This window comes from Oncorhynchus clarkii, chromosome 33, assembly GCF_045791955.1.
Source record: "Oncorhynchus clarkii lewisi isolate Uvic-CL-2024 chromosome 33, UVic_Ocla_1.0, whole genome shotgun sequence".
Taxonomy (NCBI): Eukaryota; Metazoa; Chordata; class Actinopteri; order Salmoniformes; family Salmonidae; genus Oncorhynchus; species Oncorhynchus clarkii.
In genome coordinates, this window is record NC_092179.1 from 24357075 (window position 1) to 24429163 (window position 72089).

The window sequence follows — 72089 nt, forward strand, 5'->3', positions numbered from 1 at the left end:
CACTATATATTTTACCTCTTGGGGATGTCATTCGAAAACATAATGTTAACTTTCACTGCTATGCGGATGACACACAGCTGTACATTTCAATGAAACATGGTGAAGCCCCAAAATTGCCCTCGCTAGAAGCATGTGTTTCAGACATAAGGAAGTGGATGGCTGCAAACTTTCTACTTTTAAACTCGGACAAAACAGAGATGCTTGTTCTAGGTCCCAAGAAACAAAGAGATCTTCTGTTGAATCTGACAATTAATCTTAATGGTCTCAAATAAAACTGTGAAGGACCTCGGCGTTACTCTGGACCCTGATCTCTCTTTTGAAGAACATATCAAGACCATTTCAAGGACCGCTTTTTTCCATCTACGTAACATTGCAAAAATCAGAAACTTTCTGTCCAAAAATTATGCAGAAAAATTAATCCATGCTTTTGTCACTTCTAGGTTAGACTACTGCAATGCTCTACTTTCCGGCTACCCGGATAAAGCACTAAATAAACTTCAGTTAGTGCTAAATACAGCTGCTAGAATCCTGACTAGAACCAAAAAATGTGATCATATTACTCCAGTGCTAGCCTCCCTACACTGGCTTCCTGTTAAGGCAAGGGCTGATTTCGAGGTTTTACTGCTAACCTACAAAGCATTACGTGGGCTTGCTCCTACCTATCTCTCTGATTTGGTCCTGCCGTACATACCTACACGTACGCTACGGTCACAAGACGCAGGCCTCCTAATTGTCCCTAGAATTTCTAAGCAAACAGCTGGAGGCAGGGCTTTCTCCTATAGAGCTCCATTTTTATGGAACGGTCTGCCTACCCATGTCAGAGACGCAAACTCGGTCTCAACCTTTAAGTCTTTACTGAAGACTCATCTCTTCAGTGGGTCATATGATTGAGTGTAGTCTGGCCCAGGAGGGGGAAGGTGAACGGAAAGGCTCTGGAGCAACGAACCGCCCTTGCTGTCTCTGCCTGGCCGGTTCCCCTCTTTCCACTGGGATTCTCTGCCTCTAACCCTATTACAGGGGCTGAGTCATTGGCTTACTGGGGCTCTCTCATACCGTCCCTGGAGGGGGTGCGTCACCTGAGTGGGTTGATTCACTGATGTGGTCATCCTGTCTGGGTTGGCGCCCCCCCCTTGGGTTGTGGCAGAGATCTTTGTGGGCTATACTCAGCCTTGTCTCAGGATGGTAAGTTGGTGGTTGAAGATATATCCCTCTAGTGGTGTGGGGGCTGTGCTTTGGAAAAGTGGGTGGGGTTATATCCTTCCTGTTTGGCCCTGTCCGGGGGTGTCCTCGGATGGGGCCACAGTGTCTCCTGACCCCTCCTGTCTCAGCCTCCAGTATTTATGCTGCAGTAGTTTATGTGTCGGGGGGCTAGGGTCAGTTTGTTATATCTGGAGTACTTCTCCTGTCCTATTCGGTGTCCTGTGTGAATTGAAGTGTGCTCTCTCTAATTCTCTCTTTCTCTCTTTCTCTCTCTCGGAGGACCTGAGCCCTAGGACCATGCCTCAGGACTACCTGACATGATGACTCCTTGCTGTCCCCAGTCCACCTGGCCGTGCTGCTGCTCCAGTTTCAACTGTTCTGCCTTATTATTATTCGACCATGCTGGTCATTTATGAACATTTGAACATCTTGGCCATGTTCTGTTATAATCTCCACCCGGCACAGCCAGAAGAGGACTGGCCACACCATCATAGCCTGGTTCCTCTCCTAAGTCTCTTCCTAGGTTTTGGCCTTTCTAGGGAGTTTTTCCTAGCCACCGTGCTTCTACACCTGCATTGCTTGCTGTTTCTGTACAGCACTTTGAGATATCAGCTGATGTACGAAGGGCTATATAAATAAATTTGATTTGATGATTTGATTTGATGATCTCAGGAGCGCGTATAGTCTGGTGCGTATTCGGAAGGGAGACGAGTGGAAAACCGCATTTAGTACCACATCGGGCCACTATGAGTACCGCGTCATGCCGTATGGGTTAAAGAATGCTCCAGCTGTTTTCCAATCCTTTATAGACGAGATTCTCAGGGACCTGCAAGGGCAGGGAGTGGTTGTTTATATCGATGACATTCTGATCTACTCAGCCACTCACGCCGTCCAGCGGAGCGTAACTATGATGTGGGGGACCGGGAGTTGTTAGCGGTGGTCAGGGCTCTGAAGGTGTGGAGACACTGGCTTGAAACAATTTTTCGGCGTCGCCGGCCTTCTTGCTGCCACTGATTCTTTTCTCCCCCTCCTTATGTGTTTATTGATTGCTGAATTTATGTTAAAATATTATTTGTCACATGCTTTGTAAACAACTGTCACGGCCTCTTGCCATGGATCATCACTGGAGGCTTTGTGCCATGGATCATCACTGGAGCCTTCTTGCAATGGATAATCACTGGAGGCTTTGTGCCATGGATCATCACTGGAGGCTTCTTGCCATGGATCATCACTGGAGGCTTCATGCCATGGATCATCACTGAAGGCTTCCCATGGATCATCACTGGAGGCTTCTTGCCATGCCATGGATCATCACTGGGCTGGAGATACACAGGAGGCCTGGCTCTGGGAGCAGGCACAGGACTCACCAGGCTGGGAAGACATACAGGAGGCCTGGCTCTGGGAGCAGGCACAGGACTCACCAGGTTGGGAAGACATACAGGAGGCCTGGCTCTGGGAGCGGGCACAGGGTACACTGGGCCTTGGAGGCGCACTGGAGGTCTCGAGCGTAGAGCCTGCACAACCCGTCCTGGCTGGATGGCCCGGCACGTGCGGGGCGCAGGCACAGGACGCACTGGGCTGTGCAGACGCACCGGAGACACATTGCGCAGAGCAGGCGCAGGATATCCCGGGCCGTATAGACATACTGGCGGCCAGATGCACTGAGCCGGCACCCTCCGACCTGGCTGGATGCCCACTTTAGCCCGGCTGATTCGAGGAGCTGGAAGGTAGCGCACCGGGCTATGCAGACGCACCGGAGACACATTGTGCAGAGCAGGCGCAGGATATCCTGGGCCGTATAGACATACTGGCGGCCAGATGCACTGATCCGGCACCCTCCGACCTGGCTGGATGCCCACTCTAGCCCGGCCGATTCGAGGAGCTGGAAGGTAGCGCACCGGGCTGTGAATGCACACTGGAGACACCGTGCGCTCCACCGCATAACACGGTGCCTGACCAGTATTACGCTCGCCACGGTAAGCACGGGGAGTTGGCTCAGGTCTCCAACCTGACTCAGCCAAACTCCCTGTGTGCCCCCCAAAAATATGTTTTGGGGGGCTGCCTCTCGTGCCTGCTCCGTTGCCGTGACTCCTGGTAGCGAAGTCGTTCCTCCCTCGCTACTTCAGCCTGTTTCCATGGCAGGGTCTTGTCCCATACTATAACCTCCTCCCATGTCCAAGATGTCCTCCATTCTCTCTTCTCCCGGGCCCAGGATCCCTGCTCCTCCTGGCCACGCTGCTTGGTCCCTTGGTGGTGGGTAGTTCCGTCGTAAGAAGTGGACCAAAGTGCAGCGTGGTGAGTGTACATTTCTGTTTATTTAGGTAAATGTCGCCAACAAAACAACAAAACAAAGAAACTAACGTGAAGCTTAACACAGGCTATAATGTCTCTAACAAAGTCAACTACCCACACTGAAAGGAGGGAAAAGGGCTAACTAAGTATGATTCCCAATCAGAGACAACGATAGACAGCTGTCCCTGATTGAGAACCCTACCCGGCCAAAACATAGAAATAAAGAAACATAGAAAACAAAACATGGAATGCCCACCCCACATCACACCCTGACCTAACCAAATAGAGAAATAAAACGGCTCTCTAAGGTCAGGGCGATTATAGAAAAATAATAAGTACACAGATATTCAGATATTCTAAACTAAGTATCTTGCTAACTTTCAAATTGTCACGCCCTGACCTTAAAGAGACGTTTTATTTCTCAATTTGGTGAGGTCAGGGTGTGAGGTGGGGTGGGCATTCTATGTTTTGTATTTACAACTTTGGTTTTGGCCGAGTGTGGTTCCCAATCAGAGGCAGCTGTCTATTGTTGACTCTGATTGGGGATCATACTTAGGTAGCCCTTTTTCCCTCCTTCTGTGTGGGATCTTGTCTTTGTTCATGTGCATGTTGTTTGCACGACGAAGCTGTTCAGTCGTTGTATTGTTTATTGCTTTTGGTGTACATTGAAAATTAAAAGGAAATGTACGCTTACCACGCTGCACCTTGGTCTCCTTCTGATGACATTCATTACACAAATGTAGTAACAGGTCCATGTAGAATAAACAACCCTTAACATAACAATGTGCTAACATAACAATGTGCACCTTTCATCTTTCATTGTCATTCCCTGCTGATACAGATACTGTGCTTTTTGCAATTTTGTCTGGTAGTAAATGGGGCTACCTTGGCAAACATGTCAGAGTGGTCATACCTTCCTGTGTGGTGTCTCATATACAACAGGAGTTCCCTGATCCTGGTGCAGAATACACAGGGTTTCTCGCTCCCCATTTTGACTGACACCATTAAATTCAATAATAAAAACAGACAATACAAGTAAAAGTTGTGTCTAGTAAAATGTTAATACCGAGTACCAGGTCTCTCTCCATTCAGATGAATCAGTATTAATTCCGTCTGTCAGTCTGGACTTCATCATCTTGCAAGTCTCCATGTGCTGGCTCCATACATGTTTCTGTGAACACATACACACAAAGTCACTGTTCTATTACCAATGACAGTTAGGATAGGTAATATCTGACACACAAACAGGTACTATGTTGAAGTTTGAACAGGTCAGTATAAACCTACCCAAATATGGTCTCCCCACCAAACGACTGAGGATGCCGTCTGGCAAAAGCATCTCCAGTCCATCTGTAGAAATAGGCAGAGTTGAGGCAGAGCTTATCAGTGACACACTGACTGAAAATGGTGTTGTTATTACTGGACATGTGGGTGTGTTGAGTGTCAGGTCTCTCTGCATCTCATGCATCTGTGTAGAAATACACACAGTCACTGTTCTATTTCCAATGGCAGTTAGGATAGGTGATATCTGGCACACAAACATATACTACATTGAACAAAAATATAAATGCAACATGTAAAGTGTTGGTTTCATGAGCTGAAATAAAAAAATCCCAGACATTTTCAATACGCACAAAAGCCTTTTTCGCTCAAATTTTGTGCACAAATTTGGTTACGTCCCTGTTAACAGCTTGCGTCTGTCGATGATGTGAATGCAATGCAATGTTGGTTCAAAACCTTTTCTGACACATTAGTTTAGTGTAAGATATAATTGACTGTTTGAATATGATGGATGAAATACCTTTGTGCCTGAAGTGATGATATGAATATTATGTGGAAAGTATTTTCAAGCTTATGTGTAGCATGAAGAGTGTGTGCTCCTACTATTATAACAACTTGGGTGCCATTGTAGCAATCCAGATTCATACCATGTTCATACATTTAATGGTGTTAAGAATGAACAAGAATTCAGGAAAGAGGACCAGACTTGAACGCAACTACTTTAACTAGGCTTGAACGCAGCTCCCTTGCAACTCAACAAGCACCAGCTTCTACTCGTTGACAATCAGCCTCCACGCCTGTTTGCAACACTGCAACATCAACATATGTAAAAATGGCAGGTTTCTATGTTTTGTAGAAAAAAAGATAAAGATAAGTGTTTCCAGTGACAGAATCAACCGATTAGTAGACAGTAGGTAGGCAATATCTACTCACAATTGGTCAAAATCACATGATGCACATTAATGATGTATTTGGAAACACTTATCTTCCTCTACAAAACATAGAAACGCACCATTTTCACACGTTGATGTTGGTGTGATGCTAGAAATGATGAATATGAAGTTGAAAAATTGTGAAGTTTCCCTTTAAACCTGACCAAACTAACATTCTGCCTCTGTTCTACAGTGCATGTCTGTTGCACCACATTGCCTTACTAGCCTTATCAAGTGTTGCATTTCTCACCTTCTCCGCCTTCTATATAGGATCTCTTACGTTCTTCCAAAGATCTCCTGGGGGGATTGGCGGCACCACAGCAGCCTATATACCACAGCCTGATGATGATGTCTACCTGAGACTCCAAGCCAAACTCTACAGTCCATCCCCTGGATCCTTCACCTGCACCACAGCAGCCTATCTACCACAGCCTGATGATGATGTCTACCTGAGACTCCAAGCCAAACTCTACAGAGTCCATCCCCCGGATCCTTCACCTGCAGCCTATCTACCACGGCCTGATGATGATGTCTACCTGAGACTCCAAGCCAAACTCTACAGAGTCCATCCCCTGGATCCTTCACCTGCAGCCTATCTACCACGGCCTGATGATGATGTCTACCTGAGACTCCAAGCCAAACTCTACAGAGTCCATCCCCTGGATCCTTCACCTGCAGCCCTTGGCTTCATCCCGTCCATTCTCACATCCATTAAATTTCCTTAATACATATTCTAAACCCATTTCGATGCCTGGTCCTTAAACTCGGGAATTTGAAAACTTTTTTTATTGACTTTGACAAGGAACACATTTACAAGTTATTTTATTTTTATTTTGCTAATAATTTCACAAAACCGTCCACAAGTAAACTCATGTTGCCTGCCCTCTCCATCCCATGTTGGTTGTCTGTAGGCTACAGAGAAGCATACAGTAAAACAAGTATAATATTACAAACAAAGATTTACAATAACTTCATAATACATCAGCAATATATAGAATATATAGGGTCAAATATGTTATATAGCAAATGTAGGATACACAAATCAGATCAAACGATTCAGTCATACTGACATTTGAACTATACAATGATGTGGTCTCAGACGCACAGTTTTGTTCACACAAATGATAGGCTACTTCTATAAGCATTATTTGGGGCTCAACGCTGCCTGATGTTTGCTGCCATGGAAACCATTAAATGTGCTTTTGTGCTAATATTTATAGAATTGCATATTCAATTTTAGCAGTCCTTCCAAGTGAGGGTAAATTGATTCTTGTCATACTTCAGTATGTAGAAATGCGCTAGAATGAAGGCTATATGACCCCACGTTGAGACGCATGAGGGAGCTCTGTGCGCTTTGGATAGGTTTATGGTACCCTTTTACGCGGGTAAAATGTTCATGTTTCTCTGCACCTAGGGACACAAGAAAGCACAAGTTCACGTCGATAGAACCAAATAGAATGTTGTGTGTCATTGAGATATGGTCGATCTATGTTTAGAATTCTTCCTTAGGCCGAAATGGTGAGCCCTGCGAACATTTACGCACACAAGAATGTTTAACTATTTCCGTGCCCGCAGCGTGACTGTTTTATTAACCTTGGGTTGTACACACAAAATATGCAATAAAGTACTCCAAATCAATCGGGGCATGAACTCTGTGCCGTAATAAATAAATATGTTATTTGTCTTCTCTGTCTGTTGGCAAGGAGACCCTGGTGTCCGGAGCTGTTTATCAGCTATATACAATGCGTCCTCTACAGAAACTATAACCGTGCGCTAACTCGTGGGTTAATATATAATTTGGACCATATGGCATTTTAAAATCCACCCTTTATTTCAGTGGCACTTCGATCTGTGTGGACCCAGCTAATGATGCCCAATTAGTCATTAAACAGGACCAAAAGACGAGCCTTGTGTGGTTTCACATTTGCTAATATTTGCTTGTCAAATATTTTCTTTGAAACGTTTACAGCACATTTTATCTGCTGGCTGGTCAAGAGACATCTGCGACGGTTTTTCTCGTCCTTTTTTTCTAAATGAAAGTCCCAATTGGTCCCCCCACATTCGCCCTATCCGACTATTTGTTCATGCTTGAAAGAAAATGTAATAAAAGAGTCTGGATGATGGATTTATGATTTATCAGAAGCACTTTACCATATGGCAGTCGACATCGGGACAGATTTTCAAATGTTAGCTTTAAAAAAAAGGAGACTCGATCGGATTAATCTTAAACACTGACTTGGGAAAGGATGCTCAAGTCACGTGACCCGAGCCGTGTCGCTTGGAGATGGAATAGAGTAAATGGAATTAACTTACCTTTGGTGTCACGTGTGAAATTCGATTTTGAAAGGCCAAAATGAGTATCTTCAGTAGCCCAACAGAAAACATGGAGATTGTTCTTGACACAGCATATGGTCCATCTTCAGGATACAGTACTGTATTATACGCATCATTGTCTAGAGAGAGCAGTGGATGCGAGCTTCCTATTCCATTATATTATGTACCTTACCAAATAGTTACCAGAAATTGAATAGCCTAACGGACTAGCCTTGAAACCCGTTTAGATGGAAGCCTTTAGTCCACTGTAAAAACACTGCATGTGAGATAAAAAAAAATGTCCCCTGTTGGCCCTACAGTTTATTACATGGCATTGCATTCTTCTGCTTCAAGTTCACAATTGCAAAAGCTGTTTTAATAGGTCTAGTTAACCCATAATAAACTTTTTTTTTTACAAAAATCTTGGGGCAAAAATTTTGACCACAACGTTGAAAACAAATTTTACATTGGCACTTTATAAGGGTCATCCATATTTATATCCTATAATGTGTGGGGTTAAATATTGTGGTTCGCAGCTTGACTTCCAGACAATCGAGTCTGAATAGACTGGGTTACTTGAGAGTCAGGTACAGTAGGCCTACATGCAATATTGACATTTCTCCTATCAGACCACTACGTCATCTAGAAAAGGCTGATAGGGTATATATTTGTGAAGTCGCGCGTGATTCCTGTCAGTGGCGACCTGTGCAACAGACAGGTGTGAATTGGCATCCCCTCAGACTCCGAATATTCACATTTTACAGGTGAGGTGTTTTATGCACTTTACAATCAGGTCAGTGCATTTTGGGGATGAAGTTCCTCATATAACAGTTTATTCTCGTTTATCAAAGGAACATCAGCGCTGTATATTATACAGGAATTATCTTGTTGTTTCATTTGATACGGCTCGGAAGAACCAATTGACATGTGTGGAACGAATGTGGACCTGTCAAACGAAGGTAGATCTATTTTCAAACGAAGGACTAACTATAATGTGTTATTAGATTACTTATATCATTGAATTGAGTGGAGACATTTTTTCCAACAATATGCAAAGAAATGTTGATGCATAAAGCGGTAAAATAGGTTTAAATCTTATAAAAGCTATTTTATTCTGTTCTATTCTAAGGGAGCGGGTGTGTCAATCAGCTTGGTGGGGTGTTTTTGAACGGGAGGCCGCTTCCAGCATATAAAAGGAGGAAGATGATCGAACTGGCATCGGAAGGTGTGCGCCCATGCGAGATCTCCAGAATTCTGCAGGTGCGTATCAGCAGGCTTATAGGAGCTCGTGTTTGCGCCCTATTCGATATTATTCGATACATGAAAAGCGTAATTTATTTTATTATTAATTTAATTTAATACATTAAATAGTTGTTAAATGGTGCGCTTTCAATGATCTAGTAGTACTTCTGTTATTGTGCTCTGATGGTGGATATAAATCGTGCGTCAATTCATGAAAACCCAAATGTGCACTCCGCGCTGGCAGGTGTCAAATGGCTGCGTCAGCAAGATTTTGAGCAGGTACCACAAAACCGGCCTCCTGGACCCGAAGGCGACCGGAGGTAGTAGACCTCGACTCCTCACCCCCGAAGTCATCTCGAAAATAATCGAATGCAAAACGAAAAACCCAACAACATTCGCCTGGGAAATCAGAAAAAAGCTTGCGGCCGAAATAATCTGTAAATCGGCCAAAGTTCCCAGTGTAAGTGAGATCACAAGCTACACCAAAATGATACAAAGTGTGAACAACTGTGAGGGAAATAACTATATATTTTTCGATTAATTTAAGCATTATTTTCTCCTTGTTAAAAGGTATCCTCTGTGAACCGAATTCTCAGGAAAATTCAACTTGACTCTGCGATGCTGAGTGTGGAGATTTCTGCGCACCACCCCAGATACCCAGGTAGGCTACACATCGTACATCTGGATCTGGGAGAAATACACACATGTATGCCACATTCACTGTGCGCAATTTGAAAAACATAGCCATATAGTCTACTTGTATGCATTCCAGGTCTTCTAGTGGGGACCCCAACGCAGTCAGTAGTGAAGGAGAGGGAGGAGATGGAGACAGTTGAGGTGAACGAGCTCCAGCCTCCCCGGCCCCAGCATCGCAACCGCACCACCTTCACCCTGGGGCAGTGCAGAGTGTTAGAGCAAGGTAGGCCTGTATAGTACTGTACTTTAGGCAGAACAATGTCCTACTTTTACTTCGACAACTGTTTATGTACATTTAGGCTGTGTGTTTATGTGGAGTGGATACATTCATGATTAGGCTTAAACGACTTAGTTTGATTGGACTTATTCCTATTTCAACAAGGCTTGTTTTAGAACAGTTGGACAAGTTGTTATCCTTTCAAGCTTTGAGTGCTCTCTCATTCTATTTCTTCCTCCCAAACGGAGCAGAATTCACACAGAGCCACTATGCAGACATGTTCACCAGGGAAAAACTGGCATCTGAGATCCAACTTCCAGAGGACACCATCAAGGTTACATGACACAAACTATGCATACAACCTATGTCATTTCCTGTAAATGTACCTGTAATACTGAGCTACATCTGTTATAATTGCCATTCCCCTTTGAAGGTGTGGTTCTCAAACAGAAGAGCAAAATGGAGGAGGGAAGCCAAGTATAAGAGCGGTGTCCACGGAGCACATAGTGAGTGTGTGCATTTTTGTTTATTATGGATCCCCATTTGCTGCAGCCAAGGCAACAGCTACTCTTCTTGGGGTCCAGCAACATTAAGGCAGTTAAAAACTATTTAAAATATTACATTACATTATATTTAATAGCACTTTTCACAACACATTAAGTGTGTTCCCTCAGATACTACTCTACAATCACATCTCTACAGTACACAATCCATGTATATGGGTGTGTAGAGTGTGTGTCTTATCATGTGTGTGTGTGTGTGTGTGTGTCTCTTCACAGTCCCCGCTGTTCCTTAAGCTGTATTTTTATCTGTTAAAAAAACAAACAGATTCTTCTGCTTGCATCTGTTACCTGATGTGGAATCAGGTTCCACGTTTGCCAATTGGTTGTGCAGCCAGACGTATTTGCCATTCCTTTTGCCTCATCAATCTAAACCATAAAATGTTTCAATTCATCAATCCACAGGGACTTAACCGTTTTTACAGTCACTTTCTTAATGGCTCCATGCTTAGTAGTAACTGGAAACATCTATTTCATAAATGTGTCAAGTGCAGCGTCTGGTTGCTCCTCAATACACTGGCATTACACTGGGGTAGCAGGTAGACTAGTGGTTAGAGCGTTGGACTAGTAACCGAAAGGTTGTAAGTTTGAATCCCTGAGCTGACAAGGTAAACATCTGTTGTTCTGCCCCTGAACAAGGCAGTTAACCCACTGTTCCTAAGCCATCATTGAAAATAATGGCTGACTTGCCTAGTTAAATAAAGGTAAAATAATGACACACCACAGACGAACAAATATTCTTCACATCAACAACAGAGGAATCACTACAACACCTCTTGTATGACCTCTCATAAAGTATATTAGACCCAGCCTTCAGAACGTTGGTTTTCCTAGATATGGCTACTATATTGTGATGACAACATACAATGGATTTGGATAGAGCTTTAAAGCACATTTCTGCTGCATTAGTAAACATGTGATCAATACATGTTGCTGATTTCATTCCTGTGCTGTTTGTAACTACCAGGATAACTGATAACCGGAACCAGGTTGCAGGCACTGGTTGCAGTTTGAAGCTTTTTCTTGAGTGGGCAACGTGATGAAAGCCAGTCAATATTTAAATCACCCAGAAAATGTACCTCTGTTGGTATCACATACATTATCAAACATTTCACACGTTATCCAGATACTGACTGTTAGCAGTTGGTGGTCTATAGCAGTTTGAGAGAGAGAATAACAGTTCACTTTTCTTTCAAAAGCTTCATTTCTGATGAACCAAAAGAACAAAGATTTCCCTTCAGTGAATTCGATGACAACAACCAACTCAATGACTCAACAGGTACATAAACAAGCTACGCCCCCTGAAACATACAGCATTTCAGAAGTTTTAACACCATATTGTTATGCAAATTGAGTATATACCGCTACAATTAAAAACAATCCATGTGTAGTTAAGTGTTAATAACCTTGTAGCAAGTTACCAGCTGACTAACTAAATGTTATGTTTATCTTGTTTGTGGTGTCATTTCAACTGTGTTTAGACTCACTGGGGTCAGAGGGAGAGTTTGGGAGTACAGTTTGACACTTCATGCTCAGAAATCTCCCAGAGATATGGTCCAGCTACTACAATAGAGAGAGGTGATTAAGCGTTTATTATGTTTGTCTATAAGAAGGGGGCAAAGCCCTTCTTCTGGAGAGCCACTTACCATGCAGGTTTATGCTCCAGTCCTGCCCTAACTCAGCCAACTCCACAAGTCAACTACTCCGTTTCTCAAAGAGAACTTAGCAGGTGTGTTATAGGAGGGCCGAAGCAAACTCCTGCACATTCACCAGAGCTCCAGGATAATTGGCCAACCCTGCTTTAACCATTTCAGAGATGTACCTATAAAACACAATGTGAAGAGTGAATGAATGTACTACCTCACCTACAGGTATAGGAGGAACAGAAGTGTTGGGCTATAGAGGCATCTCCATTCCGCTTCCATCCTCAGCATCTCAATACTCAGGCAGCACCACGTTCCCATTGGTCCATCCCCAGGACGAGAGGACTCCATCGGCTCACCATGCAGAGAGATTCATTTTCCCATTGGCTCATCATTACACAGACGTGAGGACAGTCTTCCCATTGGCTCATCAGACTGAGAGGATGGGACATTCACTGAACTATCATTGGGATGATGGGTCAGATTTCCAATTGTCTCATCACCAAACAGATGAAAGGATTCTATTGGCTCATCACAGGGAGAGGACTGGTGGTCCATCGCTTATATGACAGAATGTCTCTCCCCTTTTCTCGCATCAGTGAATGTCAGAGCCAAACATTCTCACACACACACACACACACACACACACACACACACACACACACACACACACACACACACACACACACACACACACACACACACACACACACACACACACACACACACACACCTCTATGGCTCTGCTGATTACTACTGGGCAGGGTATGCAATAGAGTGGGTACAGAGACATTCCAATCGTGACCTAATGTGTTTAAAATGAAATTTCTACAGGCTATTGCAACATATCTCAGTGAAATGTATGACTTTTTCTGTTTTGAAAAAGTATTTTCAGTAATAAAAAGCGAGTTTGTAATAGTTGTTATTAGTCCTTTGTTGATATACCCACTGAATTGTATCATATCATCAACTCTGAAGAGTTGAGAGACTACCATCTTTAGGCAGGAGAGGGAGACAGAGTCCTATGGATACATTATTTATCTCGCTGCCAGACAAGTTAATCAGCTTGTTTGAGGGGATCAGTTTGAGTGGACACAGAATCCCTAATCTTGATCACATAATGCAAAGTTATTTTGGATGCAAGGTGCTTGGTAGATCAGTGATTCTGCAATGCAATCCATCTCAAACACACACAATCTCTCTGAGAGAAAGAAGAATGCTGACAGTGCAGTATCTCTTTTCTGTCAGTGCTCAGTATCGCCACAAGAAAGAGTCATACCCTGAGACCCAGACTAAGGTATCCCTGGGGGCCCAGACAAAGGTATCCCTGGGGGCCCAGACAAAGGTATCCCTGGGGGCCCAGACAAAGGTATCCCTGGGGACCCAGACAAAGGTATCCCTGGGGGCCCAGACAAAGGTATCCCTGGGGGCCCAGACTAAGGTATCCCTGGGGGCCAAGACTAAGGTTTCCCTGGGGGCCAGACTAAGGTATCCCTGGGTACCAAGTCTATTGTGTACACTGGGGCCCAGACTACGGTATCCCTGGGGGCCAAGACTATGGTATACCCTGGGGCCCAGATTACGGTATGAATGTCTGTTGCTCCGACTAAGTTGTTACAACAGTGATTCTGCTAATCAAGGTCCTACTGTAAATGTAATTGGTAGAGTCAGGAGAGTAAAATTATCATTGGAGCGAGAGTCTGAAGGAGGGTAGTTCTACAGGAGGAAGATTGGGCATCTCTGCTGTACTGCATCCCCTCCACTGGAAACGTGAACCAAAAGAGTTGCCCAAAAACACTCGAAGCCAAGAGACCGTTGTAGTTCTGTGAGGTTTTCCAGTGGCTCTTTTTGAATGAATCTTTCCTCGATTACCCACACCGTCTCTGAAAATGTATTGAGGTTGAGCAGGCGAGGAGATGTCTGAGAAATGGCAGAAAGATGAGCAGAGATAGAACCATTAGCTCAGAGAGCGATCCAAGTTCAGTTTTTAAGATGGCCTTCTCTTGTAGGCTTTGGAAGGGAGCAGACATACTTCAGCACGGTGACTGAGCAGAATCAACACATAAACACAACACAGGGTCTGAGCATAAACTCCATAGCACTACTTACATATTTCTGAGGTCACTGCAACAAGCTTTTAAATGCCATAAATCATCACGGTTGATTGTTTGATTAAGGTTATTGCAAGAGGATCCCATTGTGTTTACAATGTTGCTCTTGCTTTTGGGAATAGTCCAGCACAAGGTTCACAAATTCCTTTTTGAAATGCTTTCCCTTTAAGATTATTCCATAGTTTTTTTTCCAGTAGTGGAAAAAGTACCCAATTGTCAAAGTAACAATACCTTAATAGAAAATGACTCAAGTAAAAGTGAAAGACACCCAGTAAAATGCTACTTGAGTAAAAGTCTAACAGTATTTGGTTTTAAATATACTTAACTATCAAAAGTAAACGTAATTGCTCAAATATACTTAAGTATAAGAAGTAAAAGTATAAATGATTTATATTAAGCAACCCATTTTCTTGTACTTATTTATTTACGGATAGCCAGTGGCACACTCCAACATCAGTTACGAACGAAGCATGTGAGTTTAGTCCTCCAGATCAGAGGCAGCAGGGATGAGCTCTAGAAAAGGACATGAACTAGACCATTTTACTGTCCTGCTAAGCATTCAAAATGTAACAAGTACTTTTGGGTGTCATTCATACCGTAATCTGAAAATGTATGGCGTAAAACGTACATCATTTTCTTTAGAATGTAGTGAAGTAAAAGTTGTCAAAAAAATAAAGTAAAGATACCCCCAAAAACGACTTAAGTAATAATTTAATGTACTTTACACCACTGTGAATTTACCCAACAGACAAATCTTTTAAATGGATTTATTTCCCAGAAGCACCAGACGTGACCTATTGACTGTTGGGCTGTTAGTCCGGAAAAAGTGGGGGAAAAAGCTATTTCACGTCCCGTTATGATGAGGCACAAAGCCTTGGGGTTGGTTCGTGACAAGCCACCGCGGATGAGGCTGAGGTCAGCGCTGACATGTCGGCCATTTTCTCCTCAGCACCGAGGGGTCATGTATCAAATGAGAACCCCATATGACGGAAGAAGCATGCCACGGTGTCTAGTGTTGCCCAATTGCTGTCTAAGCGTGAACTGAACATCTCTAGCGCTGCCCAAACATTATGTAAGCATTAACCAAACGTTGCCGCTCATCCTCTGGTCAGGAACTGGGTCATGGTGGACGGTGGCCATCCAAAACCCATAGACTGAGGTCTTATTGATATGATGTACATGGAAAGTGGGAAAATAATACCCAGAGTAAGAACTTGACCCAGAATATCTTGAATTGTGTTGAGAGGGTATGCGTTGCAGAAAACTGTATTGCTGCAAGAATCTTTGTCTGAAGGTTTACTTTAGGAGACACACAGACACACAGACACACAGACAAAAAGAGTGAAACAAGCTGTAATTTACACTGTAAATGTAATATTAAAACGTGAATATAACAAAAGCATATAGTATATAATATTAAGACCCAACCCGACCATTTAAAAATAGCAGCTGTTATAGAGTTTACAGTATACAAGTTTATGAACAGAGTGACCATATATAGTAAAAAAAACTATGTAAATCAGACATTGGAAGTGGAAAATAGTTTTTTTTACACACACTACTTTACATCCTATTTACATAACAGTAAAATACACTCACAGATCTCTGCGCCAATTCTATTGTACACTATTGATTCCTGTCCACCTAAAAAAGGCACTGAACAGGTCAAATACTGTGACATAGGTTAAACTAACACACTGAATATTTTAGGATATATAAATTGGGTGAAATTCTAAGTCTTCTTAGGGGCCCAGTTTGAAGAGATCATTAGTCATACAGACACTTCTGCTTTCTGTGATTATAAAAATGATGCCATGACTGGTTTTCAGCACTGAAATTATTACATTCCCCTATGTCATTACACTTACTGCATGTCAGTATTGTTAGAAGACAAATGACTGACAAAGTGGTATGTTTTGGAACACAACCCATACTTTTCATGTAATCCGTATGGCTGAACAATAGAGTAGTCTGTTATGGATCGATTATTAGGGAAGACATAGCCTCCTCCCCAAAAACAGATTCAAAAAGTGTACAATACAGATCTCGACGGCAGAGTTCTGCTTTCTTGGTCGGATTCTTCTGCTACGGTGCGTGAATGAGGACCCAAAAGCGAATTAACAAAACAGAGTTACTTTAATGATGAAACACACGTAGGCTCAGATGGGCAGCCAGATTCCGACAGGACAAGACAAGGTTAGATGAACAGGCAGATTCCGACAGGACAGGACAAGGTTGCAGCAAACACGACGATAGTCTGGTTCAGGCATGAGTAACACAAACGAGAATCCGACAAAGACAGGAACAAAAACAGAGAGAGATATAGAGGACTAATCAGAGGGAAAAAGGGAACAGGTGGGAAAAGGGGTGACGAGGTAGTTAGGAGGAGACAAGGAACAGCTGGGGGAAAGAGGGGGAGAAAAGGTAACCTAATTGAAGGGAAAGGACAGAAACAAGACACAACATGACAATACATGACAATTGGAAGTGGAAAATAGTTTTTTTTACACACACTACTTTACATCCTATTTACATAACAGTAAAATACACTCACCAATAATAATGACTTTTTGTACAAATAATAATGATTGACAGAACATGTATCAAATAAAAAGCCGCCATAATCTTGTCGTGTCGCTTTGTCGACGTCAATCGCTGGCGCCCTCTCACGAGGGCCAGATGTATACAAATAAATAAATAGACTGCACACTACGTTCTAATCTGTTTAAATAGAAAACACAGTGTAGAGAGGAAGCAACTCCACTGACGTCTGGTGTGAGTGAGCCAAGGAAAGGCCCAGATCTACAAGACCTATTAAATAACACAGAGTGCCAGAAATACACTCAATAAGAAACTTCTAAATGTGTACTCTGACCACATAACGTACACGCAGCCCACCAGGGGCTAGTGTAGAGTTCCCTCAAAAACCGGAGACATGTTAGCCATGTAGGCTAACTGCTAACGTTTGGCTAAGTAACTGTTAGCATTAGCATTAGTTAGGTAATAGTTACTGAACAGGCTTTCCAAAAACAACCACTTGGTGAATGGAGAGAGTTAGGACCTGTCTAGAAACAACCTTTGCTCATAGCCGCAAGCTAATAGCCCTACTCCCCAGGGACTGGTGTAGAGCAGTGTATACCAACTCCAGTCCTCAAGTATCCCCAACAGCACACATTTTTGTTGTATCCCTGGACAATCCTGATTCAACTCGAGGTGGGCTTGACGATTAGCTGAAAAATTGAATCAGGTGTGCTTGTCTGGGTCCACAACAGAAATGTGTGCTGTTGGGGGCACTGGAGGACTGGAGTTGGTATACACTGCTCTACACCAGTACCTGGGGAGTAGGGCTATTAGCTTGCAAAAGGTTGTTTCTAGACAGGTCCTAACTCTCACCATTCACCAAGTGGTAACTTCTGAATGACTGAACTTCTAGCCATTACATCATGTGCCCTCAACGTGACCCAGTAGCCACGGACCGTACCAAGTCCTGTCTGGATCTCTCCTCGCATGGCTCTGGTTTTGGTTCTGATCAAATTCAAGTATTTTCCAGGAGACAATACTGAGTCATCCATACCATTCCTATTGTCTTGTGGGCGGAGTGAGAGAACAAATCAATTCACCCCTCTTTATGGCTTAAGAGTATTCATATATTTCACCCCCAAAAATAAGCTTTCCATGTCCTAGAAACTATTGTTTAGAAATGTTATTAAAGCTTATGCCTCAATCACAAAGACAGCGTCAATACATTTTGGTACAGAGGCAGTTGCAGTGTGTTCTTTGTGGTGCATACCTTGGATTTATCAAGGTATGCATCAAGGTATGCATAGACAGCTTGACAGAAATGGTAGCAGAAGGTGAATGTTGAACTTTTCTTGCACACAATCCAAATGATGCTAGGTACTACTTTGCATATTGACGCTATCAGTGTGATCAAGGCGTAACAACCTGGTCCTGCATTAATCAATTTGCATATTATAAGAATCCTTCATATCCTTTTCAGCCTCTCTGAACATGTCATTGTATTCCCAGCCTCTGAACATCCCAAAATATATTTTCCATTCATGGTGGTTTTCCCCTCCCAAAACTGAGGCGACGTCCAGCCACGAAGCCCCAACATGGCTACTTCCCATAAAGTCAGTTTCCTCATTCTTACATCTCCCAACCGTCTTGTTAGTTAGGCATCCTCTGTTGATCATTCTCCAGCCTCCAGAGATCATTCTACAGGGGCGGCAGGGTAGCCTCCCGGCTTGTGGTACAGTTCTGCCCCTGAACAGGCAGTTATTCCAGGCCGTCATTGAAAATAAGAATTTGTTCTTAACTGACTTGCCTGGCTTACAGTGCTGTGGGTCCTGAATGCTCCACCCCTCCCTGAGGCTATGCTCCACCCCTCCTCTTGCAGGCTAGTGGTACAGTCCTGAATGCTCCACCCCTCCTCTTGCAGGCTAGTGGTACAGTCCTGAATGCTCCACCCCTCCTCTTGCAGGCTAGTGGTACAGTCCTGAATGGAGTGGTTTGGTCTGTGCTTCTTCCAGTAGTTTTTCCTCCAACCTGGAGTAGTGTATGAAGACTTTGTGGATCCACCCCGAGTAGTAGGCCACATTGACGAAGATGGCGGGCCGCCGGGCCAGGGCACAGCCCCGGCCGTGGATGCTCACGCCCACGATGACTTTGCTCTCTCGCTCCTGACACACCAATGGGCCACCGTAGTCTCTCTGTGAGGGACAAACCAATAGCAGGTTAGCGTGGTGCTCATGCAGCCAATCAAAAGGCATTATGGTAGATATACTAATAGCTTGAAGTAATAACTGAGTCACACAATGTCGAGTCAATGCATGTTTCAGATAATTTAGAGTAATATTTATGACGCTCACCTCACACACTCCCTGGTCTTTCCTGCCCCCGGCACACACTTTGCTGTCGGTGACAGGCAGGGTTTTGTTGTGGAGCTCAGAACACCAGTCGTTACTGACCATGGGCAGACTCACAGCTTTCAGTGCCCCCTCATATCCTGTCCCTGAACAGGAAGTAGCCGGAAATAAAGCAGGAAACAGTCAGTCTACTGTCCAAACACCATTTCACCATGTTCCAAACCTATAACCCTAGACAACATGTTTGTCTATATGGTGTCATTGTGGGGGACTTTACTCACACATTCGACACATGATTTCCTAAGGCCTCTTTTCCAAATATCATGGATCTCTTGATCCAATACCCCCCAATCTCTTCACCACACCATAGCATGAAACAGAGGTCATACAGAACACACTTAGTGGCCAGTTTACTAGGTACACCCATCTAGTACCCGGTCAGAACCCTTTTGCCTCCAGAACTGCCTCAATTCTTTGGGGAATTGGAAACATTGCTCAATTGGTATCAAGGGACCTAAAGTGTGCCAGGAAAACGGTCTCCACACCATTACACCACCACCACCAGCCTGTACCGTTGACGCCAGGCAGGATGGGGCCATGGACTCATGCTGCTTACGCCAAATCCTGACTCTGCCATCAGCATGACGCAACAGGAACCAGGATTCATCTGACCAGATGATGTTTTTCCACTCCTTATTCACCAGTGTTGGTGATCACTGGGGACGTTTCTTCTTGTTTTTTGTTTGTTGCACCATTCTCAGTAAACCCTAGACACTGTTGTGGGTTAAAAGCCCAGGAGGCCAGCCGTTTCTGAGATACTGGACTTGGCAGGCCTGGCACCAACAATCATACCATGCTCAAAGTTGCTTTGGTCACTCGTTTTGCCCATTCTAACGTTCAGTCAAATAGTAACTTTATATAGCAAGCCACGGCCACGTGACTCACTGTCTGTAGGAGCAAAGCATTTTTGTGAATGGGGTGGTGTACCTAATAAACTGGCCAGTGAGTGTATATAGATAATAAGACACCACACAGGGATAAGACACCACACAGGGATAAGACACAACACAGGAACAGTCATGTAGGGCAGTACCTTTGGTCTCTCCCCAGCCGTACATGAGACAGTTGGTTCCATCTGTGACCCCACAGCCTGCTACTGGGAGCTGGATGGTGAAGGCATGCTCAGAGAGAGGGGCAGGCCTAGGCGTGGACACATAAACACATGAATGAATAAATAAATGGTTGCTGTGCCTACAATGTATGATTGAGAAGGAATTCATGGATGGATTGATTGATTATATTTTTAAAATGTATTTTACCAGGTAAGTAAAATGGCTGACTGACTGTCTCACTGAATGAATGAATGCTATTCTTACTTGGCCAGTTTGAGCAGGGCCAGGTTGGATCCCTCCGGGCCACAGACCACGTGTGCGATGCGGAGCCTGGGGTGGTCCAAGGACGAGTTGAGGTGAAGGAGGCCCACCTGTACACTGTACTCACTCAGGTCTGGAACACTGAGGACCACAGAGACTACTGTCAGACACATTCCAAATAGGGTTGACCACACATTGACTAGTCAGTATAAACTGAACATAGTATAAGAGGTATAAGCTGAAGAAAAGATTGGCCACAGCTTGTCTAAACACTATAATACAATATAGTAAAATACAGTACTGCAGTATTCTACTCTATTCTCTGTATGAACACGTATCATTGGCCACATACTAACCACAGCTACCAGCATCACTAAACTGACAATAGACTATAGACTATAGAACGCCTCAGCATGCACTCTACAAACTCACTCAATCTGGCTCCTCAACTAACTGTGTTCAATGACCCACATACAACACATTGCATAGTCAGCAACAAGCTACTGAACTAATGCTGATGCCAATGGCCACAGTCTTGATGGAAGGAAGGTTCTGTAATGTCGGCATGAGGAGTACAGCTAAACCACTCACTAGGAGTACAGCTAAACCACTCACTAGGAGTACAACTAAACCACTCACTAGGAGTACAGCTAGACCACTCACTAGGAGTACAGCTAAACCACTCACTAGGAGTACAGCTAAACCACTCACTAGGAGTACAGCTAGACCACTCACTAGGAGTACAGCTAAACCACTCACTAGGAGTACAGCTAAACCACTCACTAGGAGTACAGCTAAACCACTCACTAGGAGTACATCTAAACCACTCACTAGGAGTACAGCTAAACCACTCACTAGGAGTACAGCTAAACCACCCACTAGGAGTACAGCTAAACCACTCACTAGGAGTACAACTAAACCACTCACTAGGAGTACAGCTAGACCACTCACTAGGAGTACAGCTAAACCACTCACTAGGAGTACAGCTAAACCACTCACTAGGAGTACAGCTAAACCACTCACTAGGAGTACAGCTAAACCACTCACTAGGAGTACAACTAAACCACTCACTAGGAGTACAGCTAAACCACTCACTAGGAGTACAGCTAAACCACTCACTAGGAGTACAGCTAAACCACTCACTAGGAGTACAGCTAAACCACTCACTAGGAGTACAACTAAACCACTCACTAGGAGTACAGCTAAACCACTCACTAGGAGTACAGCTAGACCACTCACTAGGAGTACAGCTAAACCACTCACTAGGAGTACAGCTAAACCACTCACTAGGTGTACAACTAAACCACTCACTAGGAGTACAGCTAAACCACTCACTAGGAGTACAGCTAAACCACTCACTAGGAGTACAGCTAGACCACTCACTAGGAGTACAGCTAGACCACTCACTAGGAGTACAGCTAAACCACTCACTAGGAGTACAACTAAACCACTCACTAGGAGTACAGCTAGACCACTCACTAGAATACCAAGCATGAACAATAAGAATGTGTTAGGAGCTTAACACAGTCTAGATGGGGAGGAAACAGTTCAGGTCTTATCTGATTGACAGACTTGGGGGAAAAGAGAGGAAGGGAAGAGGGAGAGAGGGAGAGAGAGGAGGTGGTAGATGGAAGAGGGAGGGATGGAGATAGACAGACAGAGGGATGGAGAGAGTAGTAGGGAGAGGGAAAGATTGAGACAGAGTTGGAGGAAGAGGAAGAATAAAGAACTGATAGAGAAGCAGAGAGAACGAATAATACAGACTCCCCAGGTCTTTGTTTTAACTCTGTTTCCATTAAATCTATCTCCTCTCTCTCTTCTTCTCCCTATGCCTCCTACTGTCTCTCACCTCTGCTTTGAATGAGGGAAAAAAGAAAGTGAGAAAAAGATGGATGGAGAGATTACCAGGAGGAGAAGCACTGTTGATCCGTCAGCACCCATTCCTCTCGGATCAGCGAGCCCCCGCACCAGTGAGTGTTCCTGGGTAGGGAACAGGACATCATGATGAGCTTAGTCCCATGCTCTATAGACGCTGTTTGTACTGTATCCAACTCTTAATAAAAAAATACAGAAAATAAATATGTTTTACAGTCACACAGGTGCAGTGAAATGGGTTGTTTTACAGCACATATGTCAGAGTCAAGGCCCGCGGGCCACATCCGGCCCGCAAGAAGGTTTTTTACGGCCCCTGGGATGATCTTGATTTATTATTAGAACCGGCCCGCAGCAAGCCGGCAGCCCGCAGATCTTTTACACGCACCAATACTACATTTCCCACAATGCAAAGGTGACGCACCGAGCAGTAGGCTGCTTCATTTCAATATTTATTGGCACAGCAGTCGTCAGCATCACAGTAAAATTAACTTTCAGATACCCATCAAAAATGGCAAAACGGAAGGTGGATACTGAGAACCGGGGGTTTCAAACAAGGTGGGAGTCGGAGTATATGTTCACGAAGGTAGCTGGAAAACCTGTGTGTCTTCTGTGTGGAGAAAGTGTGGCGGTACTGAAAGAGTATAATCTGAGACGACATTATGAAACGAAACACGCGGACACACACGCGGACGCAACTGTCAAGGCCAGTTTTATTTTGGCAGAAGAGATCGCTAAATCAGCCCGGCCATTTACGGAGGGGGATTTCATCAAAAACTGCATGATTAAAGTTTGTGACGAAGTTTGCCCAGAAAAAAGGCAACTCTTTTTAAATGTGAGTCTGAGCAGAAACACCATTGCCGAGAGAGTAGACCAGTTGTCCATCAATCTAAAAGAGCAGCTTGTGAAAAAGGGAAAAGATTTTATTGCATATTCCTTGGCTGTGGATGAGAGCACCGACATTTCTGACATTGCCCAGTTGTCAATTTTCATCCGCGGAGTGGACTCCAACCTAAGCGTGACAGAGGAGTTTTTGGCTTTACGTCCTATGCATGGCACAACTACGGGGCATGATTTGTATGAAGAGGTGTCAAGAAGTGTAAATGAGATGGAGCTGCCTTGGGAAAAACTCGTGGGTTTGACAACCGACGGAGCACCTGCGATGTGTGGACACAGGAGCGGACTGGTGGCGAAGATACGGGAAAAGATGCAAGAGGAAAACGCGACAGGTGAGCTGACAGCTTATCATTGTATCATACACCAGGAAGCGTTGTGCGGTAAAGCCTTGAAAATGGAGCATGTAATGAGCATCATCACGCGCACAGTTAACTTTATCAGAGCCAAAGGTTTGAATCACCGCCAGTTCAAGGCATTTCTGACGGAGTTAGAAACGGAGCATGGTGATTTGCCTTATCACACAGAGGTGCGATGGCTAAGCCAGGGAAAGGTGCTTCAAAGATGTTTCGAGCTTCGTGAGGAGATTTGTCTGTTCTTGGACAGCAAAGGGAAAGACACAACACAACTCCGAGACGAAATGTTTCTGTGTGAAATGGCTTTTCTGTGTGACATTACGAGTCATCTGAATGCAATAAACTTGCAGCTGCAGGGTCGGGATCGTGTCATCTCTGATATGTACAGTACAGTGAAGGCATTTAAAACCAAACTGACTCTGTGGGAGACGCAGATGCGGAAAGAAAATTTGAGCCACTTTCCCAGCTGCCAGACCATGAAAGAGAAGCTCTCTACCAGTGCGTTCCCGAGCACACAGTTGGCTGATAAAATAGGTATGCTTGCCGCTGACTTTCGACGCCGATTTGCTGACTTTGAAGCACAAAAAAGCAGGTTGGAACTGCTCGGTAACCCATTTGCTGTTGACGTGGAAAGCTCACCACCAAACCTCCAAATGGAGTTGATTGACCTCCAATGCAATGATGCACTGAGGGCAAAATATGCGGCAGTGGGTGCTGCGGAGTTCGCCCGTTTCCTCCCCGGCACAATGCCCCAGCTGCGCATCCAGGCTGCTCAAACGTTGTCTATGTTTGGCAGCACATACCTGTGTGAACAACTGTTTTCTTTGATGAACCTGAACAAAACATCACACAGAAGTCGACTTACTGCTGAACACCTCCACTCAATTCTGAGGATTTCTTCAGCTCAGAGCCTTACCCCGAACATTGATGAACTTGTGGAAAAGATGGGACACCACCAAGTATCACCCTCAACCTCAAACAAGTGAACATTACTGTGCAATCACATATTTAGAGTTTTTACTCAGTTCAAGTTTAAAAGTTAAAATGTAATATTTGTTTTCACTGCATGTTACTTCTCCTTAAACAAAGTGTTGTTTTTGATTAATAGATTTTTGCACTTTATTTTTTTGTATTTCAATCCAATTATATTTTAAAAATATTTCAGTTGAGTGGATGATAGAAAATTGCTATTATTGTTTTTTCTTTGAAGTAAATTTAGCCCACTTTTGCTAAAATAGAAAATATAGTCTACTGATGGTGCCTTGAATACCGGTTTCTTTCATTTAATGTTCATGTTATGGGGATATTTATATAAAGGAAATTTGTCTTTTGTGTCTGTTGAAAATTAAAGATTACTGACAGAGCCATAAGAAAATATTGCTTTATTTATCTGATCATATTGTAATATATTTGTTAGGTTTTCAGTAGGTTCAATTAGGTTCACTAGACTATATGCGTCATTTAAAAATTTTTCAATGAACATTCGAACAGTCCGGCCCTCGTCTTGTAGCTGATTTTTTTATTTGGCCCTCCGTCCATTTGACTTTGACACCCCTGTTTTACAGGGTCAGTCAAAGGAGTAAAGCACCCAAGAGAAATTAGGGTTAGGTGCCTTGCTTAACGACACAGACAGATTTTCCACCTTGACCTTTCGGTTACCGGCCCAATGCTCTAACTGCTAGGCTGTCTGCCGCCCTCTTCCATCCATGTCAAGTCATACAGTCAAACCTTGCAGTCCTCCTCAACATCTGGACATTCTTTCATAATGTGTATGGATCTGTCTCAAACAGCACCCCATTCCCTATTTAGTGCACTACCTTTGATTAGGGCCAATAGGACTCTGGTCAAAAGTAGTGCAAATAGGCTGAGATTTGGGACGAAACTTGTGAGGAGTAGATGGATCGTTATCCTGCATGGCACCAATAGAAAAGTTGGCATAAACACAGAGCAGAGATCACCAAAAGGTTGATTGTGATCGACAGGTCCAGGGCCGGACAGGAACAATAATTAGTCTCTGGTATTTTATCTACACCAGCCCACATCACAGCGCATGTCACCGACTCAGCCCCTCCCCGTCGGGCCACCAGCTATGCAGAAACACACATACCCCCTACACCCTGACCCAACACACCCTACCCCCTACACCCTGACCCAACACACCCTACCCCCAACACCCTGACCCAACACACCCTACCCCCTACACCCTGACCCAACACACCCTACCCCCTACACCCTGACCCAACACACCCTACCCCCAACACCCTGACCCAACACACCCTACCCCCTACACCCTGACCCAACACACCCTACCCCCTACACCCTGACCCAACACACCCTACCCCCTACACCCTGACCCAACACACCCTACCCCCTACACCCTGACCAAACACACCCTACCCCCTACACCCTGACCCAACACACCCTACCCCCAACACCCTGACCCAACACACCCTACACCCTACACCCTGACCCAACACACCCACCCCCAACACCCTGACCCAACACACCCTACCCCCTACACCCTGACCCAACACACCCTACCCCCTACACCCTGACCCAACACACCCTACCCCCAACACCCTGACCCAACACACCCTACCCCCTACACCCTGACCCAACACACCCTACCCCCTACACCCTGACCAAACACACCCTGACCCAACACACCCTGACCCAACACACCCTACCCCCTACACCCTGACCAAACACACCCTACCCCCTACACACCCTACCCCCTACACCCTGACCAAACACACCCTACCCCCTACACCCTGACCAAACACACTCTACACCCTGACCCAACCCCCTACACCCTGACCCAACCCCCTACACCCTGACCCTACCCCCTACACCCTGACCCTACCCCCTACACCCTGACCCAACACACCCTACCCCTTACACCCTGACCAAACACACCCTACCCCCTACACCCTGACCCAACACACCCTACCCCCTACACCCTGACCCAACCCCCTACACCCTGACCCAACCCCCTACACCCTGACCCAACCCCCTACACCCTGACCCTACCCCCTACACCCTGACCCAACACACCATACCCCCTACACCCTGACCCAACACACCATACCCCCTACACCCTGACCCAACACACCCTACACCCTGACCCAACACACCCTACACCCTGACCCAACACACCCTACACCCTGACCCAACACACCCTACACCCTGACCCAACACACCCTACACCCTGACTCATTTTTACTGTGGATATTGATACTTTTGTACCTGTTTCCTCCAGCATCTTCACAAGGTCCTTTGCTGTTGTTCTAGGATTGATCTGTACTTTTCGCACCAAAGTACGTTCATCTCTAGGAGACAGAACGCGTCTCCTTCCTACACACCCTACCCCCTACACCCTGACCAAACACACCCTACCCCCTACACCCTGACCCAACACACCCTACCCCCAACACCCTGACCCAACACACCCTACACCCTACACCCTGACCCAACACACCCTACCCCCAACACCCTGACCCAACACACCCTACCCCCTACACCCTGACCCAACACACCCTACCCCCTACACCCTGACCCAACACACCCTACCCCCAACACCCTGACCCAACACACCCTACCCCCTACACCCTGACCCAACACACCCTACCCCCTACACCCTGACCAAACACACCCTGACCCAACACACCCTGACCCAACACACCCTACCCCCTACACCCTGACCAAACACACCCTACCCCCTACACACCCTACCCCCTACACCCTGACCAAACACACCCTACCCCCTACACCCTGACCAAACACACTCTACACCCTGACCCAACCCCCTACACCCTGACCCAACCCCCTACACCCTGACCCTACCCCCTACACCCTGACCCTACCCCCTACACCCTGACCCAACACACCCTACCCCTTACACCCTGACCAAACACACCCTACCCCCTACACCCTGACCCAACACACCCTACCCCCTACACCCTGACCCAACCCCCTACACCCTGACCCAACCCCCTACACCCTGACCCAACCCCCTACACCCTGACCCTACCCCCTACACCCTGACCCAACACACCATACCCCCTACACCCTGACCCAACACACCATACCCCCTACACCCTGACCCAACACACCCTACACCCTGACCCAACACACCCTACACCCTGACCCAACACACCCTACACCCTGACCCAACACACCCTACACCCTGACCCAACACACCCTACACCCTGACTCATTTTTACTGTGGATATTGATACTTTTGTACCTGTTTCCTCCAGCATCTTCACAAGGTCCTTTGCTGTTGTTCTAGGATTGATCTGTACTTTTCGCACCAAAGTACGTTCATCTCTAGGAGACAGAACGCGTCTCCTTCCTGCGGTATGACGGCTGAGTGGTCCCATGGTGTTTATACTTGCGTACCATTGTTTGTACAGATGAACGTGGTACATTGCCCCCAAGGATGAACCAGACTTGTGGAGGTCTACAATTTTTTTCCTGAGGTCTTGGCTGATTTCTTTTGATTTTTGATGATGTCAAGCAAAGAGGCACTGAGTTTGAAGGCAGGCCTTGAGATACATCCACAGGTACACCTCCAATTGACTCAAATGATGTCAATTAGCCTATCAGAAGCTTCTAATGCCATGACATAATTTTCTGGAATTTTCCAACCTGTTTAAAGGCACAATCAACTTAGTGTATGTAAACTTCTGACCCACTGGAATTGTGATACAGTGAATTATGAGTGAAATAATCTGTTTGCAAACAATTGTTGGAAAAATTACTTGTGTCATGCACAAAGTAGATGTCCTAACCGACTTGACAAAACTATAGTTTGTGAACAAGAAATTTGTAGAGTGGTTGAAAAACAAGTTTTAATGACTCCAACCTAAGTGTACGTAAACCTCCGACTTCAACTGTATGTAAAAAATAGCACTGGAGATAAAACAAACCACTATAACTGTTCCTCTGTCTGGAGATAAAACAAACCACTATAACTGTTCCTCTGTCTGGAGATACAACTCACCACTATAACTGTTCCTCTGTCTGGAGATACAACTCACCACTATAACTGTTCCTCTGTCTGGAGATACAACTCACCACTATAACTGTTCCTCTGTCTGGAGATACAACTCACCACTATAACTGTTCCTCTGTCTGGAGATACAACTCACCACTATAACTGTTCCTCTGTCTGGAGATAAAACAAACCACTATAACTGTTCCTCTGTCTGGAGATACAACTCACCACTATAACTGTTCCTCTGTCTGGAGATACAACTCACCACTATAACTGTTCCTCTGTCTGGAGATACAACTCACCACTATAACTGTTCCTCTGTCTGGAGATAAAACAAACCACTATAACTGTTCCTCTGTCTGGAGATACAACTCACCACTATAACTGTCCCTCTGTCTGGAGATACAACTCACCACTATAACTATTCCTCTGGAGATACAACTCACCACTATAACTATTCCTCTGGAGATACAACTCACCACTATAACTATTCCTCTGGAGATACAACTCACCACTATAACTGTTCCTCTGTCTGGAGATACAACTCACCACTATAACTATTCCTCTGGAGATACAACTCACCACTATAACTGTTCCTCTGTCTGGAGATACAACTCACCACTATAACTGTTCCTCTGTCTGGAGATAAAACAAACCACTATAACTGTTCCTCTGTCTGGAGATACAACTCACCACTATAACTGTCCCTCTGTCTGGAGATACAACTCACCACTATAACTGTCCCTCTGTCTGGAGCAGAGTCTCTGTCCCTCTGTCTGTATCTCCAGACAGAGGGACAGTTATAGTTCCTCTGTCTGGAGATACAACTCACCACTATAACTGTTCCTCTGATGGCTCGCTCATCACAGCAAAACAGGCACATGGCAGACACTTTCACTACAGGATTCATGAGGATAATGTAAAGCACTTTACTGTTTGACCAAAACATGGTTTTAGACGCCCCCCCAAAATAGGACATTTTGAGCGAGGTGACAATGTAGAATATGTTCTTTCTACGTTCATAAGCACCCTTTTTGTTTTTTATGATCCATGATCTTGGCTGTCTACCTCATGGTTTCCCAAACTCGGTCCTGAGACACATGTTGGTTTTTGCACAGCTGGTTGAAATAATCACAGCTTTATGATGAGTTGGTAGTGCTAGGGCAAAAACCAACATGTTCACCCGGGGAGGAGCAGGTCTCTTTGTTGATGCCGCGTTTGACTTTGAATATGAGTTTTTGTGACCGTAGCACAGCCAATCAGAAAACCGGGCTGGCCCATCTTGGTAAAGGGGCCACTGTATAAAAAATTAATTGCACAAAAATCTGTTAACAGGCCCATGGGCCGATGGCCATGTCACTTTTTCTGTTTTTATTTTTGATAATACGTGTCCATTTCGACCAAAAACTGGTCCAGCCCATGTGGCATTTGCCAGAATTGCCAGATGGCCAATTCGCCCCTGGACTGGTCGATCTCCAAGGCATTCCTTGGACTGTTTTTAATAGGTTCATGTTGAATAGGGTTTTGTTTTTTAAAGTCATATTTAAAACTGAATCTGAGGGGTAGATCTCAGCCTGCATTTTGACTCAGAAAGTGATCTTGGCTCAAAAAAGTTTGGTCACCACTGACATAGAGTTTGACTCTAAGTAATGAGAGGTGGAAAAGGGTTCCAGAGCAAAAAGCGGATAAAAACAGTACCAGAACTATATTGATTGATGTTGAAGTATCCAGTAACATGGGTAGTTTGACCATGGAAGAATGCATATGCTCAGCAGCCAATCATTTTGTCTCTGTGGTTTGTTTTTTGTTATTATTTCATTTTTTGTCAAGTGTCCAAGTTTAACATGCCTATGTTACATGAGTCTTCAACTTCCATCAATGTTTTTATATTCATGTCTTCCCTCTATTTGTCTTTGAACAGAAGGATGCAGATACAGCACATAAAACACATGGGCATGTTAAGTCTTTCATACGACAAAGTTCACTAAACTCTTAGAAAAGAAAGGTGCCATCTAAAACCTAAAAAGGGTTCTTCAGAAGCAGAACCATTTTTGGTTCCAGGTAGAACACTTTTGGTTCAGGGTAGAATCCTTATGGGTTCCATGTAGAACCCTTTCCACAGAGGGTTCTACATGGAACCCAAAGGGGTTGTACCTGGGACCAAAAAGGGTGCTCCTACGGGGACAGCTGAAGAACCTTTTTGGAACCCTTTTTTGTAAGAATGTACAGCTGTGTTCTAGCACAAACATAGAGCTGCCAAAACGAATACACTTTAAGGACTTCATCTTCAGAGCAATAACAAAATGGCACTTTGCTGAAAAGTGTTTAGCGTAAAATGATAAAGCAGGAGCACTTGTTTGCCTTGCAAACCGACAGAAGACTCAAACTAGGTGTACCATGCTTATGTGATGAGTCACTTGGCCTGAGACCTCAATGCCTAGACTTCAGCTCAGCTGGCTGACCTAAGACACGTTAGCTCCCATAGCTAATGCCTTTTAGCTCTATTGGCTAACACTGTCCTGCGCAAGAGACATGGGTTCAAACCCAGATTAGTCACGCATTCCGTAGTGGTGTTTCTGTGCATTCCGTAGTGGTGTTCCTGTGCATTCAGTAGGGGTGTTCCTGTGCATTCAGTAGGGGTGTTCCTGTGCATTCAGTAGGGATGTTCTTGTGCATTCAGTAGCGTTGTTCCTGTGCATTCAGTAGTGATGTTCCTGTGCATTCAGTAGTGATGTTCCTGTGCATTCAATAGTGGTGTTCCTGTGCATTCAATAGTGGTGTTCCTGTGCATTCAGTAGGGGAGTTCCTGTGAACTTAGTAGGGGTGTTCCTGTGCATTCAGCGGTGGTGTTCCTGTGTAGAGGAAGGATCTTACCCTTTCTGGATGCTGACAACCCAGCTACCATCCTTAGCCTTGTGGACCTGGGCCCCTCCAACAATCCGGGTGGTCTTGTGGATGAAGCAGGATGTCTTAGACACGAGAGAGATGCCTTGGGGTAAGAGAGAAGACAATTCTGGGTTAGACTCTGGGGAAATATTTTAACTTTCTATTATTACTGAAGAAGAGAGTATACTTGGTCCAGGGTCAACTACATTGAACGGCAGTGGGAGTGATCAGTTATCCAGCCAAGCATGAACCCTGGTAATAAATAAACTGTACAGCTATAAGAGAAAGTTAGGAATAGAGGGAGATATACAAAGAGAGAGAGAGAGAGAGAGAGAGAGAGAGAGAGAGAGAGAGAGAGAGAGAGAGAGAGAGAGAGAGAGAGAGGGTGAATAGTAAGCAAGAGAATGCTACATTAATATGACACTCACTTCTTGGGTGGGCAGAGATGTTCGGAGACTTATCACCTGAAACAAAACAATTCAACAATTCAACACACGGACCTCACAAAGACAGGACATGACATATTTCACATGAACTCACTCAACATTAACATACAAAGCACGCAACCTCAACTCCCCTCTTCAAAACTATTCCAACCATTTAGTCCTAGCTCAAATTATCTCTGCATCTATCTGCATTGCAGTTGGGCGGCTATATTGAATTGAACCCACAGCAAATACATTTCCTCCAGTCAAGCTCCCAAAAACTTTACGGATCGACATGTTTACATTACAGAGATATAACCGCGAGGCCACTTGAAAAAGCTCCCCATCAATGTGAACTGATTACAGTCCGCCAAGATGATATAGGGTACAACAAAAACAAATCACTAAACTCTGAATCAGTGAATGGCTTTGCAGATAATAAAAGTGGTCTGGATGAGATTCGACATCTGTTGGGAGTTAGAGTGTGTCCATTCTGTGCCAGCTAGCTGAATGAAATCACTGCACTAAGCCATAACATAACTGTAACAAGTGATGCGAGTAAGTGAAGCTTTGCAGCAAATTTCAGTCGTTAGACTATGTAATTCATTGTAGTGTTACAAATGTGCAATAATCCCATCAACGGAAACGTCACAAACAAAACGACAGCTGTATTACTCATTGTTATGTTCCCCAGTTTCTGTGTTGTGGTTTGTGTATTCGTATGTATGTGTGTGTTACAGGATGGCTTCCTGAAATTCCCCCAAGCAGCTGATTGGTCGGCCCCCATTGCTAATTGGAGAGCTGACCCCGCCCCCTCGTCAGGAAACAGCTGTCTTCAAATACAGACTCCTTCTGAAGCAATATAAGGCCGTGTTCTTTTGCTCAGAAGAGAGATGATTGCTGAGAGAATAGAGCTGAGGGAGAGGATTGTGTCCTGTGTTGATTGTGTCCTGTGTTGAGTGTGTCCTGTGTTGAGTGTGTCCTGTGTTGAGTGTGTCCTGTGTTGAGTGTGTCCTGTGTTGAGTGTGTCTTGTGTTGATTGTGTCCTGTGTTGATTGTGTCCTGTGTTGATTGTGTCCTGTGTTGATTGTGTCCTGTGTTGATTGTGTCCTGTGTTGATTGTGTCCTGTGTTGATTGTTGCTGGGGAGCTGATGGGTAAATTCTGTGTTAGTTGTTGCTCAGAGTTTTGTTAAGTATTGTGTAACTGCTGGTTCTGATGTATGTGTGTGTGCCAATAGGATGCAGTGGTTTTGATTATTGAAATTGTTTTTGTTATTCTGGTTTTGTTCCCAGGGGGGGAAGGGGAAGGCACCTTGGGAGTGCTTAGGCAAGAGGCCCGAGGGCATACATATACCCGTAGTATATACTGTCTCTATGCACACTAGGTAAGACCTGGGCGGACCACCCCCTGTAATTTGGCTTAGTGTGCCAGGTGGTGCTAGTTAGGTAAGTTGTGGGTAGGCAGGTAAGGTAGGAGAGGGTAGGTTAGGTAAGTAGTGGGTAGGCAGGTAAGGTAGGAGAGGGTAGGTTAGGTAAGTAGTGGGTAGGCAGGTAAGGTAGGAGAGGGTAGGTTAGGTAAGTAGTGGTTAGGCAGGTAAGGTAGGAGAGGGTAAGTTAGGTAAGTAGTGGGTAGGCAGGTAAGGTAGGAGAGGGTAAGTTAGGTAGGTAGTGGGTAGGCAGGTAAGGTAGGAGAGGGTAAGTTAGGTAAGTAGTGGGTAGGCAGGTAAGGTAGGAGAGGGTAGGTTAGGTAAGTAGTGGGTATGCAGGTAAGGTAGGAGAGGGGGCTTTGACATTTACTTTCTTTGCTTTGGCTCCGTCCAGCCCCTTTTCCCAAAAAATATCAGTGTGATGGAATAAATTCCCTGTAAATGGTACCGATCTCTGCCTTTGTCATCCTTACTTGCACCTACAGTCCCATACCTCTTTCACTCCACGGGGAGTTGAGTTGTAGCAGGGTGTTGCGTTCCCTCTTCCTAGAGGCGTACGTAACACTCATGGAACAAAGATCATTGCTGTGTTGATGTCCCATAAGATTGAGTGAACAACACAGAGTTATGAGTGTAGCTAGACTTTTCACTGGATTTTTCTTAAATGACATTCAGTAACTGAAGACGAAGCATCATCTGATGATTGGGCCGCTGATGAGACCTACTGGTCGGAGCTCAGGTCTCCTGTGCACAACAATACTATTAACTGTCTGAGCTAAAGCCTAGGCACTAGCTCAGGGAGCAAACACAAGACGATGTTACTCACCACACGAGCATGGCTGACGTAACCATCTCCATTATTGATTACTTGACATGTATGGTCGATGTAGGATAGATGAAGGGTCGATGTAGGAGTGTATAGGGGATGAAACAGAGATTGGATGAAGACTGTGTTTTGTATTCTTACAGCGTTTGAGGGTAGATGTAGGGTCGATGTAGGTTGGATGAAGGGTAGGGTAGATGTAAGGTCGATGTAGGTTAGATGTAGGAGTGTATAGGGGATGAGACAGATTGGATGAAGACAGTGTTTTGTATTCTTACAGCGTTTGAGCTTGCAGTAGTCCCATGGGATAGAGGGGTCTGTAGTGTGACACCAGGGACCGTGCTTATCCTGGTCTGGATTCCTACACACGTTCCTCTCCAGACCCACACTGGATTCTCCACTGGAAAACACAACATATGTGAGGACACATGCAGAAGCACACACACAGAGACACATACTGTAGATACACATATACTGTATGAGGACACGCACACATACACATGGAAAAGTCTGACGCCATAACTGCATTCAGGTTGGAAACTTTGACTCAGCTGTTACTTTCGGGGCAGTGAATCCTCAGAATTCCAGCTATGCAGAGGCCTTACAAGGAAGCAAAGCAGTTTTGTGGAGAGTGCTCCGGGGAATATTAAAGTATGCAATCCCAGCAATCACAAGGAAGAAGCTACAGACTCAACTCAAAGATACAGTCCAAACACTGGAAACGTGGACTCAAGATCTGGTCGTATACTTCACTGCACATAGACTAAACCGAGCCTAAACAGATGCCTTCGTTAGTCTTGTTGAAATAGCAATTCCAGTCCTTCAGTTTCATACATTCAAATAATTGGAATATCTTTAGATGTGATCAATTTGTTGGAGGGCTTGGATCAGGATTGACTGGTACCCTCAGACAAACACAATGTGAGGAGAGGGGGAAACCGATTTGTAGCCAGTGTGAAGATAATTTCACTTCCCCCGCCAATGTTAAACAAGTTGTAACCTTTACGCCATTTTTCTGCGCCGACCCCTTGACCTTGTGCGAGGGGCAGACTCGCTGGCTGCGGGCCCAGGAGGGAAGCTGATTGGCTTTGATCTGCCGGGCCGTGGAAGCACTTCCTGGGGTCACGGGTCAGCTCTGGCACATGTCCATCTGTCGCTGCCATTTTGGCTTTTAAATTCCTTTAAATTAAGCATTTCTAACAGCCAGGGCCAACGTTAGCTATGGTACTTTAGCATGGGGGCACACGGATGTGGAGAGAGGGGCAGACTATGCCCCCCTCCAGGGTGGCGTGTTCTGGAAGTTCTGGAAGCACCGTAAGGCTTCCTCTCTGTCAGCTAGAAAAATAATAGCAGGCCCAGAACTGATGGGGCCCCTGATTTCCTGTCGTTGTTTGTTTTCACGGCTTAAATTTATTCATTTACAAGGGGATTTTCTCTAAGCACCGGGAAATACTTCGTCAATAAACAGTTAATCGAAAAAGCCAGAGAATTTGAAAGAATGTCAACGAAACCTTCCCATACATTGCTTGAACCCATAGTTTGACTTTTTCTCATGTGAATATGGATTGAGAGGTAAGTTCCAGTTGTGTGTGTAATGTATGAGGTTTACTGTACCTGTTGCTATGATTTGCCCAGAGTCCGCAGGGAATTCCTGATCTGGTCTTGGATAAATTGCCTGTGTAATTCCCTCCATTGCCCTCATAACAATCTGGGACAGTCAGAGATAGAGAGAAGGAGAAAATAAAACACGGAGTAGTCTTAAACCGACCCTATATGCGGTTTATTGAGATAACCATCTACAGTCTCTTTCGCTCTCTCCCACAGACACGAACGCACGCACACACACAGCTATACCCACAGTGTAGAACAAAACGTGTTGATTCAACGTAAAATTGTTAGGCTACCAGCTGCAATAGGATTGTTAGTTTGTTCAACAGAAATGTTGTTGAGCAAAACTCACAATCCTATTGCAGCTGGTTGCCTTACAATTGTACATTTTGTGTGCGTATGTCCACTGAGACAACATTCTGATATTGATGCCATTGTAAAAAAAATCACGTTGAAACGGGCTCGATTTGTGGTTTGGATTTATTTAACATGTTGTGCCAATCTGTAATTGGTGGTTCCCAAATGGAATAAAAGAGCCAGGAAGATTTCTCCCACATATCGGCTGTTGCTAAGCGGAACCAGAGGTACCTGTAGTGACCAAAGCACTCTCTTTTCCTCCAGAAAGCTCTTTTGAAATGCAAAGCATAGACATGTATGAGTGAGAGAGAATTCCAGCAAACGTTGAATTGCTGTCTGACCATTTGTTGTTTCTTCTTGTAATTTGAGGAAAATTAATTTGTAGGGCAAACAAACCAAAACCAAACATGTCCAAAAGAATGCCAGTCGTCTGTTTCAGTAAGCGACCACAGCTCATTCTCAACATATTGCAGCTGAAGTTTAGAGGTCAATTGCAAATACAGTACATAGCAGCCATACACCCGATTACACCACATATCTAGTCATTCACATAGCATACAGTATATTGTTTAAACATCCGTACCATGCACATACAGTTGAAGAAGTCGGAAGTTTACATTTACTAGGGTTGGAGTCATTACAACTCGTTTTTCAAACACCCCACAAATGTCTTGTTAACAAACTATAGTTTTGACAAGTCTGTTAAGACATCTACTTTGTGCATGACACAAGTAATTTTTCCAACAATTGTTTACAAACAGATTATTTCACTTATAATTCAATGCATCACAATTCCAGTGGGTCAGAGGTTTACATACACTAAGTTGACTGTGCCTTTAAACACCTTGGAAAATTCCAGAAAATGGTGTCATGGCTTTAGAAGCTTCTGATAGGCTAATTGGAGGTGTACCTGTGGATGTATTTCAAGGCCTACCTTCAAACTCAGTGCCTCTTTGCTTGACATAATGGAAAATCAAAAGAATTCAGCCAAGACTTCAGAAACAAAATGTAGACCTCCTCAAGTCTGGTTGATCCTTGGGAGCAATTTCCAAACGCCTGAATGTACCACGTTCATCTGTACAAACAATGGTACGCAAGTATAAACACCATGAGACCAAGCAGCCGTCATACCACTCATGAAGGAGACGCGTTCTGTCTCCTAGAGATGAACGTACTTTGGTACGAAAGGTGCAAATCAATCCCAGAACAACAGCAAAGGACCTTGTGAAGATGCTGGAGGAAACATAGGACTCGTTTTACTGTGGACATAGATCCTTTTGTACCTATCGACATAACCTGAAAGGCCGCTCAGCAAGGAAGAAGCCACTGCTCCAAAACCGCCATAAAAAAGTCAGACTACGGTTTGTAACTGCACATGGGGACAAAGATCGTACTTTTTGGAGAAATGTCCTCTGTTCTGATGAAACAAAATAGAACTGTTTAGCCATAATGACCATCGTTATGTTTAGAGGAAAAAGAGACTTGCAAGCCGAAGAACACCATCCCAACCGTGAAGCACGGGGGTGGCAGCATCATGTTGTGGTGGTGCTTTGCTGCAGGAGGGACTGGTGCACTTCACAAATTAGATGGTATCATGAGGGAGGATAATTATGTGGATATATTGAAGCAACATCTCAAGACATCAGTCAGGAAGTTAAAGCTTGGTCGCAAATGGGTTTTCCAAATGAACAATGACCCCAAAAATACTTCCAAAGTTGTGGCAAAATGGCTTAAGGACAACAAAGTCAAGGTATTGGAGTGGCCATCACAAAGCCCTGACCTCAATCCTATAGAAAATGTGTGGGCAGAACTGAAAAAGCGTGTGCGGGCAAGGAGGCCTACAAACCTGACTCAGTTACACCAGCTCTGTCAGGAGGACTGGGCCAAAATTCACCCAACTTATTGTGGGAAGCTTGTGGAAGGCTATCCGAAATGTTTAACCCAAGTTAAACAATTTAAAGGCAATGCTACCAAATACTACTTGAGTGTATGTAAACTTCTGACCCACTGGGAATGTGATGAAAGAAATAAAAGCTGAAATTAATAATTCTCTCTCCTATTTTTCTGACATTTCACATTCTTAAAATAAAGTGGTGATCCTAACTGACCTAAGACAGGGACATTTTACTAGGACGAAATGTCAGGAATTGTGAAAAACTGAGTTTAAATGTATTTGGCTGAGGTGTATGTAAACTTCAGACTTCAAATGTATATACATTTTTTGCTGATTAATGTGTACACACTGCATGTGGATTTTTGTAAATGCAATATTATTATTAACGTAAATGTGGCTGTCTATTCAGTCTGTTTACTGTGGGAGAACCATAACACAACATGTAATTCTGGGTGTACTAAGTGAATAAAGGTGGTGATGGTTCTAATGTATTGCATGGGGCCAGTCTGCTGTGTGGTGTTGTGTCTCAGTAGAATCAATAATTGGCATGCTCAACACAATAGTCCTTCCATCAAAGTCTTTCGGTGCCGGGTTGGAGGAGCATGTGGAAAACAAAACTGTGTCTCACCTTCTGTGTCGATGTTCTCTGTCTCACACCGGGGTATATGGGTGCAGAAGGCTAGTCTCTGGTTAGGATCTGTAGTGAAGCACCATGGGATCTCTGCACCATCTGGGTTCCGACAGTAGTTCTCTCTCAGGTCTCTGTGATGTAAGAGAGAGATACGTACACACCGGTTAAATAGCGGCTTCCCACGTGGACATACGTAATAATATGACTGTATGTGTCCGTTTCCCTATATTTCTCGTACCAGTGACAGACACAAAAGAAAACCCATGTGGGTATTGAATGGCATCACTCACTTGCACTTGTAGTTCTGCGGGCTGTAGGTGTGGTTATGGGGGAACTGGGAGTCCCAGCGTTGACATGTGACGCCCGATGGGGTGACGCTCACAGTACCGTGGTAACTCTGTCCCTGCTCCCTGAAACACGACGATGTAGCATCCACATCAGAGTCATTACCTGGGTCTGAGACAGAGAGGGGGAGAAGAAGAAGGAAGTTGAGAGAGAGAGGGATGAAAACAGAGAGAGGGGGGTGGGTATAGGGACAAGAGAGAGAGAGAAAGAGGATTTAGGATGAGAGATGAGTGATAGATAAGATGATAGACAGAAAGAAGAATGTAAAGAGGTTGACAGGGGAGAAACCAGACAGAGAAGGCAGGAGGGAGAGAGAGAGAAACCAGACAGAGAAGACAGGAGGGAGAGAGATGGAGAAGCCAGACAGAGAAGACAGGAGGGAGAGATATGGAGAAACCAGACAGAGAAGACAGGAGGGAGAGATATGGAGAAACCAGACAGAAAAGACAGGAGGGAGAGAGATGGAGAAACCAGACAGAGAGATATGGAGAAACCAGACAGAGAAGACAGGAGGGAGAGAGATGGAGAAACCAGACAGAGAAGACAGGAGGGAGAGAGAGAAACCAGACAGAGAAGGCAGGAGGGAGAGAGATGGAGAAACCAGACAGAGAAGACAGGAGGGAGAGAGATGGAGAAACCAGACAGAGAATACAGGAGGGAGAGAGATGGAGAAACCAGACAGAGAATACAGGAGGGAGAGAGATGGAGAAACCAGACAGAAAAGACAGGAGGGAGAGAGATGGAGAAACCAGACAGAGAGATGGAGAAACCAGACAGAGAAGACAGGAGGGAGAGAGATGGAGAAACCAGACAGAGAAGACAGGAGGGAGAGAGAGAAACCAGACAGAGAAGGCAGCAGGGAGAGAGAGAGAAACCAGACAGAGAAGGCAGCAGGGAGAGAGAGAGAGACCAGACAGAGAAGGCAGGAGGGAGAGAGATGGAGAAACCAGACAGAGAAGACAGGAGGGAGAGAGATGGAGAAACCAGACAGAGAAGACAGGAGGGAGAGAGATGGAGAAACCAGACAGAGAAGACAGGAGGGAGAGAGATGGAGAAACCAGACAGAGAAGACAGGAGGGAGAGAGAGACACCATACAGAGAAGACAGGAGGGAGAGAGAGAAACCATACAGAGAAGGCAGCAGGGGAGAGAGAGAGAAACCAGACAACGAAGGCAGGAGGGAGAGAGAGGGGCAGGAAGGAGGGATAAAGAAAAGAGGGAGAGCCTAGAGACAAATGACCATAAACAGTCAGTACAGATGTTGGATCTTAATTTGACCAGCATTATCAAAGCAAAATAATCCTGTTTAGTCCATAATGTTGCTTGATCGGTGGTTAGGCTATTAGCTGGGTAAACGTTTTTTGAAAAAAGATGAAAAGTGCAATACTGTTAATATACTGTGTGTGCAAGATTTCATTGAACTTATGTAAATCACAAACCTCTGCATTTTCCACAGTGCAGGAAAATGCAGAGGTTTGGGATTTACATAAGTAAAATAAGAGTGATCAAATTAACAGCCTACATCTGTAGTACTGTATGGCCTATAATCTGTCTATTTATCCAAAACAGTGGTGCCCCACCACGAGACATACCGAAACCAACACTACAACAGACCACAGACTGACATTATGAGACTAATGGGAATGGGCAGTAGCCAACTCTTCTATCTCTGTCATGCTATTCAATAAACGAACACGTAGAGTACTAGGCTAATTGCACAAACAGACTGGACAGCCAGGGTAGGTTATAGGGTATTGGGTATCACATATCTGAGTGTCAGGACAAAGTGGTTATAAAAACAGATGAAGAGTATCTGAAAATTTGAGTTTCTGATATCCAACAGATTTTTGGGAGAGTTTAGACAGGTTTAGTTTGGGTATCTTTCTCCTTTAAGTACTAAAATACTTAAGTACTTTTCAAACATAGCTCTCAAAGCTCTACAAAAGGCTACAAAAAGGGAATATCTACTATCTAGCATCTGCAAATCCCCTCTATCCTATACTGTACTGGCCTCGTTCATGGTGCACAGTGTTCCATACCAGGTTTTGGCAGGAGGAACATGCATGTGTGGGTTGAGCCTAGTTAGATCCCTATTGCTTGGGTAGCTTGGCCTCTTACATGTGTGACTGTAAGGGTGGGTTACTGTAACGAAGGGCTGATGGATGTGGTACTCACCGCCAAGCCAAACAACCCTGCATTCAGCCTGCTTAACAAGGCTTCCTGGCCCTCTGGCCTCCAAAAAACGATCCCGAAAAACCTCTGAGCTCCGCTTTTTCATGTTACAGTGTACAGGGACGGATTTATTGGAATTTCTGCAACCCCTCCGGATTTGTGGGATTTGTGCTTCTATACTGTTTGAGAAATGAGCCGCGAACAGAAAAAAAAGGAAGGGAATGTTTGGAGAGGAGGACAGAAGGAGGATGTTCTTTTGGCTTGATGTAATGCATGCCGGCATCTAACGTCGGGTCACCTTTGTTATCTACAGGTTAGGCAGCGCAGTATCCATCTGGACAAATTATTTTTTACTCCCCGGTTGTAAATCACGGCCCTCAGCCGGGGGGGGGGGGGGGCGTGGGCTCAAGGTCAGTGTTGAACATCCCTTTGGATGAAGAATATCAAACTGTCTAAAAGTGGTTTCTATCCTCTCTCATCACACACACACACACACAGGATGTCATGTCACGCACATGCAAGTATGCAGGCACACAGACAAACAGCGAACTCCCCAACACACTAGCACGCCCTCTCATCCCCCCCCATCTAGTCAGGTCCTCAGTTGTAGTGCCAGGGTTTCAGTGGACCTTGCTTTCTACAACACTTCTGACAATCTGTTATGGTTTCAACATCCATGATGTTACAACTGTGGCGCCTGTGTGTTCTGTTGATAACGATGATGAACATTACTCCCAATGCCTCCCAATCTATTGGAACTATCTGTGCCAGTAGCTATTCAGCCATTTTGGCTACCCCCCTACAGTTAATATATTTCATAAGGGTGAATCATAATTTCCACTTAAAGTGAAATTTCTAGTTAGTCTTCCATTGTCATCAATGCATGACTAAGGATGAGTTTACACAAGCAACCCAATTGTGATCTTTTGCCCAATTATTGGCAAAAGGAGCTGATCTGACTGGTGAAAATACCAATTAGTGGAAAAAGATCAGAATTAAGCTGCCTGTGTAAACCCAGCCTTAGTAAAAATTTGAAGTGGAAGTTTTAAACCGTCAAACTCTTCCTCCCCTGCAGTTGACAAATACAGCCCACTTGGCCTCACTCTGAGGTAAATAGCTTTCAGCTTAGAGACACATGAAAAACTAAATATCCCAAACAAAGCCTCTCCCTGTCTCCTTTGGAAGGCTCCTATACTTATCTCGTTATCCCCCCAAACCACCATTGTGGCCCCTCTACCAAAGAAAACTTTGGCACTCTCAAAACCACAACCCGGACCTCCCTAAAACCACCACTTCAATCACAGTGGTTGCCCTCGCAAAATAGGTTTCTAACCTCAAGGCTCTTTCCTGGTTAAATAAAGTTAGAAAGCCCCTCTACAGACTCAGTGTGGTCCACTCTCTTCCCTTCTGATCACAGTAGAATCCCCATACAGATAAATACATCAAAATATTGAAGAGTTCTATTGAATTCTGTGGGAGTCTCGTATTCTATTCCACTGCTAGGAAGGACTAATGGGGGAGATTATGGTTTGTTTAGTGAAGTTGTATGGGCATATATACAGTGAGGGAAAAAAGTATTTGATCCCCTGCTGATTTTGTAACGACAAAGACATGATCAGTCTATCATTTTAATGGTAGGTTTATTTGAACAGTGAGAGACAGAATAACAACAAGAAAATCTAGAAAAACGCATGTCAAAAATGTTATAAATTGATTTGCATTTTAATGAGGGAAATAAGTATTTGACCCCCTCTCAATCAGAAAGATTTCTGGCTCCCAGGTGTCTTTTATACAGGTAACAAGCTGAGATTAGGAGCGCACTCTTAAAGGGAGTGCTCCTAATCTCAGTTTGTTACCTGTATAAAAGACACCTGTCCACAGAAGCAATCAATTAATCAGATTCCAAACTCTCCACCATGGCCAAGACCAAAGAGCTCTCCAAGGATGTCAGGGACAAGATTGTAGACGTACACAAGGCTGGAATGGGCTACAAGACCATCGCCAAGCAGCTTGGTGAGAAGGTGACAACAGTTGGTGCGATTATTCGCAAATGGAAGAAACACAAAAGAACTGTCAATCTCCCTCGGCCTGGGGCTCCATGCAAGATCTCACCTCGTGGAGTTGCAATGATCATGAGAACGGTAAGGAATCAGCCCAGAACTACACGGGAAATCTTGTCAATGATCTCAAGGCAGCTGGGACCATAGTCACCAAGAAAACAATTGGTAACACACTATGCCGTGAAGGAGGGAAATCCTGCAGCGCCCGCAAGGCCCCCCTGCTCAAGAAAGCACATATACATGCCTGTCTGAAGTTTGCCAATGAACATCTGAATGATTCAGAGGACAACTGGGTGAAAGTGTTGTGGTCAGATGAGACCAAAATGTAGCTCTTTGGCATCAACTCAACTCGCCGAGGAATGCTGCCTATGACCCCAAGAACCTCATCCCCACCGTCAAACATGGAGGTGGAAACATTATGCCTTGGGGGTGTTTTTCTGCTAAGGGGACAGGACAACTCCACCGCATCAAAGGGACGATGGACGGGGCCATCTACCGTTAAATCTTGGGTGAGAACCTCCTTCCCTCAGCCAGGGCATTGAAAATGGGTCGTGGATGGGTATTCCAGCATGACAATGACCCAAAACACACGGCCAAGGCAACAAAGGAGTGGCTCAAGAAGAAGCACATTAAGGTCCTGGAGTGGCCTAGCCAGTCTCCAGACCTTAATCCCATAGAAAATCTGTGGAGGGAGCTGAAGGTTCGAGTTGCCAAACGTCAGCCTCGAAACCTTAATGACTTGGAAAAGATCTGCAAAGAGGAGTGGGACAAAATCCCTCCTGAGATGTGTGTAAACCTGGTGGCCAACTACAAGAAACATCTGACCTCTGTGATTGCCAACAAGGGTTTTGCCACCAAGTACTAAGTCATGTTTTGCAGAGGGGTCAAATACTTATTTCCCTCATTAAAATGCAAATCAATTTTTTACATTTTTGACATGTGTTTTTCTGGATTTTTGTTGTTGTTATTCTGTCTCTCACTGTTCAAATAAACCTACCATTAAAATTATAGACCAATCATTTCTTTGTCAGTGGGTAAACGTACAAAATCAGCAGGGGATCAAATACTTTTTCCCCTCACTGTAGGGAATAGGGAATGTGTGTGAGAGAATGGTGAAGTATTGGGAGGGACAGGGGCCCCCTCTCTCAACGAGGGAGCTGTGACATCGCATTAATGAGGATCCGGACGAGGTGTGTGTGTGTAAGAAAATGTGTACCATCCACTATTCTTTACTATGTGAGTGCTTCCTGCTCCACCTCGACCCAACACAACCCAACAGAACACAACAGAACCCAACAGAACAATATGCTGAGACCACAAAACCAGACTGATTATCTAACATGTCTGTCCTTCCACACTCTAAGCGTTGGTATGCCATACCAGTATCATTAGACAGTCGTTAGACATTAGACATTTCACTATTTGGGATAAAGAGGAAGACACTAGAAAGTGCACACACTCACCACACACACTGATGTTGCAGTACTCCCAGGGTGTTTGTGGGTCCATGGTGTAACACCACGGACGCAAACGGTTGTCCGGATTCCGACAGTAGTTGTCATTCAGCCCTTTATCAGGGTACCTGTGAAGAAAGATGGGAAAAAATATGAAAGAGACAGAGACAGAGAGAGTTATGCTACATGGGTTCATCTCCTGTGTATTAGGATAGAGGGAGCGTTTGTGCAGCTGTGTAGGGTGTGTGTGTGTGTGTGTGTGTGTGTGTGTGTGTGTGTGTGTGTGTGTGTGTGTGTGTGTGTGTGTGTGTGTGTGTGTGTGTGTGTGTGTGTGTGTGTGTGTGTGTGTGTGTGTGTGTGTGTGTGTGTGTAGAACTTGATGAGGGACTGCAGTGTGGTGGGTCTGAGTATACATTCATCCACAGACCTTCACCACATTCACTGCATACAGAAGGTTGACTAACTAACAGCAGTGGGCTAATCCAAAGATCACAAACAATTTACTTTGAAGTAATAAAAAGGAGTAATTCATTTAAAAGTAAGTAACGTAATAACGCCATAACTTACTGTGCTATAAATGCATAAGGCTATGGGTTTCCTTACTCACTTTTTAGGTTGGTAGGGGTGTCTGTGGGGCTTGGATGAATCCCATCTCTGACACTCCTTCCCACTCTCTGTGTGATCCATCGGCCCTTTGTAGTCTTCCCCGTTACACCTCATACACTCCACTGCAAACGCAAAAACAACGTTAGCACAACCTTCCCATAACACGATTAAATATGACTAAATAACAGTCTGACTTTCATCTTATTGTAAAGTTGATCACTTTAATAATGTTAGCAACATGCTTATCTCTCAATCTTTGTACAATATTCAATGAGAACTAATATACTAGCATACTAAACATTTCTTGACACGGTAGTGAATTGGTATTCCCTGGTGCGTCAAAAACAACATTCTTGTTCAGCTACAAGAGCACAAGATATGTTTTTCTAGGTTGTTATCGGGATAACAGAGGGTTGTTATCAGACCGCAGTGGTACACTATTAGCAAGTAGAGTTCAGTTGAAAAAAACTTCCAAAAACATGGCTGCTTTTCGACAACAAATCAGCTTCACTCCAGTAAATGACATATCATTGACATTTCAAAGATGTCTATGTTGGGCAAACCAAAGGGCCATTTTTCCAAGCACAGATTAAGCCTAGTCCTAGACTAAAGATAATCTCAATTGAAAGTGCTCTTAAATCCAGCACTAGGCTTAACCTGTGTCTGGGAAACTGGGCCCAACGTGTAATTGGACTCTGCTGGTTGAGGTGTTACCTTGGGAGCACTGAGGCAGGCCACACTCTTGGTGCCTGACCTCTGGGTCTGTAGTGAAACACCAGGGCCCACTGCTCTCGTTCTTGGGGTTACGGCAGAAGTTCCCGTTCAGGTCCTTCTTGCCTAGTCTCGCCGGCTGGAAGCTGTGGGAAAGTGTGGAGAAAAACACTACTAAGCATGAAGTGGGAATGACCAAATGTGTGTGACAAGCACGATAGGAGTTGCTGTTTTAGGACTCATAAAGTTGTAGAACTTAATTTTGTTTAAGATGTGATTTCTGTGGGTTTCTCTTAGATATTGACGTGAATTGGGGGCCCTTAGCTCCGAAGGATAGCACGCTAAAAACTGAGCCAAAAACAAAGACAGTTGGTAGAGTCGCAACATGCTAACTTAGCTACATCGCTAAATTATCTTGGACCATAGTAATATAGACAAAGTGTAATAAAAATGTATAGAAAATGGAAAATATTATCTTCTAGTACATCCTCCCTTCACATTCATTCCATGCCCTCAGGCTAATCTACCAGTAAATGCTTCCAGTCTGGCCTGTAAATCAGCCAGTAACTGCTACACATGCACAGAGTCTCACAACACGGATTTTACCACACAACTACCAATCAGAAACAGCAGCTCAACCATTTCTTGTTTTCACCAACTTCACAAATTGAAACATAATCTATTTCTTCTACATTGCACATTAGTTCAGCAGAAGGGTCGGGGGAGACACACATGGACACACACACACACACACACACACACACACACACACACACACACACACACACACACACACACACACACACACACACACACACACACACACACACACACACACACACACACACACACACACACACACACACACACACACACACACACACACACACACACACACACACACACACACACACACACACACCTTTTGGGAGTAAAAGCACCATGTGAAGCATATGGGCTGTGCTTTGGCAAAGTGGGTGGTGTTATATCCTTCCTGTTAGCCCTGTCCGGGGGTATCATCGGATGGGGCCACAGTGTCTCCTGACCCCTCCTGTCTCAGCCTCCAGTATTTATGCTGCAGTAGTTTGTGTCGGGGAGCTAGGGTCAGTTTGTCATATCTGGAGTACTTCTCCTGTCTTATCCGGTGTCCTGTGTGAATTTAAGTATGCTCTCTCTAATTATCTCTTTCTTTCTCTCTCTCGGAGGACCTGAGCCGTAGGAAATGCCTCAGGACTACCTGGCATGATGACTCCTTGCTGTCCCCAGTCCACCTGGCCGTGCTGCTGCTCCAGTTTCAACTGTTCTGCCTGCGGCTATGGAATCCTGACCTGTTCACCGGATGTGCTACCTATCCCAGACCTATTATTTGACCATGCTGGTCATTTATGAACATTTGAACATCTTGGCCATGTTCTGTTGTACTCTCCACCCAGCACAGCCAGAAGAGGACTGGCCACCCCTCATAGCCTGGTTTTTTCCTAGGTTTTGGCCTTTCTAGGGAGTTTTTCCTAGCCACCGTGCTTCTACACTTGCATTGCTTGCTGTTTGGGGTTTTAGGCTGGGTTTCTGTACAGCACTTTGAGATATCAGCTGATGTACGAAGGGCTTTATAAATAAATGTGATTTGATTTGATGATGGAGAAATAAAAATACAAAAAAGAGATGCTGAGACATGGAAAGAGAGCAACAGAAGAGATGCTGAGACATGGAAAGAGAGCAACAGAAGAGATGCTGAGACATGAAAAGAGAACAACAGAAGAGATGCTGAGACATGGAAAGAGAGCAACAGAAGAGATGCTGAGACATGAAAAGAGAACAACAGAAGAGATGCTGAGACATGAAAAGAGAACAACAGAAGAGATGCTGAGACATGAAAAGAGAACAACAGAAGAGATGCTGAGACATGGAAAGAGAGCAACAGAAGAGATGCTGAGACATGGAAAGAGAGCAACAGAAGAGATGCTGGAGACATGAAAAGAGAACAACAGAAGAGATGCTGAGACATGGAAAGAGAGATGGAGAATAAAAAAATGAATAGAAAGAAAACCAGAGGGGCCTTCCTATCAGCAGCTCGGCTCAGCCCTCAACCCCAACGCCTTCCTATCAGCAGCTTGGTTCAACCCTCAACCCCAATGCCAGGGCCCTTTCTTGGGGGAGAGCCGGCTCGGCACTCCCCCCTGTGCCCTCCGACCTCCATAGAACTTCACTAATGCACAACATCACTCATCCCATTGCCAGAGGAAACGCAGAGATCTAACTTAGACCACGAGAGAGTCTTCAGTGAAATAGTGGGAGTCCAGTCTGCTATGAACCAAAACCCTTCCATCTACGTGGTAGTCTAATGCCCAGTCCAGAGACAACCACAAGCCCAGAAGCCCCCTAGACACTAGTGTAGATCTGACCATATTACTTGCACCTATACCATTAAGTTGCATCCACATGTAGTACCAAGGATCTAGGAGCTTATTTTGGACAGGGCCAGACTTCAACTTGGACCTGACCGACTGCCTGCCAACAGCCAAAAACATAATGAGTTGAGTCCTGCTTATTAACATATCAACACGTTCCTTTAACGTCATAAAAGTCTATCAGAATGTCATTAAAAAAAATACAGGATTTCACTTTATCTGGTGAGCTGCACCCCCAGCTCCACATGAGGAGAGAGAGGAGCCAGTAAGAAGATTTACTGCCTGCCTGTCTGTGTCTGTATATACAGTATAGAGGAGGAAAGAAAGTAATGATGTTGGGCTAACAGATGTTAGCCAACTATTCATCTCCTTGTCGAGGAGGGGTCCCTATGGCGTTGCAGGCAGACACTATGCACATAGGTCTGGCTCTCTATTTGGACCTCTCCCTCTTTTTCTCCACATCCATCACTGTGTCTCTCTCACTGTGTCTCTCTCACTGTGTCTCTCTCACTGTCTCACTACGTCTCTCTCACTGTGTGTCTCTCTCTGTGTCTCTCTCACTGTCTCCCTCTCTTTGTCTCTCTCTGGGTCTCTCATGTTTCTTTCTCTCTCTCTGTGCCTCTCACTCTATCTCTGTGTGTGTGTGTCTCTCTCTCTCTCTTTCTGTGTGTGTGTGTCTCTCTCTCCCCATCTCTCTCTCTGGACAAGGATAAACACACCAGCTTGTCTTTAGATTTAGCCCCAGTAAACTGGAAAACTGCATGCTGAAATGACAGCATTATGATCTAGCGGGAAATGATACAAGTTCAAAATGTTACAATGAAGAACTCTGGAACCAGATAAAAACAGCCCTCAAACTCAACTCTGGACCTCTTTTTTCCATTGTTCCCCTCTAATCAGGGACTGAATTATACCTGGGACACGAGGTGTGTGATTCTCCTCTAATCAGGGACTAAATTATACCTGGGACACGAGGTGTGTGATTCTCCTCTAATCAGGGACTGATTTATACCTGACACACCAGGTGTGTGATTCCCCTCTAATTAGTGACTGATTTATACCTAGGACACCAGGTGTGTGATTCACCTCTAATTAGTGACTGATTTATACCTGGGACACCAGGTGTGTGATTCACCTCTAATTAGTGACTGATTTATACCTGGGACACCAGGTGTGTGATTCCCCTCTAATCAGGGACTGATTTATACCTGGGACACCAGGTGTGTGATTCCCCTCTAATCAGGGACTGATTTATACCTGACACACCAGGTGTGTGATTCCCCTCTAATCAGCGACTGATTTATACCTGGGACACCAGGTGTGTGATTCCCCTCTAATCAGTGACTGATTTATACCTGACACACCAGGTGTGTGATTCCCCTCTAATCAGCGACTGATTTATACCTGACACACCAGGTGTGTGATTCCCCTCTAATCAGGGACTGATTTATACCTGACACACAAGGTGTGTGATTCCCCTCTAATCAGCGACTGATTTATACCTGGGACACCAGGTGTGTGCAATAAATGATCAGGTAGAAGAGAAAAGCAGCAGGCTCTGGACCTCGTAGGGTAAGACTTGAGTACCCTGCAATAGAGCAACCTCCAAATACACTTTAATACAACTGACCACACAATCTTTACCTAACAAGCTACTATACCAACTTCAAAATACTCCTTTAGTGATATTACAATCCAAGTCCTAACATCAGACAGCAGATGTAAGCCCTGAAAAGTCACACCTGCAATCAGTGATCAGTCAAGCATTCCAATAATAGTTACATGAAACCCAAATGATGCATGCTTCATTATGTGTAATTCTCACACACTGGGACAGTCTCACGCTAACCAGCTGCAACTCTCACCCCTTTAAGGAGAGGGGAACAAACTTGTGTTGTGGTTCAACTGGAGGGTGCTACGATGCATTCAGTTACTCGTCAGAAAAGGTCGCTGAACTAGGCTGTATATCAAACGCAGGAATATTTAGAGGTCTGTACATCTGTCCATTTGTGCTGGGGTCTGTGTGCATATCCATCTCTCTGTCTGTCTGTGCATATGTGATTCATTCAATCAGTCAGACAGTTTGCATGAATAATCCGGCAGCTGATCAAGGGGGAGGGGAGGAGGGGGCGGAGGGGGAGAGTCAAGGTGTCCTGGGGGAGGTGAGAGTGGGCCCTGTATTTTCATCTCGGTCGGAGGCTTGCATTTTTCTCATGTCTGTGGCTTAGTGAGCTCAGCTGGAGAGCACATAGCACATTACCTCAGTCTATACATCTCTACTCTCTCTGCACTCTCTTTACTCACTCTCTTCTCTCTCTCTACACTTTCTTTCTTTCTTTCTCTCTCTCTCTCCTACACTCTATCTACACTCTTTCTACACTCTCTCTACACTCTCTCTCTCTCTACTCTCTCTCTCCCTTCACTCTCTCTCCTTCCTTGTTTCTTTCTTTTTCTCTCTCTATCCATCTCTCTCCATCTGTTTCTCTATCTCCCCCTCTTTCCCTGCCTACTTTCTCTCTTTCGTTCACTCCCTCCCTCCCTCTTTCTCTCTCCACTCTTCTTTAATTTCATCTCCATTATCTCCTCTCTCCTTCCTCTCCGACCCCAAACATTGCTGTTAAAATGTCTTGTGGCTAACGAGCAGTGCTAACAAGAACATGGCTCCAAACCATCATTAGATATTCACTGGTCTCACTTAGCTTAACCTGAGAGCTTTTCCTGCTGTACCTACTGTACTTGATGACCTTTCCTCTTTCCTTTCTGCCAACCCTCCCTCTCTGACAATTTGTTTTTTGTTTAACTAGAGCGATGTAAGACGGGATAGGTCTAGGGGGGGTAGGATGTGGGTGTGTGTGTGTGTTAGGTGTGTATGTGTCATAACGCTACAGTGTTTAAGTGATGTATAAGTGTTTGGCTCTTCCAGTCACTGATGTGAGAAGAGGGGGAGACATTCTATCTCAAAGAGTTTTACACAGAAGGAGCTCAACTCATTAACCATCTGAGTATGTCACCCAACAATCCCACTTTAGCCTACAAGGCCCAACACTCTAACAAAGCCTTAGAAATACCACAGACTGACAAATCTGCATATCCCACAGAAAAATAACATTTAAAAATTTGGTAAAATAGAGAAAATTACGTGTGTTCGTGAGGGAAGGATTCAGCCCATGACTGACAGGGAATCTTGGCCTTGGTTACCGCCCTCCTGCCTTTGTAGTTCACCCCGGAACCGATGATACACTCCCTCACATAATCTAAAAATGCCAAGACGAGAGAGAAAGACAGAGACACAAACATTCATGTCAGAGTTAGCAAAACACTGTCATTATTTGCATGGAAGATATAGCTCCCTAAAGTTAATTAAATGTCACTTTGGGGCGTTTTGTCAATTCTCAAGCGCGAGACTCCACAGCTTAAACAATCCCTTGGGTCCAAACTGTAAACAGCGGCCATGTTGTTTATGCTCTGGTTGGTTCACCGCATGTTTGTGTGCACATCTCTGGCCACTGGAGTTACATAACTAGAGCGGGAAGGCAGTTGTTGTGTCAACAGACATCGAGAGCTCTTAAACCTTAGAAAGTCAAGCTCGAAGGATCCGTCACACCACAAGAACCATCACTCTAGACAAACAACATATCTGCATTGCTATAAACGTCTATAAACATTCCACTGACATCTCAGAACGTTTCGGAGAAAAGAGAGAGTGTATAATGCCATGTTTGAGGCAGATTTTGCTAAGTCAACATTAACGGTTATCCAGTGTTTTTTCCAAGACAACATTTTACGAGGCTTTGGAGGGGGAAAAGCGACAGTGTAAGGATAAAATGTCATGTTTGAGCTAAAGTCAACAGTTATATTTACCTTTTTTCTCATAAAGGTCAAAGTTCACCCTGTGTTCCCTGTGAGCACTGTCCATGAAGCGGTCAAAGGGAAGCAAGTGGCATTTCCTGTTTTGATGGTCAAAGTAGAATGCCCTGTAAGAACATACAGGAAGTAGTTGAGAGATGAGCACTGGGTGATAAGAAATATGAAGGCTGAGGGGGAGGAGGAGGGGTAAAGAGGGAAAATGTAGGTCACTGGCGAGAGAGAAAGATGGAGAAACAGTGAGGGAGGGAGTGAGTGAGTGAGTGAGTGAGTGAGTGAGTGAGTGAGTGAGTGAGTGAGTGAGGAAGAGAGAGAAACATGTGTGAAACAGTTGTGCATTTTGCATGCATCTGTCTCTATGACCATCTTCTTTGTTTGTGTGAGATGCACCTGCAGGTGAAGGTTTTCTTGTTCTTGCTGCACTTGCGAGCACAGTGCTCCAGCGAGCGGCTGTTCTTCACCATGGAGGGCTGGGGGCAATCTGGACACAGCAGCCTGGTGTCCTCACTCTTCTGGTACTGCTGTAACGACTGCTTCCTGCACTCTGAGACAGGACAGAGATGATACTTCTGTAACGACTGCTTCCTGCACTCTGAGACAGGACAGAGATGATACTTCTGTAACGACTGCTTCCTGCACTCTGAGACAGGACAGAGATGGTATCTCTGTAACAACTGCTTCCTGCACTCTGAGACGGGACAGAGATGGTACTTCTGTAATGACTGCTTCCTGCACTCTGAGACGGGACAGAGATGATACTTCTGTAACGACTGCTTCCTGCACTCTGAGACGGGACAGAGATGGTACTTCTGTAACGACTGCTTCCTGCACTCTGAGACAGGACAGAGACTGTACTTCTGTAACGACTGCTTCCTGTACTCTGAGACAGGACAGAGACTGTACTTCTGTAACGACTGCTTCCTGTACTCTGAGACAGGACAGAGACTGTACTTCTGTAACGACTGCTTCCTGCACTCTGAGACGGGACAGAGACTGTACTTCTGTAACGACTGCTTCCTGCACTCTGAGACAGGACAGAGATGGTACTTCTGTAACGACTGCTTCCTGCACTCTGAGACAGGACAGAGATGATACGTCTGTAACGACTGCTTCCTGCACTCTGATACAGGACAGAGATGGTATCTCTGTAACAACTGCTTCCTGCACTCTGAGACAGGACAGAGATGATACTTCTGTAACGACTGCTTCCTGTACTCTGAGACAGGACAGAGACTGTACTTCTGTAACGACTGCTTCCTGCACTCTGAGACGGGACAGAGATGATACTTCTGTAACGACTGCTTCCTGCACTCTGAGACAGGACAGAGACTTTACTTCTGTAACGACTGCTTCCTGCACTCTGAGACGGGACAGAGATGGTACTTCTGTAACGACTGCTTCCTGCACTCTGAGACAGGACAGAGATGATACTTCTGTAACGACTGCTTCCTGCACTCTGAGACAGGACAGAGATGATACTTCTGTAACGACTGCTTCCTGCACTCTGAGACAGGACAGAGATGATACTTCTGTAACGACTGCTTCCTGCACTCTGAGACGGGACAGAGACTGTACTTCTGTAACGACTGCTTCCTGCACTCTGAGACAGGACAGAGATGATACTTCTGTAACGACTGCTTCCTGCACTCTGAGACAGGACAGAGATGGTACTTCTGTAACGACTGCTTCCTGCACTCTGAGACAGGACAGAAATGATACGTCTGTAACGACTGCTTCCTGTACTCTGAGACAGGACAGAGACTGTACTTCTGTAACGACTGCTTCCTGCACTCTGAGACGGGACAGAGACTGTACTTCTGTAACGACTGCTTCCTGCACTCTGAGACAGGACAGAGACTGTACTTCTGTAACGACTGCTTCCTGCACTCTGAGACAGGACAGAGATGATACTTCTGTAACGACTGCTTCCTGCACTCTGAGACAGGACAGAGATGATACGTCTGTAACGACTGCTTCCTGTACTCTGAGACAGGACAGAGACTGTACTTCTGTAACGACTGCTTCCTGCACTCTGAGACGGGACAGAGACTGTACTTCTGTAACGACTGCTTCCTGCACTCTGAGACAGGACAGAGATGATACTTCTGTAACGACTGCTTCCTGCACTCTGAGACGGGACAGAGATGGTACTTCTGTAACGACTGCTTCCTGCACTCTGAGACAGGACAGAGACTGTACTTCTGTAACGACTGCTTCCTGCACTCTGAGACGGGACAGAGACTATACTTCTGTAACGACTGCTTCCTGCACTCTGAGACAGGACAGAGACTGTACTTCTGCAACGACTGCTTCCTGCACTCTGAGACAGGACAGAGATGATACTTCTGTAACGACTGCTTCCTGCACTCTGAGACAGGACAGAGATGATACTTCTGTAACGACTGCTTCCTGCACTCTGAGACAGGACAGAGACAGTGAACAGACCGATGGAACAGACTGACAGACGGTGAACAGAAAGAGAGTAGACAGACAGACATGCACACACAGAATCTCGGCTATCAATCTCACACACACACACACACACACACACGCACGCACGCACACACACAACACTAACTCTGCTTCCCTCAATCAATGTGTATGAAGCTCAGAGCTGCACCATCATTAAACGTTAAAACAGTGAAGTCAGCTGTTTATAGGTCAAGAACCAATGAACCATCATTGTTTGTATTATTTGACTGTTGGTTTTGCCATTTATGAATGTGTTATTCAATGTGTTTCTATGGGCTATAGTAGTAGAGGCCAAATTAAATATTTGAATATATGTTGTTGATACCTACAGGGGTCCTAAAACTGTAAATGAAATAGCTAAATGATCCATGGTATGACCATCTTAAAACAATTCCATATGTTAGCTTAGTAGACCTCCCCAACGGCTTAGACTTTTAAGGGTTGTTAGTGTCTCCTGGCAGATATTAAGTTACATATAAGAAAGCTACAGGGACCTCAATTGAACATGTGAGAAGTTACAACTAGACATACTTTTGGTGTGAAGGGGTTTATAGGACTGAAGATATTAAACTTGTCATCACATGGTCTCAGAGTTCTCCTTATTGAAAATCCATAAATAAAGTATTTAAAGAACATTTACTTTAGTGGTGCAGTCTTTCCTTCATCATTTGTGACCAGAGTGAAAAATTCTCAATTGAAAAGTGCTTAGGAGTTTTGAATGTAAGAAACATGTTAATGCGCCCACATCAGAGACAATTCGTTGCGTCTGTACTCTGCAGCTCACTGTGATGTCTGTGAGACTCTCCGTGGTCGGAATGGTTTCTGGGAGGACACAATGCCTGGGCGGCATTAGTACTAGATCTGGGACTCATCACCCTGTTGTTCTAACATGCATCTCTTCTCACGCCGCGCAATTACACTTCACTCAGACTCTTCCTCTCCCTCAGACAGAGAGAAAGAGACATTCCGTTATCTCACCGACTCAATATTAGATTTAGGCGTATTCGTTTTTTAAATTGACCAACGTTGGTCAGATATAGTCCGAGTTTTTTTTGGTAGTGATGCCAAAAGACAAACTTCGGTTTGGTATTAGCGGATTAGGTTTTAGTCCACTATCTTGGCATTAACGTTAAACATGTCAATGTGGGAAGACGGGTACCGTTTCCTTTTTCCAAAGTGGAGAGGACCTGTATCCAATAAAACGCATCTCTTCTTTAAACAGCAAAGGAACCGGTTAAAGGTGCGTCTCGTTATCGAATTTGCATACGCATTCAATCTGTGTAAGTGAAAATTTGCGAGGAAGTTAATGGAACTCGGCTCTGCGTCCAGATGTGGCTATAACGCAACTCACCTCTGCGCGCACACGCAGGGTTCACAATCTGACTATTCGGGCATGCGCACAACATCCACTGGGTTTAACCAGAGCAATTAAATGTACCTTGACTGAGCTCAGGAATTAAAATTAAGTTCATTTGTAATTTTCCCTGAGCAGTTAGTTATAGGTCTATTTAGGTGTTTTCAATCTAGCTTGATTATATCAACATATCAGTTGCGTGGATAACTGCATGAAATTATTTCAGTAGCTATGCATTTATCGTTCCAGGGACAGTAAAGGGCCTATTATATTAATGAACCTGACTTATACATTTTTTTAATGACAAAGCAGTTATATCGCCAGCAGACGCACTTCAAAAACATGACTGCAGCGCAGAGGATCTATGATGTGTACTATAGTTACCTTTACGCAGATGGCCGCGCGTAACGCATGCATTAGGCCTACATACATTAGGTATTTATGACAGTGAAAACATAAAGTAATTTCTCACTGACATCACTCACATTTTCTTACGAGTCAATTGAACCACTCGGCCCAATTCATGAATATAGCCTAACACTGATATAGGCAACGATCAATATAGGCCTCTTTTAATTTTTTAAACATTTGAAACCGAGAATATCTGTTAAATTCAACATATGCCTCTTTTTAAAAGAAAATCTTTGAAACTGAGAAGATCTGTTAAGTTTTGACCAAAAATCAGTGTTTCACAAATGATCCTCTCTACTTAGCAGCATCATCGTGTTACCTTAGCCTACATGCCAAAGCGCAATGCACATTCCCTGCCGCACCAGCCAGCTAATGCACACATAGGGACAAACTGAAGACATGGCCACCTCGCCACATTCCAATTACAATATCAACCATTATCAAATACCTCTAAATAATTCAGGCCATTGATCACCACTGTGGATTTTGATAGATGGTGCAGCGTATCAATGTATCAACCACTAATTTAATAATGTTTTACGTTCAGGCTACCAATACAAATAAATATTTTAGTCTTCATGACATATGCAATATTTCTGCGCAAAAGTAAAAGTCTGCAGGCCAGTTAAACGTAGGTTATAAATGATTGGTGTATGGAAATGCTACACTTCAATCCATTTCACTTACAAGTCTTCGGATCTGTGTGATATATTTAGAGAACTCGTTCCCTTTCACGCCTATGAAAATGATATAGCCTATACGCACAGCCACTAAACCGAATATCAATGACGGGCTATGTAGGCTATACATAGTTTACCGTTAGGTCATATTGCCTAGTAAGATTTACCTGAATTCACAGCGAGCACAACACACAAGAAAAGTTTGTAAATCCAGATGATATCTGCCTTCATTTTTGATGGAGTAGTGTATTATCCTAATCCAAGGTTTGCGGCGTGGATTTATTGAACGTCCTCTCCGCGTTATACCTGTTTATATGGTCCGATCTGGGATTAACAGGAAGAGCCCACAGTGCAGCCAGCGATGCCCCCCTTTACTGGAAAGAAGCCGTCCCTGGTTCAACCCCCCCAGTCCGCTTTATCAAACCGGTTCCCCTCCCCCAGCTGCGCGGCAATTAACCAGCACTTTAACCGCACTCTCGTCCCTTCTTCAGCCAGTTTCCACAGCCTCACGCAAAGTACGTTCGTCAACTTGTTTATCTTAAGCAGCTGGGGGTGATGCCAAACCGGATACATGCAATTTCCCTTGTAATAGACTGAGAGCTAATATGTAGAAGTTTATGCATGTCCCCCCTCCCCCGTCCCCACACACTTTTCCGACTTTTGGCTGAAGTTGCAGAAGAAACTGGGATGATTTGCACATGCATGTAGAAACTTTATGCAGCGCATTGATTAAGCCCCCTAATGACCTAAGTGCTGGCAAAATGCGCAAAAAACCGCATTGCACATAAAACGCATCGGGATTAGCCTAGGTAACTCCTGTGACCCATAACAAAGACAGTGCATTTTTGTAAATTCCTGAACACATGGATTCAGTTATCTTCCCCAAAATGAAATTGAGAATTTGTGGAATGCAATTTCCATAAAGTAGTTGGCTATAGCTTGTGTTAAATGAATGTACCCAGTGAGCAAAATTGGTTGAAATATGTATTTTAACGACGTAACCTCTTTTCAACGTTTTTAAAGTCTGCTCATAGGGTAGGCTCATGAATGGTATAGATGAGTGATAATTCAAAAACGAGAGAAACAAAATATAGGCCTACTGGAGAATATTGCAGCAAATGCCACAGATGCCACGAGACAAATATATATATATATATATGTCCAAGCTAAAGCAATATTTTAGACAAAATATGAGTGGGGGAAAATAATCATTTAGTTTCTTTGCTTACATTCTAAATCGCAGCATGTACTAAAATAATCAGCAGAATAGCTCCAAAATACGAAAAAAAACTGAACATAGTAAGAACTGAGAAGTTGAGAACGCAGGAATGTTGGAGGCAGGCCACCTTTAACTTGGAACGCTGCCCCCAAAGCAATGGCTTGCCATCAGATTTCTGGGACAGTAATAAAATGCCATGCCAGTTATTTCGGTCCCAGACCCACATCATAGACAGTAGCTTCAGGCTGCCTTTCGGGTTTCATGGCGGCATCCCATCGGGAGCGCTTTTGGGTGACAGTGACAGGATCTACAGTCTTACAGTAAGGCGTTTTGCTCTTGGTGTGGCGAGCGAGTGGGAGGGGGGCAAACACATCTGGAAACCTTCCCATTTTTAGGTACCAGCCAGCCGGACATTTTGTTTAACCAGTAAGTGTTCCTGAGTTTTGGGCACAAAACAAACCCGTGGAGGGGGCGCCTTCTTTTATCCATACTTCGACCATTAATGGGCAGCCCGTAAGAGAGAGAAAGAGAGAGAAAGAGCTCTAGAGAGAGAAGGAGAGAGGTACTGGCAACCCCTCATTCAGGGCAGGGCACCTGTTTAGCCCCGCCAGTTTAGCCTGTTTTGCATGTTATTTTGGCATTAATATGTGTCACATAAGAACACATTCTTATTTACAATAATGGCCTAGGAACAGTGGGTTAACTGCCTTGTTCAGGGGTAGAACGATAGATTTTTACCGGGGATTCGATCTAACAACTTTTTGGTTACCAGCCCAACGCTCTAACCACTAGGCTACCTGCCGCCCCAACTTATTGATGGTGTTGGAGTCATGCCTGACCGTGCAGTCATGAGTGAACCGGGAGTACAGGGGGAGACTGAGCACACATCCCTGAGGGGCCCCTGTGTTGAGGATCAGCGTGGTGAATGTGTTGTTACCTACCCTCACCACCTGGGGGCGGCCCGTCAGGAAGTCCAGGATCCAGTTGCAGAGGGAGATGTTTAGTCCCAGGGTCCTTAGCTTATTGATGAGCTTTGAGGGCTCTATGGTGTTGAACGCTGAGTTGTAGTCAATGAATAGCATTCTCACATAGGTGTTCCTTTTGTCCAGGTGGGAAAGGGCAGTGTCGAGTGCAATAGAGATTGCATCATTGGAGTGGGTCTAGGGTTTCTGGAGTGGGTCTAGAGTTTCTGGGATGATTGTGTTGATGTGAGCCATGACCAGCCTTTCAAAGCACTTCATGGCTACAAACGTGAGTGCTACGGGTCGGTAGTCATTTAGGCAGGTTACCTTAGTGTTCTTGGGCACAGGCACTATGGTGATCTGCTTAAAACATGTTGGTATTACAGCCCGGGACAGGGAGAGGTTGAAAATGTCAGTGAAGACACTAGCCAGTTGTCAGCGAAAGCGTCTACCTCAGGCGAGCAATAGCTTGAGACTTCCTTAGATATCGTGCACCAGCTGTTATTTACAAAAATACATAGTCCGCCGCCCCTTGTCTTACCAGACATCGCTCTTCTATCCGGTACAGCGTATTACCAGCCAGCTGTATGTTGATAGTGTCGTGGTTCAGCCACAATGCCGTGAAGCATAAGATATTTGTCATACGGTGGGTGTAACTGGTGCATGGAAGTCAGGCACAGGAGAGCAGAGAATGAGTGAACAAAGAGGTACTTTATTGAGGCAATTGAAAGAACAGAACTCAACCGTGTCACAAAAACAAATACGCAAAGAACAAGTGAGGCAGCACAAAGTACAACAACCAAGTACAAAGTACCGGCTGTCACAAATCACAGGTACAAATGAAACCCGACGCAACCCAGCCGGAAGCGTGCCAACCTAGACAATAAACAATACCCCACACAGATATGGAGGGAACAGAGGGCTAAATACACATAGTAATCATGAGATGTAAACCAGGTGTGTGGAAAACAAGACAAAACAAATGGAAAAATGAAAGATGGAGCAGCGATGGCTAGAAGACCGGTGACATCGACCGCCGAATGCCGCGCGAACAAGGAGGGAACAACTTCTGCGGAAGTTGTGACAATATTACAGTTTTGAATGTCCCATTGGTAGATTAATCTTGAGTTTAGGTCATCGATTTTATTCTCCATAGATTGCACGTTTGCTAGCAGAATGGAAGGAAGTGGGGAGAGAGTGAGAGAGAGAAGGATTAAGGGGCTTAGGTAAAAGCCAGAAGCCTGGTCTGCTCTCATTAAGTCATGTGCAGGTTCATTCTTTTTTGGGGTCCCATTTCTTGGGGCCTGTAGACTTACTGTATGCGTTTGTTTAATGCAGCACTGAAAAGCGCCAGCAGGTATGTGTGTGTGTGTTTGTGTGTGCGTGCTTGCGTGCACCTTAGCCAGGGGGATCTGGGGAAGCCAGGAGTGGAGGTGTGCCTTTAAGGGCACATGTCACACTGGCAAGGTCAATCAATGTCAGAAAAAGGAGAAATCCAGATTCCTGAAATGCTCTGAAAACATGCCAGGGAGCAAATTGCCGTAGGTTGGTACATTTGAAGCACTGGCAGCCTTGTCTCCAATGATTTCATACACTTTGCCTCAAGTTCGTTTTGACATCTCATTATGGGTGGAGGCAGGTGAGCTTGCAAACTCTTCTTTCACTCAGCCTGCTGTCAGAGCAACATTTTCCCAAAACACATTTGAAACACTTTAGGTCTATCATTACTATAGTGTGTAGAGGTCGACCGATTATGACTTTTCAATGCCGATACCGATACCGATTATTGGAGGACCAAAAAGTTGATACTGATTAATCGGCCGATTTTTTAAATTTATTTGTAATAATGACAATTACAACAATACTGAATGAACACTTATTTTAACTTAATATAATACATCAATAAAAAATCAATTTAGCCTCAAATAAATAATGACACATGTTCAATTTGGTTAAATAATGCAAAAACAAAGTGTTGGAGAAAAAAGTAAAAGTGCAATATGTGCCATTTAAAAAAGCTAACATTTAAGTTCCTTTCTCAGAACATGAGAACATATGAAAGCTGCTGGTTCCTTTTAACATGAGTCTTCAATATTTCCAGGTAAGACGTTTTAGATTGTAGTTATTATAGGAATTATAGCACTATTTCTCTCAATACCATTTGTATTTCATATACCTTTGACTATTGGATGTTCTTATAGGCCAGTGTATTGCCAGTGTAACAGTATAGCTTCCGTCCCTCTCCTCGCCCCTAACTGGGCTCGAACCAGGAACACATCGACAACTGCCACCCTTGAAGCATCGTTACCCATCGCTCCAAAAAAGCCGCGGCCCTTGCAGAGCAAGGGGAACAACTACTTCAAGGTCTCAGAGCGAGTGACGTCACCGATTGAAACGCTATTAGCGCGCACCCCGCTAACTAGCTAGCCATTTCACATCGGTTACACAAGCCTAATCTCGGGAGTTGATAGGCTTGAAGCATAGCAAAGAGCTGCTGGAAAACGCACGAAAGTGCTGTTTGAATGAATGCTTACAAGCCTGCTGTTGCCTACCATAGCTCAGTCAGACTGCTCTATCAAATATCAAATCATAGACTTAATTATAACATAATAACACACAGAAATACGAGCCTTTGGTCATTAATATGGTCAAATCCGGAAACGATCATTTCGAAAAGAAGATGTTTATTCTTTCAGTGAAATACGGAACCGTTCCGTATTTTATCTAACGGGTGGCATCCCTAAGTCTAAATATTGCTGTTACATTGTACAACCTTCAATGTTATGACATAATGTTGTACAATTCTGGCAAATTAATTATGGTCTTTGTTAGGAATAAATGGACTTCACACAGTTCGCAACGAGCCAGGCGGCCCAAACTGCTGCTTGAACGGAAAGAAAGAGAAGTGACACAATTTCCCTAGTTAAAATAAATTAATGTTAGCAGGCAATATTAACTAAATATGCAGGTTTAAAAATATATACTTGTGTATTGATTTTAAAGAAAGGCATTGATGATTATGGTTGGGTACACATTGGTGCAACGACAGTGCTTTTTTCGCGAATGCGCTTGTTAAATCATCACCCGTTTGGCAAAGTAGGCTGTGATTCGATGAGAAATTAACAGGCACCGCATTGATTATATGCAACGCAGGACACACTAGATAAGCTAGTAATATCATGTGTAGTTAACTAGTGATTATGTTAAGATTGATTGTTTTTGATAAGATAAGTTTAATGCTAGCTAGCAACTTACCTTGGCTTCTTGCTGCCCTTGCGTAACAGGTAGTCAGCCTGCCATGCAGTCTCCTCGTGGAGTGCAATGTAAGGCAGGTGGTTAGAGTGCTGGACTAGTAACCGGAAGGTTACAAAAACAAATCCCCGAGCAGGCAAGGTAAAAGTTCCTAGGCCGTCATTGAAAATAAGAATGTGTTCTTAACTGACTTGCCTAGTTAAATAACGGTGTAAAATAAAATAAAATATATATATTAAATAAATAAATAAATAAAAAGAAATCGGACACAATCTGTGTCCAAAAATACAGATTACCGATTGTTATGAAAACTTGAAATCTTCTCTAATTAATTGGCCATTCCGATTAGTCGGTCGACCTCTAATAGTATGTTCCAGTATCCACTTCTGCAGGCTACCTACTCCACATAAATTGGAATGGGGCCAGGTTTCGGAATCACATCAACATCTGAAAACAAAGCATCATTCCCCACTCCATTTCCCTAAATTGGGATGACCTTACGGTTAGATGCGGCCTCCTGGCTATGATACACTACGGTTCATTTGGCGGGAAGAGCTAGACCGGGACCATGTGTGTGATATCCTTTCAGCTCGCGAGATCGGGTTCTGTTATATACCACCCCATTAAAACCCCATCAGTCAGTCCTTCACTCCCCTCCCATAGCTAACTCTCTCAGCCCCAGGGCCAAAGCTCTCCCTGCTATAGGCCCACCTACCACTGCCTAGGCTCACTCTCTCCTCATCAGGACATAGTCAGTGACAGTGTCCGTGTGTTCTAGGCCCGGAGAGGGAGGCTAAAAGCTCAAAACATTAAAATGCAATACAACATAATGAGTGGACCTGTCAAATGAGACATGGAGACAGGGCAGACTGTAGCCTTTTGGGGGCCCTAAGAGAGATTTGTTTGAGCCCCCCCCCCACCTCACAGAAAAACATTTTAGTGGCCCCCTCTTGATGGTGGAGAGAAAAATGTATGTTTTAAAGTGAATTTTCTGCAATTCTACAAATTTTGCCAAGGGGCAATTTTTGTTTCTTTTTGACCATTTGAATGGAAAACATTATGTTACCCAGAAATGATTTGATATTAAGAAAAAAACATCTTCATTGAACCTTTAAAGCAAGTTTTTTGCAGTTCTACACATTTTGCCATAGAGCGGAGAGAAAACTGCATTTTTATGAGGCAGAGATATTTTTTGTTGTTGCAGTTTTACAGATAATTTCATGCCATTCTACACATTCTGTAGTAATGTATGCCATGAAATTATGATATCTGAGTGAGAAAGACTAACAAAATCAATGGGCCCCCCTGGAGGTCAGGGCCCCTGGGCACATGCCCTGCATGCCCAATCGGTATTCAGACATGATTACTACAAGTATACATAGTCTAGCCAGCTAACAACCAATCAAAAAATTGTTAGCTGACATGGCTAATTGAGTGACTGTGGGTGACTGACATAGGATAAACACTGTGGATGCAAATTGCATCTAGTCTATTCTACTATTCTTACCCTCAATACTAAGTTGAGACCATGGCTGAGTTCCGAAAATAATTATAACAATGTTTTCACCTAGACGTTAAACTGACGTCTGTGCCCAGTGGGTTGTCTGGCCGGAAAACAACTTCCGTCAATATTTCTCTCATTCTACCCACATCTACTCACCTCTCGCTCCGATTCTCTCCACATCTTTCCCCTTTCTCTCTCTCTCTCGCCCCCCATCTTCCCTTTCCACCTCCTTCCTTTCTCTTTCTGGCGACACTGTCTATATCCTTCCTGCTGCTATCTCTTTCACTCCCTTGCTCTCTCTATTCATCTCCCCCTCACTCTCTGACATGCACCAACACACACAGTGCCCAGTGGACAGGAGTGCTGAGCTAAGCAGAGAGGTGTGGACAGGAGAGGTGAGGAGAGGAGGAAGGGAGCGAGCCGGAGGGATGGGTGGTGTTCCTCACCAGGAGGATAAAAGGAGGGTGGACCTTGGACTCCACAAGGACAGACCTTGTCAGCACCAGCCAGACAAAGTCATTGATCACGTGACCCCATTCATTCCTATGTGATGACTCAATAGAGCATTGAAGCCAAATGGAGTTGGTTAAGAGGGCGTCTCATAGAGACAACATGATCAATTTGAGCTACTCCAGGAAGTGATGTTGCAGGCAAGCTCAGTGCTGTCCCCTCTCATTGTGTAACTCAAGTTGAAGGCCGGCCGGGGTACTGCAGGCTGCCATTAGCAAATACAGTAAATTATTCTGATAACTTCTTTGTCTGATTTTTTAATAGTCGCTTCAAGGACATATATCTGGTGTATTAGAATAAATGATTGGTAAAAAGTGGATTTTTTTTTTCTCCAGTCATTATAATGGGGATCCTGTTTTCTGTCTTGAACATCTGTGGCTTCAATACTAGGGAGCAGTCATTCTCCACTGAAATGACCATATACACTACCAGTCAAAAGTCTGGACACACCTACTCATTCCAGGGTTTTTCTTTATTTTTACTATTTTATACATTGTAGAATAGTAGTGAAGACATCAAAACTATGAAATAACATTTCTGGAATCATGTAGTAACCAAAAACGTGTTAAACAAATACAAATATATTTTAGATTTTAGATTCTTCAAAGTAGCCACCCTTTGTCTTTATGACAGCTTGGCATTCTCTCAACCAGCTTCATGAGGAATACTTTTACAACAGTCTTGAAGGAGTTTCCCATATGCTGAGCTCTTGTTGGCTTTTTTCCCTTCACTCTGCAGTCCAACTCATCCCAAACCATCTCAATTAGGTTGAGGTCGGGTAATTGTGGAGGCCAGGTTATCTTATGCAGTACCATCGTTCTCCTTCTTGGTCAAATAACCCTTACACAGCCTGGAGGTGTGTTTTGGGTCATTGTCCTCTTGAAAAACAAATGATTGTCCCACTAAGCGCAAACCAGATGGGATGGCGTATCTCCATGATGGTTAAGTGGGCCTTGAATTCTAACTAAATCACTGAGTGTCACCAGCAAAGCACCCTCACACCATTAAATCTCCTCCATGCTTCATGGTGGGATCCACACATGCAGAGATCATTCGTTCACCTACTCTGTGTCTCACATCGGTTGTAACCAAACATCTCATATGTGGACTCATTAGACCAAAGGACAGATTTCCACCGGTCTAATGTCCATTGCTCATGTTTATTGGCCCAATCAAGTCTCTTCTTATTATTGGTGTCCTTTAGTAGTGGTTTCTTTGCAGCAATTCAACCATGAAGGCCTGATCCACACAGTCTCCTCTGAACAGTTGTTGAGATGTGTCTGTTACTTGAACTCTGTGAAACATTTATTTGGGCTGTAACTCTGCAGCAGAGGTAACTCGGTCCTGTGGCGGTCCTTTTGAAACCCAGTTTCATCATAGATTTTGATTGTTTCTTCAAGTGCAGTCTCAAAAACTTTCAAAGCTCTTGACATTTTCCAGATTGACTGAACTTCATGTCTTAAAGTAATGAAGGACTGTTATTTCTCTTTGCTTATTTGAGCTGTTCTTGCCATAATATGGACTTTTACCAAATAGTGCTATCTTCTGTATACCACCCCTACCTTGTCACAACACAACTGATTGGCTTAAATGCATTAAGGAGGAAAGAAATTCCACAAATGAACTTTTAAGTTTAACTTTTACCTGATAATTGAAATGTATTCCAGGTGACTACCTCATGAAGCTGGTTGAGAGAATGCCAAGTGTGCTGTCACGATTGTTTACAAGGACGGACAAGGCACAGCATGATTAGAGTTCCACGTATTTATTTAAGTGAAACTACACAAAACAACAAAGAATAAAAACGTGAAACCGCAGGGCACAATGCACTAACAAACAATATCCCACAAAGCAGGTGGGAACAAATGACACCTTAAGTATGATCCCCAATTAGAGACAACGATAATCAGCTGCCTCTAATTGGGAACCATACAAAATACACCAATTTAGAAATACCCCTAGTCACACCCTGACCTAAAACACCATAGAGAACCCCAAGTGCTCTCTGTGGTCAGGGCGTGACAGTACCCCCCCACGGATCCGGCCATGGAGCCGGGCTGAACGAGGAGCCGGGCTGAACGAGGAGCCGGGCTGAGCAAAGCTGTCGTCAAGGCAAAGGGTGGCTATTGGAAGAATCTCAAATCTAAAATGGTTTGATTTGTTTAACACTTTTTGGTTACTGCATGATTCCATATATGTTATTTCATTGTTTTGATATCTTCACTATTATTCTACAATGTAGAAAATAGTAAAAATAAAGAAAACACTGGAATGAGTAGATGTGTCTAAACTTTTGACTGTTACTGTACATGCTTATGCATTTACTCACACACAGTCATATACAGTATATATGTTGTATGTGAACGTGTATGCGCCTACTGTACATACACACACACACACACACACACACCACCCCGCCTCTAGGCCACCTGGGTAATATTGCCATACCCGTCCCACCCCTTTACACCTCATTTACCCTCACCATATCCCACTCCCCTCCCCTCACCTAATCCCACTTCCCTCACCTCATCTCACCACCCTCACCCCATTCCTCCACTCACACCCCAGAGGGGGGCTAATTGGTCTGTGTGATCTCCTTTTTTCCACCTCTGACCCCCTGATGCTAGAATGACAATCCTCCTCCACCCCTAACAACCCCCTCCACCCCCAACGCTTCGCCCCAATTAGGTGGGTCCTGTTTCCCCTCTCCAGTTACAGATGAGAGGTCACGGGGGTTGGAGGACCCACATGTTAGTTTTCCCTCTCTGGGTCCAGTGAAGCATGGAAAGTAACTGGACAACATAAACAGCTTTAGCAGTGAGGATATCAAAGGTTAAACAGAAAGTAGTGTTGACTTAACATAGAAAGTAGTGTTGACTTAACATAGAAAGTAGTGTTGACTTAACATAGAAAGTAGTGTTGACTTAAAATAGAAAGTAGTATTGACTTAACATAGAAAGTAGTATTGACTTTGAGGAAAATAGTGACAGGTGGAGAAGCAGGAAGGGGTGAGGAGAAAGAACACATTCCAGAGAGAGGTACAGGAATGTAGGGAAACAGCAAAAGGGCAAAAGGAATAATGAGAATGTGTTAGAGAGCAAAAATGGGAGAACAGTGAGGAAGAGAGAGAGAGAGAGAGAGAGGATGCAGCTTAAGCCCCTTTAACAGATATATCAACAAATAGGCGAGGGCACTAGAACAGTCTGCAGCACCCTACGAGAATCTGAAGTCAAATGTCTACTGTTTGCTGATGATCTGGTGCTTCTGTCACCAACCAAGGAGGGCCTACAGCAGCATCTAGATCTTCTGCACAGATTCTGGCAGACCTGGGCCTTGACAGTAAATCTCAGTAAGACAAAAATAATGGTGTTCCAAAAAAGGTCCAGTTGCCAGGACCACAAATACAAATTCCATCTAGACACCATTGCCCTAGAGCACACAAAAAAACTATACATGCCTCGGCCTAAACATCTGCGTCACTGGTAACTTCCACGAAGTTGTGAACGAGCTGACAGACAAGGCAAGAAGGGCCTTCTATGCAATCAAAAGGAACATACAATTTGACATACAAATTCGGATCTGGCTAAAAATACTTGAATCAGTTATAGAACCCATTGCCCTTTATGGTTGTGGGGTCTGGGGTCCGCTCACCAACCACTAATTCACAAAATGGGACAAACAACAAATTGAGACTCTGCATGCATAATTCTGCAAAAATATCCCCAGTGTACAACGTAAAACACCAAATAATGCATGCAGAGCAGAATTATAGTCCAAGCTGGTCCTGGGACAGCAACACAATTAGACCCAACCAAATCATGAGAAAACAAAAAGACACATTGGAAAGAATTACAAAAAAACAGAGCCAACTAGAATTCTATTTGGCCCTAACCAGAGAGTACACAATGTCAGAATACCTGACCACTGTGACTGACCCAAATTTAAGGAAAACTTTGACTATGTCCAGACTCAGTGAGCTTAGCCTTGCTATTGAGAAGGCAGACCTGGCTCTCAAGAGAAGACAGGCTATGTGCACACTGCCCACAAAATGAGGTGGAAACTGAGCTGCACTCCTAACCTCCTGTCAAATGTATGATCATATTAGAGCCACCTATTTCCCTCAGATTACACACATCCACAAATAATTTGAAAAGAAACCTAATTTTGATAAACTCCCATATCTACTGGGTGAAATATCACAGTGTGCCATCACAGCAGCATTCTTTGTGAACTGTTGCCACAAGAAAAGGTCAACCAGTGAAGAACAAACACCATTATAAATACAACCCATATTTATGTGTACTTATTTCCCCTTTTGTTCTTGAACTATTTGCACATCGTTACCACACTGTATATAGACATAATGACATTTGAATGTCTTTATTCTTTTGGAACTTCTGTGAGTGTAATGTTTACTGTTAATTTTTATTGTCTATTTCACTGTTGTTTCTGATGTTAACATATGTTAGATAGATAGCGATAAAGCTTTGTGCTCACTGAGTTGAAACCAATGGGACACACAGATGAAGAGTGACAAGGAGATGGAGAGTTTTAGAAGGAGGGACCACTGTTCATATGGCACAGCTAGAGAGCACGAGACAGACAGGAGGAGAGCGTACAGACAGAAAGCGATAAAGCTTTGCTCACTGAGCAAAAACCAAGTCTTTCCCCTAACCTCCCCATAATAAAACCACAATCTCAGAGTCTTAACCCAGTGAATCAAGGTGTTATAGGGGCTCTCCTCTCCATATGGTGGTGTGTTTCGTCAACTAGCTAATGGAGAGCAGATGTGGAGGTATTTCACAAGTGTGGCTTCGGAAAACATTCCTGCACATAAATCCAATTAATATAGAAAAACTGTACGCAGGCAGGCGACCGCCCGCTCCAAATCCAGTTGACTTAGGTAATGTAGTTAGAAGGATGAACAACAGAGGATGGAAAGATATAGACAGTCTGCGTTGTGCCTACGTCAAGGCTAAAGGCTAATTGTTTTAGCACGCTGAAGCTGAGGTAAGCTAAAGTAAACTGCCGTGGTTATTCACACGCGTCACTGTTTTGGTTTATCTGGAAGTTGTCAAAGCATGAGACAGACACATTTGTAGCTGGTGGTCACTTGAGTTGTAAAACCCAGGGTGTTGAACACATGCTGGCTGACTAAACGAGGGTGAGCATCCTTTTCTCTTGGGGCAGCAGAAAGTCTGGATGAAGATCCAATACTTTACATCTAATCACAGATCTAGTTTAAGATCACCCAAACCCTAACACCTATATTGAACACAAAAATCTGACCATGGACCAGTAGTTATGGGCAACGTCTACCAACAATGCAAGGCTAAGCTGGGAGACCATCACTGGGATAAAACAGCTCTTAGTTGGTGTGGCCGCAGCTGCAAGGTTGTCTGGCACCTCATTCACTGCTAACTGGCTCCACGTGTGTAGGGGGACAAGCCTAAATAAATTAGCCTCCCATTCCCCCCTGCCACCATAGACCCACATCCACGCCTGCCCTTGGCGCAAGGCCCTTTTAGTGGCACAGCGGGACTGCTGTGGTCTTGTGTGGCTTTATTAACTGGGTTGGGGCATGGAGAGGTGAGATTGGGGAGGGGGACAGGGAGGAGAGAGTCCCACCAGGTGCTAATAGATTTCCTGCAGCTTTGAAACGTTTGTTTGTGTGGGTCCCCTGGAATGGCGTAGGGTTTCATCTGTGGCAAATTACCTGGACCAGGGTTTGACCTCCCTGCAACACTCCTGGCCCAGACACACACTCCTGGACTGACACACACACCCGGACAGATGTGAAAACACACACCCAGAAATACACGCCTACACACCTTTCCTCTATTCCTTAACTCCGCCCACCCTCAGCCACCCACCCTCAAAAGACATACACTAAAAAAATGCAACTCTCTCCACACGCATGTCTGTACACCTCCTGCTAACCAAACAAACACATTAACACCTGATGTGCAAACAGTCTCGTTTCAAAACTAGCCAACCTGGTGAGAGCTGCTGTGAGGGAGGCAGACTTGCGTGTGTTTGTTTCCCTCCCCTCATGTGTGTGTGAGTCTGTGTCTGTAAGTCTTTGTGTGTGAGTCTTTGTGTGTGAGTCTTTGTGTGTGAGTCTTTGTGTGTGAGTCTGTGTGTGTGAGTCTGTGGGGTTTATGGTTGTGTGAGGGGTCCAGGCAGGGGGGGGGGGGGGGTCTGCCATTGGGACTGTGTGTATGAGTCAGAGCACTAAGTGACCTAAAGCAGGGGAGACAGTGTGTGTGTGTGGCATCTTCTCTCCAAAACAAGCAGCTGTGGGCCCTCTCTGGGAGTCACACACACAAACATGGTATTCAGGGCTATCGTGTCAGAAGATGTTTATCTGAATGAGCAGGCAGCTCCCTGTATGCCCCAGTCTCTGCCTCTTCATCACAGGCACGTTATTACGTTCTACTCCCCCAGAACTGCTGCAACTCAGCCCAAATCACAGTCTCACACACCTGGCCCTCACAGCTGAGGAAATAACTCACTCCGCTTGATCACAAAGATGTCTGGATGTCTGTTCTTTGTCTGCCTGTGTTATGTCAGTGTCTAAGTCCTAGATGCAGATCAAGCGTTAACCTGCGATAGCCGACACCCGCATCGCCGGTGTTATGTCAGTGTCTAAGTCCTAGATGCAGATCAAGCGTTAACCTGCGATAGCCGACACCCGCATCGCCGGTGTTATGTCAGTGTCTAAGTCCTAGATACAGATCAAGCGTTAACCTGCGATAGCCGACACCCGCATCGCCGGTGTTATGTCAGTGTCTAAGTCCTAGATGCAGATCAAGCGTTAACCTGCGATAGCCGACACCCGCATCGCCGGTGTTATGTCAGTGTCTAAGTCCTAGATGCAGATCAAGCGTTAACCTGCGATAGCCGACACCCGCATCGCCCGGTGTTATGTCAGTGTCTAAGTCCTAGATGCATGCAGATCAAGCGTTAACCTGCGATAGCCGACACCCGCATCGCCGGTGTTATGTCAGTGTCTAAGTCCTAGATGCAGATCAAGCGTTAACCTGCGATAGCTGACACCCGCATCGCCGGTGTTATGTCAGTGTCTAAGTCCTAGATGCAGATCAAGCGTTAACCTGCGATAGCCGACACCCGCATCACCGGTGTTATGTGAGTGTCTAAGTCCTAGATGCATGCAGATCAAGCGTTAACCTGCGATAGCCGAC

The 72089-nt window shown here is 44.5% G+C and overlaps 2 protein-coding genes across 2 annotated transcripts; one reads left to right on the forward strand and one right to left on the reverse strand.

Moving 5' to 3' along the window:
* The first annotated feature begins 8943 nt into the window (after positions 1-8943).
* On the forward strand, positions 8944-13816 carry LOC139392952 (paired box protein Pax-6-like). The gene is made up of 8 exons (XM_071141262.1): positions 8944-8977; positions 9148-9278; positions 9505-9720; positions 9831-9921; positions 10033-10179; positions 10425-10507; positions 10607-10730; positions 13692-13816. The coding sequence occupies exons 1-8, from the start codon at positions 8944-8946 to the stop codon at positions 13814-13816; spliced, it is 951 nt and encodes a 316-aa protein (XP_070997363.1).
* Positions 13817-18906: 5090 nt separating this feature from the next.
* LOC139392823 (hepatocyte growth factor a) lies at positions 18907-57723 on the reverse strand. Its single transcript, XM_071141105.1, has 18 exons — positions 57605-57723; positions 52911-53064; positions 52518-52630; positions 51796-51910; positions 46252-46394; positions 45539-45659; positions 44941-45059; positions 39192-39357; positions 38899-39032; positions 36026-36119; positions 34690-34811; positions 32164-32199; positions 31724-31838; positions 22634-22708; positions 20732-20869; positions 20449-20555; positions 19359-19501; positions 18907-19199 (listed from the first exon to the last, which is right to left on the reverse strand). The coding sequence occupies exons 1-18, from the start codon at positions 57666-57668 to the stop codon at positions 18972-18974; spliced, it is 2187 nt and encodes a 728-aa protein (XP_070997206.1). The 5' UTR covers positions 57669-57723; the 3' UTR covers positions 18907-18971.
* Between the last annotated feature and the right edge of the window lie 14366 nt (positions 57724-72089).

Excerpts from the sequence above, each read along its gene's own strand:
- LOC139392952 (XM_071141262.1), top strand. The coding sequence starts at position 8,944 with ATGTGTGGAACGAATGTGGACCTGTCAAACGAAG. Across the intron at positions 8,978-9,147 it reads TGTGGACCTGTCAAACGAAG|GGAGCGGGTGTGTCAATCAG; the intron begins GTAGATCTATTT and ends TTCTATTCTAAG. Across the intron at positions 10,731-13,691 it reads CCCCATTTGCTGCAGCCAAG|ACAAAGGTATCCCTGGGGGC; the intron begins GCAACAGCTACT and ends CTGGGGGCCCAG.
- LOC139392823 (XM_071141105.1), bottom strand. The coding sequence starts at position 57,668 with ATGAAGGCAGATATCATCTGGATTTACAAACTTTTCTTGTGTGTTGTG. Across the intron at positions 36,120-38,898 it reads AGAGAACATCGACACAGAAG|ATTGTTATGAGGGCAATGGA; the intron begins GTGAGACACAGT and ends TGACTGTCCCAG. Across the intron at positions 20,870-22,633 it reads CAACAGTGCTTCTCCTCCTG|TGTTCCAGACCTGAGTGAGT; the intron begins GTAATCTCTCCA and ends TGTGGTCCTCAG.